Source organism: Dendropsophus ebraccatus, chromosome 3, assembly GCF_027789765.1.
Source record: "Dendropsophus ebraccatus isolate aDenEbr1 chromosome 3, aDenEbr1.pat, whole genome shotgun sequence".
Lineage (NCBI taxonomy): Eukaryota > Metazoa > Chordata > Amphibia > Anura > Hylidae > Dendropsophus > Dendropsophus ebraccatus.
Genome location: NC_091456.1, coordinates 96608025 through 96678106, shown reverse-complemented (window position 1 = coordinate 96678106; position 70082 = coordinate 96608025). Strand labels below are relative to the sequence as shown.

General features: G+C 44.0%; 1 protein-coding gene across 1 annotated transcript; it reads right to left on the bottom strand.

Moving 5' to 3' along the window:
- Positions 1–14656: 14656 nt before the first annotated feature.
- NWD1 (NACHT and WD repeat domain containing 1) lies at positions 14657–64311 on the bottom strand. Its single transcript, XM_069964428.1, has 21 exons — positions 64209–64311; positions 62306–62391; positions 61607–61723; positions 58301–58655; positions 49731–50086; positions 47665–47985; positions 46984–47582; positions 46216–46419; positions 45532–45691; positions 45311–45428; positions 43550–43714; positions 41453–41650; positions 39063–39185; positions 35333–35529; positions 33988–34266; positions 33387–33477; positions 32680–32834; positions 29166–29442; positions 27694–28244; positions 24932–25037; positions 14657–15004 (listed from the first exon to the last, which is right to left on the bottom strand). The coding sequence occupies exons 1-21, from the start codon at positions 64309–64311 to the stop codon at positions 14706–14708; spliced, it is 4860 nt and encodes a 1619-aa protein (XP_069820529.1). The 3' UTR covers positions 14657–14705.
- Positions 64312–70082: the final 5771 nt, after the last annotated feature.

Below are 70082 nucleotides of genomic sequence, written 5' to 3'. Positions count from 1 at the left end.
ATACTCAGTATGATGGAGATCACCCAGCTTTTCCACCATCTTATACTGCGTATGATGGAGGTCACCCAGCTTTCCCAGCATCTTATAGTCAGTAGGATGGAGGTCACCCAGCTTTCTCACCATCCTATACTCAGTATGATGGAGGTCACCCAGCTCTCCCAGCATCTTATAGTCAGTAGGATGGAGGTCACCCAGCTTTCCAGCATCTTATACTCAGTATGATAAAGATCACCCAGCTTTCACAGCATCTTATACTCAGTTTGATGAAGGTCAACCAGCTTTCCAGCATCATATACTCAGTACGATAGAGGTCACCCAGCATTCCTAGCATCTGTCTATGGGTACGTTCCGTGTCATCGCTGAGCCGCCCCATAGACTTATACAGGAAAGTGACTTCTGATCCCTTCACAGGGCACAGTAGGATATTTGGTCACAAATGACGAAGATGTTATAGGTAAGGGCCAGAGTGGTCCTTAAAGGATGGGCCGCCAGCCTGCTACTTATGGGCCAGTGCTGTGTGCTTGGCCCCCGGGCTAAAATTTGCCAGCCAGTTCCTGGCAACCGGGGACCGCGGGCTGCAGCTCCCCCTGAGTAGAGATGAGAAAAGCGAATCCGGCAAATCAAAATTTGCTGTGAATCGGGCCATCAATTTGTTTTTCCCTGCAAAGCGAATTTCTGCCCATTAAGGAAATTTGCAAAGAAACGCTATCTGGAGCTTCACTGGGCGGGAGAAAGGGATTGACCATAATCCCTTGTGCCCATCCAATCAGCTGCAGGCCCCTCTTTAAAGCGACTTTGTACCCACTTTATGACCCCCCCCCCCCCCCCCCCCCCCCCAACTACTTATACCTTCTTTTAGCTGATAAGAAGTTCTTTTTCCTGGTATGTTTATCTGGTATATTATGCTGGTGTCGCTTTCCAGGGGCCAAAATTCATACTTTATTTGGGCTGTAGCCGTGCCAAAGAGGCGTGGCCTAGAGCGATCGTGCCCTAGGCCAGCGCTGCTTGTGTGGTGTGGTTATCCATCTCCTCCTGCCTCCCGATCTGCCCTCTGTCCGGCCGCACAGTATCAGCAGTCATTGGGCATGCGCCGCATCCTGACCCCCCCGCCGTGGCTGCAATGACGTAGCCGGGTCCACGCCGCCTCTCTGCCCCGTGTTTGTGGATTAAAAACACAGAAAGGCTCTGTCCACATAATGTTGAAATTGAGTGGATGGCCGCCATATAACAGTAAATAACTGCCATTATTTCAATATAACAGCCATTGTTTGAAAATAACAGCAAATATTTGCCATTAAATGGCGGCCATCCACTCAATTTTAACATTGTGTGAACAGATCCTTTCTGTGTTTTCAATCCACTCCTGGTTTTGGTTGCAATATGAGGACCACAATACTGACTGAAATATACGTAGTGTGAACCCAGCCTGAAACTGCAACAATCAACCTGTTAACCATCTGCTGCCGTCGCTCTGTGTAATAGGAGCGGCGACAACAGACCACCACTGTCTCCTGTGGGCTGCCCGGATGAGGCTCTTACCCTCTTTCTCCTCGCTCACTGTCGGCGCATGTAATTGTGGAACCAGGGAAGTCCTGAAAGCACAGGCATGATATATTTCTGAAGGACACAGATATTAGGAAGCTCTTTTACCTGAAATGGATGCACCTCAAGAGTGCCGTATCCGTACGTGCAGGGCCACCTCCATGTGTTCAGAGCGGGGCCGCGGTCCCGGGTGCAGCTTGTATCCCAGGGCCGCAGCTAGTAGCAGGCACGATCTGATTGTGTCAAAGTTGGCAGCTGCATCTGATTATTTGAATGCAGCCATCCCTGGTGTTTAGTGGGGTGGATCGCTCCTCCGGGAAAACGTCCACACATCTTACTCTGTCCGGGGTCTGCGCCGTAATGGCACTCGATTGCTTCCGGCTGCAGCAGCTGGAAGCAATCAATGTGCCTATCTCATCGATCTATGCTGCATATCTATGAAGCATAGATCTGTATGAGGGATCAGAGTACTTATACTAGAAGTCCCCCAGGGGGGCTTCTAGTATAAGTGTAAAAGAAAAAAAAAAGTGATATTATCAATAAAAAGCCCCCTCCCCTAATAAGTCAGAATCACCCCCTTTTTCCCATGTTATAAATAAAAATAAATAAATAAACATGTTTGGCATCGCCGTGTGCGTAATCGCCTAAAATATTAAATGATCACATTCCTGATCTCGTACGGTAAATGGCGTAAGCACAACAAAAAAACAAAGTGCAAAATTGCGCATTTTTGGTTGCATCAAATCCAGAAAAATTGTAATAAAAAGCAATCAAAAAGTCGCATATGCGCAATCAAGGTACCGATAGAAAGAACACATCATGGCACCTCACACAGCCCCATAGACCAAAGGATAAAAGCGCTATAAGCCTGGGAATGGAGCGATTTTATGGAACATATATTTGTTAACAATGGTTTGAATTTTTTACAGGCCATCAGATACAATGCCATTACGATTACAACGATTCGAGGAACATATATAACAAGTCACTTTTACCCCAGGGCGAACGACGTAAAAACCCCAAATAAAAAAAAATGCGTTTTTATTTTTTCAATTTCACCACACATTGAATTTTTTTTCTGGTTTCGCAGTGCACTTTATGAAAAAATTCAGCTTGTCATTGCAAAGTATAATTAGTGGCGCAAAAAATAAGGGCTCATGTGGGTTTCTAGGTAAAAAAAATGCAAGTGCTATGGCCTTTTAAGCACAAGGAGGGAAAAACGAAAACGCAAAAATTGAAATTGGCCCGATCCTCTAAGGGTTAAACATTTAGGCCATGTTCACATGGCGTATGAGACCGTCCGTTCCGTGACTCTGTCTCTGCAAAGATCATCCCGATCTTTCGGGCCACAGTGTTCTGATGCTGGCTCATCAGCACGCGCCCGCATCAGAACTCCTCATAGCACACAATGAAGCAAGCGGCCAGAGCCGCTCGCTTCATTGTGTGCACTGACATGGTTTCCTATGGCCGTTATTTACTGAATTGCGGCAGCAGAAAACTGACATGTCAGTTCTTTGCGGTGCCGCATGGGACCCCGGCCAGAGCGTATACTATGTGTTTTGGCGTACAAAGTACAGCCGTTGTTGCCGATTGCAACAATGGCTGTACTTTTACGCTGTGTGAACATAGCCTCCTAGTGCGTACTGATGGTTAAAGTGGATCTCATTTATTTAAAGATGGCAGCCAGTTTATATATCCTAGGGGTGTGTGTTTTTCATTGGCTGAGGTATGAATAGAGTTACTTGCCTAGCACTAGTGTTTACTTACGTAAGCCCTAAAACGAATGTACTATTAGGTACATCGCTTTTAGTTTTTTTAAACCGTGGCCCGGTTCCCGTAAACAGTGCCAGTCTATTCCCGGGCATTGGTCCGGCCTGAAGCACTGGAGACAGATCCGCCCACCACCGGTTCCATTACAATCAATTGTGTCGCATCAAAGAGGGGAGGCCTTTTTGCCTCCAGTGCTTCAGGTGGGCCCAGTGCCTGGTAACACTAGCACCATTCTTGGGAAGCGGGTCGCGGTTCAAAAAGAGGACCGCGGCATCGGCATCCCCACACCAGCATCAGTCTATTCATATAAAAACCCAATGGCACATTCGCTTTAAGGAATGTAAACATCTCTATGTATTTAGACGGTCATCGCCGTATTGTAATGGCTTCACTAAATATTAGAGATGAGCGAACCTCGAGCATGCTCGAGTCGATCCGAACCCGAAATTTCAGCATTTGATTAGCGGTGGCTGCTGAAGTTGGATAAAGCTCTAAGGCTATGTGGAAAACATATCCAAGTTCAGCAGCCCCAGCTAATCAAATACCGAACATTCCATTGAAGTGAATGGAGCTTTATTGCAAATCGCATCGGAACTGGAGACAAGAGTCATGTTATCTCTGAAAGAAAGTGGCCATGTTTTTGTAGCACTGGATAACCCCTCTGTCTTGAAGGGGTTAATGATGTCATGATTATATTTTGTATATTTAGTAGAGATGAGCGAACCGGGTTCGAGTCGATCCGAACCCGGTTCGCTCATCTCTACTAAATATATACAAAATATAATCATGACATCATTAACCCCTTCAAGACAGAGCCCTTTGATGCACAAAAGTCCGGGTCAAATTAAAGGGGTTATCCAGTGCTACAAAAACATGGCCATTTTCTTTCAGAGACAACATGACTCTTGTCTCCAGTTTCGATGCGATTTGCAATAAAGCTCCATTCCCGCAATGGAATTGAGCAGCAAAACCCCACCCAAGCTGAAGACAAGAGTGGGGCTGTCTCTGGAGGAAAGTGCACATGTTTTTGTAGCGCTGGATAACCCATTTAAAGCAATGTTCCTCCCCGCCTTCTATGAGCCATAGCGCTTTTTTTTCCACCTACAGGGCTGGCTGGGGAGTCATTTTTTGCGCCATGGTCTCTAGTTTTTACTAATATCATATTGGTTTAACAGAAAATTTTTGATTGCTTTTTAATTTTTTTCGTGATATATCTGGGCGGGGAGCCGCCTTGGACTAGTCACGGCTCTCTCCCTGTCAGCACACAGTGTGGGGATGATTGACAGGCAGAGAGACCTGTTAGTGGCAATCCTGCAGAACACTACTCTTCTCCCTTCAATACAAATGAATTATTGCTACATCTTCATTGCTGTTCACTACTATAATAATTCCTTTATTTATATAATCCACAACACTAGCCTGTCATTGGCCAAATCAGTTCCTGTCCCCATTATGGCTCACCCTCATCCAAATACTTACAGCATCTGTATGTTTTAAAGGAAACTGGAGTACCCAGAGGAAATGCAAAAATTGGATTGACATCATTGTTGAGATGGAAACACAGGAACTCAGCACTGCATGAGAACATACTGCCCGCCATACTGAGAGCGTCTTCTTAATGCTTAGGTTTCATCATGGAAGACTAGAGCAGAAAGTGGGCACCAGCTGAAGCATTTTCCTTTTTCACTGCCTTTCAAACAAGCTGGCATCAATCTGCTTGGATGAAATGATTCAGTCATTCAAGGTAGCTGACATCCTTAAAGTTAGCTACGTTTTAGTTGTTTTCAGAAAAACACTGTATAAGTTAGGGCCCTAATGCTGCGTTTACACGGAACAATTATCGTGCAAATTCGCACGATAACGATCGAATTCGAACGATAATCGTATGTGTAAATGCTGCGAACAATCAAACGACGAACGAGAAATAGTTCATTTTGATTTTACAACATGTTCTAAAATCATCGTTCGTCGTTCGCAAAACGAATTTCCGTACAATATATCATACCGTCTAAACGCTGACCGTTATGAAAAAAAAACGTTACTCCGACATTGTTAATCGTACGATCGGGCCAATTATCGTTTTCTGTAAACGCAGCATAAGTCACGCCGATTATCGCTCTGTGAAACAGAGACAACAATCAGCCAATGACAACGATCAGCAGCTGATCTTGCCTTTAGGTCCGAACCTGAAATCATTGGCCATCAAATGTGCGTGAAATAGCCATGCACGGCTGAAGGCTAACAATTTATGCTCACGCCTGCGAGCGGGCATAAATTATGATAAATCAGGTGTGGGAGGAGGCCACTCCCTCCTCCCTGTCTTGCCACGACCCCCTGCCCACCCATCAGGCGAGTGAGGAATATGCCTGGCATATGCCACATAAGAGGGGCAAATCTGCCCCCTTTCCGTGGCGTACACCTGGGGCACATCTTGATGAATCTCCCCTTAGCTGTCTTTGCTGCCACCTCTGCCATGTCGGGAACTGTCCAGAGCAGGAGAGGTTTTCTATGGGGATTTGCTACTGATCTGGACATTCTCTGTCATGGACAGAGGTGGCAGCAGAGAGCACTGTGTCAGACTGGAAAGAATACACCACTTCCTACTGGACATACAGCAGTTGATATGTACTGAAAGACTTGAGATTTTTAAAAAGAAGTAAACTTCAAATCTGTAAAACTTTCTGACACCAGTTGATTTAAAAATAAAGAAAAAATAGGCAGCATTCGTCTTCAATCAAAGTGACATTGTATCCACTAACCAACCCCCCACCCCCAAACTGCTGGTACCGTCCGTTTGATGAGAGTAAGTCCTCCCTGGTCATGTCTTTAAAAATGCTCCCAGTACCTTGGTTAGGGTAAAAATTGATCTTCTATTCTGCAGCAGCCGAGTCAATGTGATGTGACATAGGGTGTCTGGGCCCTAGGCCTGTGACGCCTCTCTTTTTCCCCCCCACCCTTCTCATCATCAGGAATGCATCTGACAGGATTTCTCCTGTTTATTGCTTGTCTAAACAGTGCACATGTGTTGCTTCAGATCGTTAATGCACATGTGCACTGTTTAGACAAGTGATGAATAGATGAAATCCTGCCAGGGGCGTTCCCAATGCTGAGAAGGGAGGGGAGGAAGAAAAAGAGGAATCGCAGGCCTAGGGCACAAACACTCAAGGCCACGCCACATTGACTCGGCTGCTGCAGATTAAAAGCTTATTGTTTACCTAACCAAGCGACCAGGCACATTTTGAAGGATACAGCTGGGAAGGATTTACCCTTATCAAATAGATGGTACCTGTGGTTTTGAAGGGGGGGGGGGGGCGTAGATACAGTAATGCTTTAATTTGTTTATGGTTTCCTCTGCCCTTTTAGCCACACACTTGTGGTTACTGATGTTATACATATGTGACCTATCACCAGTTATCTGTGTTGTTTCTTCCAGGCTTTTATCATTCTTTCTAAATCATGCATGAAATTTATTTAATAAAATATTGTATTACTTTTAAATTGCTCCTGCATTCTTTGCTTTATAGTTTGTATATATTATATATAGGTTTGAACCAGGGGCGTAGCTAATGTCTCCTGGACCCTGGTGCAAGAGGTCAACTTGCCCCCCGCCCCCCCTTCCTCGACCAAGCGATGCTATTGGCGTGTGTGTGTGTGTGTATTTATAAATATATACACTACCGTTCAAAAGTTTGGGGTCACATTGAAATGTCCTTATTTTTGAAGGAAAAGCACTGTACTTTTCAATGAAGATAACTTTAAACTAGTCCTAACTTTAAACAAATACACTCTACACATTGCTAATGTGGTAAATGCCTATTCTAGCTGCAAATGTCTGGTTTTTGGTGCAATATCTACATAGGTGTATAGAGGCCCATTTCCAGCAACTATCACTCCAGTGTTCTAATGGTACAATGTGTTTGCTCATTGGCTCAGAAGGCTAATTGATGATTAGAAAACCCTTGTGCAATCATGTTCACACATCTGAAAACAGTCTAGCTCGTTACAGAAGCTACAAAACTGACCTTCCTTTGAGCAGATTGTGTTTCTGGAGCATCACATTTGTGGGGTCAATTAACCCCTTGCCTCTGCAGCCTGTTTTGGCCTTAATGACCAGGCTCATTTTTCAAAATCTGACCTGTCTCACTTTATGCGCTTATAGCTCAGTGATGCTTTAACGTATGCTAGCGATTCTGAGATTGTTTTTTCGTCACATATGGCACTTTATATTAGTGGCAAAATTTGGTCATTACTTTGTGTGTTTTTTTGTGAAAAACATCAAAATATCATGAAAAATTTGAAAATTTTGCATTTTATGAACTTCTGAAATTCTCTGCTTCTAAAAAAGGAAGTCATAGCACATAAATTAGTTACTAAATCACATTACCAATATGTCCTCTTTATTCTGGCATAATTTGGGAAACATATTTTACTTTTTTAGGCTGTTATGGGGCTTAGAAATTTATTAGCAAATTATCACATTTTGTGAAAGTTTCCAAAACTGATTTTTTTTAGGGACCAGTTCTTTTTTTAAGTTGATTTAGGAGGCTTGTATACTGGAAACCCCCATAAGTGACCCCATTTTGGAAACTAGACACCTTAAAGAATTAATCTAGGGGTATAATGAGCATTTTAACCCTACAGGGGCTGGAGGAAAGTATTCACAATTAGGCCTTAAAAAAAAAAATCGAACATTTTAATTTTCCAATAATATATATGTTTAGATTAAAGTTTCTCCTTTCCAAAAGGAACATGAGAGAATCTGCACCCCAAAATTTGTAACACAGGTTCTCTTGAGTACAACGGTACCCCATATGTGGGCGTAAACCACTGTATGGGCACACAGCCGGGCTCAAAAGGGAAGGAGCGCCAATTAGCTTTTTTAATGCAGATTTTTCTGAAAAAGTTTGAGCGCCAGGTGCGTTTGCAGTGCCCCTGTAGTGTCAGCAGAATAGAATCCCCCCAAAAGTCACCCCATTTTCGAAAGTACACCCCTCAAAGAATTCATCTTGGGGTAGGATGAGCATTTTGACCCCACATGCATTAGAGGAAAGTATTCAAAATTAGACAGTAAAAATGAAAAACACGAATTTTTCCAATAATATGTTCGTTTAGTTTAAAATTTCTCAATTTCACAAGGAACATGAGAGAATCCGCACCCCAAAATTTGTAACGCAGGTTCTCCTGAGTACAACGGTACCCCATATGGGGGCATAAACCACTGTATGGGCACACAGCGGGGCTCAGAAGGGAAGGAGCGCCAATTAGCATTTTCAGTTCAGATTTTGCTGAAGAAGTTTCTGAGCGCCAGGTGCGTTTGCAGAGCCCCTGTAGTGTCCGCAGACGAGAACCCCCCCAAAAGTCACCCCATTTTGGAAAGTGCACCCCTCAAAGAATTCATCTTGGGGTGTGGTGACCATTTTGACCCCACAGGTATTAGAGGAAAGTATTCAAAATAAGACAGTAAAATTGAAAAACTTGAATATTTCCAATAATATGTTTGTTTAGTTTGAAATTTCTCAATTTCACGAGGAACAGGAGAGAAGCTGCATGCCCAAATCTGTAACGCAGGTTCCCCTGAGTAGAACGGTACCCCATATGTGGGCATAAACCACTGTATGGGCACCCAGCCGGGCTCAGAAGGGAAGGAGCGCCAATTAGCATTTTCAGTGCAGATTTTTCCGAAGAAGTTTCTGAGCGCCAGGTGCGTTTGCAGTGCCCCTGTAGTGTCAGCAGAAGAGAACCCCCCCAAAAGTCACCCCATTTAGGAAAGTACACCGTTCAAAGAATTCATCTTGGGGTGCAGTGAGCGGTTTGACCCCACAGATATTAGAGGAAAGTATTCAAAATAAGACAGTAAAAATGAAAAACTCGAATTTTTCCAATATATGTTCGTTTAGTTTAAAATTTCTCAATTTCACGAGGAATGGGAGAAAAAATGTACCCCAAAATCTGTAACGCAGGTTCTCCTGAGTACAACGGTACCCCATATGTGGGCATAAACCACTGTATGGGCACACAGCAGGGCTCAGAAGGAAGGGAGCGCCAATTTGCTGGAGCAAAACCGCAGCTAGTAATGGTTATTAGAATAGCGCAGTTACTAAAATACAATAAAAAAATGAGATTACAGGTAATGTGGGGTGGTTACGGATAATCTGGGGTGGTTATGGGCAACCTGCGGTGGTTATGGGCAACCTGCGGTGGTTACGGGCAACCTGCGGTGGTTACGGGCAACGTGGGGTGGTAACGGGCAACGTGGGGTGGTTACGGGCAACGTGGGGTGGTTACGGATAAACTGAAGTGCTTATAGGTAATCTGGGATGGGAACCTGTAACGTGTGGTGGTTGGGGGCAACGTGCGGTGGTCGGAGGCAACGTGCGGTGGTCGGGGGCAACGTGCGGTGGTCGGGGGCAACGTGCGGTGGTCAGAGGCAACATGCGGTGGTTAGAGGCAATCTGGGGGGAATTACATGTGATTAGGGGCAACCTGGGGGGTTACAGACAATCTGCGGTGGTTATGGGCAACATGGGGTGGTTACAGACAATCTGCGGTGGTTACGGGCAACATAGGGTGGTTACAGACAATCTGGGGTGGTTACGGATAAACTGAAGTGCTTATAGGTAATCAGGGGTGGGTACATGTAATTTTGGGTGGTTACGGCAATCTGGTGTGGTTACGGGCAATCTGGAGGGGGTCACTGGCAACGTGTGTGAGTTAGAGGCAACGTGCAGTGGTTACGTGCAATATGGGGGGGTTACGGGCAATCGGGGCTGATTATGGACCATCTGGGGGGGGGCTCACTGGCAATTTGGGGTGGTTACAGGCAACGTGCGGTGGTTATGGGCAACGTGCGGTGGTTATGGGCAATGTGCGGTGGTTATCGGCAATGTGTGGTGGTTATAGGCAACGTGCGGTGGTTATAGGCAACGTGCGGTGGTTATGGGCAACGTGCGGTGGTTATGGGCAATGTGTGGTGGTTATAGGCAATGTGCGGTGGTTATAGGCAACGTGCGGTGGTTATGGGCAACGTGCGGTGGTTAGTGGCAACGTGCGGGGGTTATGGGCAGCGTGCGGTGGTTATTGGCAACGTGCGGTGGTTAGTGGCAACGTGCGGTGGTTAGTGGCAACGTGCGGTGGTTATGGGCAACGTGCGGTGGTTATGGGCAACGTGCGGTGATTACGTGCAATCTGGGGCGGATACGGGCAATCTGGGGCGGATATGGGCAACCTGCGGTGGTTACGGGTAATTTGGGGGGGGCTAGGGGTAATCTGGGAGTAAACTGCAATTATTACTATAATAAAAAAGTGTGTGTTTTATTTTTTTGTATGTTTTTCACTTTTTGTACTTTATACATTAATTTTCACTGTATTACTATGATTACTGTGATATTTTCTATCACAGTAATCATAGTTCAGTGACAGAGACCAAATTGGTCTCTGTCACTTTAAATTTTCTGAGATAACTGATTCTGGAGCGCATGCGCACTTCAGAATCAGCCTGGACGTCGAGGAGGACGGACCTCCGTGGATCAGGTAACGTATGTGGGGAAGGGGGGGTGACTGGGGGGGGTGGGGGTCGACTTGGGGGGGGGGGGGCACGGTGACACTTTTTATCCCCTGTCACCAATGATTTATGGTGACAGGGGATAAAAAGTGCTGATCAGCACTGGGAACAGGCGATCGTCGGTATATAGTATATACCGCCGATCGCCTGCTCCGGGACCACACGGGGGGGTCCCCGATCACTGCCCCATGCTCTCCGCTACCTCCGGTGGCGGAGAGCATGGGGCTTTGATCACTAATTCATTTCCATCCCTGCGAACAAACATTGTTTGTTCGCAGGGATGGGGGCGGCCATCTTGGATCTGATGGCCGCCCTGGTAGGGTGATCGGGGGGCTGATCTGGGGTCTGAGGGGACATTTTTCATCTCCCCCCACCGTGGATTCACGGTGGGGGGAGATGAAAGCTATCGGCGGCGCCGGTAATGCCCGGTACCGGCGGATCGCCGCTAAAACGGTAGTAGCGGCGATCCGCCGGTATCGGGGGACGAGGGGAGGGGGCCAGGGGACACACATTGAGTGGCGGTGGGGGGAGGCAGCGTTCTGCAGCCTCCCCCCGCCGCCGATCGGCGGGGGACACTGAATCTCCCCATAGACGCTGCGGTCGCATTGACCGCGGCGTTTATGGGGTTAACTGCCCGGGGGGGAGCGCGGCTCCCCTCCGGGCAGTGGCAGCAGGAGGAGGCTGTGTGACACAGCCTCCTCCTGCTGCCCGATCTCACCTAGAGACAGAGGGGGGAGGCAGGGAAAGCATGACGTCCAGGGACGTCATGATGCGTTCTGCCACTGCTTTTCATGACGTCCCTGGACGTCATATTGGGGGAAGGGGTTAAACGCTCAAAATGGCCAGAAAAAGAGAACTTTTCATCTGAAACTTGACAGTCTATTCTTGTTCTTAGAAATGAAGGCTATTCCATGCAAGACATTGCTAAGAAATTGAAGATTTCCTACAACGGTGTGTACTACTCCCTTCAGAGGACAGCACAAACAGGCTCTAACCAGAGTAGAAAAAAAAGTGGGAGGCCGCGTTGCACAACTAAGCAAGAAGGTAAGCACATTAGAGTCTCTAGTTTGAGAAACAGACACCTCACAGTTCCCTAACTGGTATCTTCATTAAATAGTACCTGCAAAACACCTGTGTCAACATCTACAGTGAAGAGGGGGCTGCGGGATTTTGGGCTTCAGGGCTGAGTGGCAAAGAAAAAGCCATATCTGAGACTGGCCAATAAAAGAAAAAGATTAAGATGGGCAAAAGAACACAGACATTGGACAGAGAAAGACTGGAAAAAAGTGTTGCGGACGGATGAATCCAAGTTTGAGGTGTTTGGATCACAAAGAAGAACGTTTGTGAGACGCAGAACAAATGAAAAGATGCTGGAAGAATGCCTGACGCCATCTGTTAAGCATGGTGGAGTTAATGTGATGGTCTGGGGTTGCTTTGGTGCTGGTAAGGTGGGAGATTTGTACAGGGTAAAAGGGATTCTGAATAAGGAAGGCTATCACTCAATTTTGCAATGCCATGCCATACCCAGTGGACAGCGCTTGATTGGAGCCAATTTCATCCTACAACAGGACAATGACCCTAAACACACCTCCAAATTGTGCAAGAACTATTTACAGCAGAAGCAGGCAGCTGGTATTCTATCGGTAATGGAGTGGCCAGCGCAGTCACCAGATCTGAACCCCATTGAGCTGTTGTGGGAGCAGCTTGACCATATGGTACGCCAGAAGTGCCCATCCAACCAATCCAACTTGTGGGAGCTGCTTCTAGAAGCGTTGGGTGCAAGACCGATATTACCAATAATACATTACTGCCATACTGTCACTAACCAGATCCTGTATACTGAGACCAATATTACCAATAATACCAGTACACAGGGGGGAAATATTACCACCACACCACAATCATCACCACCATATTGTTACTGACCAAATCCAGTATACTAAATCCAATAAAACACAGTACCGGATAAGCAACAAATAATACCACCACATACTAACACCGCCACATACTGACTTACACCCCCATATACTGACTGTCACCACATACTGACTAACACCACCACTGCTACTGACTAATACCACCACATACTAACTAACACCACCACATACTAACACCACCGCTGCTACTGAATAAGATCCACTGTACACAGATCACTATCACCTCATTCAGTCATATAGAGGTCGCCCCAGCTCGGCACAGGTTCTGTACACCATATACATCAGGTGACTCACAGGAGACGTCTTCTCTGATCGGAGTTCTTCCCTTTTCATCTTCTTCTTCTGCCCTGGGCCATTACGAGAACTTCTCTAAGCCACGAATCCACAAAATCTGCCAGACAGACATATTAGTCTCCTCACTCTGGCACCATCCTCATCTCTCTACAAACTGCACATCTGTATTGGCCCCTTTACACCCTCCTTTAGTGGGTAGGCTGACTCTATGTGACCCCCTTATAGTATATACCCCCCTCTGTGTGGTCCACTATAGTACATGCCCTATTGCATACACCCCCCGTGTAGTCCCCTTTATAGATGCCCCCCGCATGTTATCCCCCTTATAGATGGCCCCCATGTTATCCCCCTTATAGATGGCCCCCATGTTATCCCCCTTATAGATGGCCCCCATGTTATCCTCCTTATAGATGGCCTCCATGTATCCCCCTTATAGATGCCCCCCATGTATCCCCCTTATTGATGGCCCCCCATGTATCCCCCTTATAGATGGCCCCCCATGTATCCCCCTTATAGATGCCCTCCCCATGTATCCCCCTTATAGATGCCCCCCATGTATCCCCCTTATAGATGGCCCCCAATGTATCCCCCTTATAGATGGCCCCTAATGTATCCCCCTTATAGATGGCCCCCATTTACCCCCCTTATAGATGGCCTCCAATGTATCCCCCTTATAGATGGCCCCCATGTATTCCCCTGATAGATGGCCCCCCATGTATACCCCTGATAGATACCCTCCCCATGTATCCCCCTTATAGATGCCCCCCATGTATCCCCCTTATAGATGGCTCCCAGCTCTGTCCCGTCCCTGGCAGCACACACCAGTGAGCTCACTGTGCAATGGGTATGTTACTTCCGGCACAGCGGGCGCTTGTTATAGACGCTTCCTACGCCGGAAGCACTATCCCCAGTGCACACAGAGCTCACTGGTGTATGTGCTGCCAGGGACAGGACACAGCCGGGAGTCGGGAGCCGTGCGTCAGCCAGGGGCCCGTCCCAGCCTCCCTCTTGTGATTGCAAGGAAAACACTGGGAATAGGAGGGGGCAGTGCAGTGGCAAAGGGGGCCTCACGGGCCCCCACTTGGCAGCGACCACAGTCGCTACGCCACTGGTTTGAATGTTGAATATTTATTTTGGAACATTTTGGTCTTTGTTCAACAATTTCCCAAAATTGCAGTAAAAATGGCACCAACTAGTGGTGGCTTGCAAGTGTGCATCCTCTTTGGCTTAAAGGGAACCAATCAGCACAATGTACCGCGATATAAAACTATGGAGGAAGCAACCCCCAACATGGCAGGAGACCTTTCTACAAAACCTGCGCAGCCTTCCTGGGAGCGTAATCAGCTAAACTGTGTTGATTGGTTTACTTTAAAGCAAATTAATCTACTGTCTGAAGCTTTGGATCACTTACATCTTTGGCATATCCCTGTGACATGTCAAAAGTTTTTCTTAATGACAATGCCCATTTAAGTTATGTTACCATGCAGGCGTCACTTTATTATGTACTGTAGTTCATTGATTTGTAAATTAAGTGCGTTCTCATTGTAGTCCCTCTGACATGTTTTTCCAAAATGCTATTGATATCTCTTAAACTAAGAAGGTCAAACAATATGACATATTTGTGAAGATTTTTCAGTTTGCTCCTTACATCGCCACCATTTCTTTTCTGGCTTTGTCTCAGATGTCACAGTCTTTTTATTGGTACTCTTGACTTTCTTAGATTTAACAGTGCATGTAGCCTTGATGTTCTGTAGTGGGTTGTAATCGGGGCTTTTACTTTGTGGACACTGAAACTTTTCCTGAATCACATACCCCAGTCTTGTGGTTCCCATAAATCCATCAGGTGTGGAGACAAGACGAGTGATGGTTGCATAGGCATACTGTACTGCAAGCAAAGAACCTGTTTGACAACAGTTAACATAATTAGGTATACTTTTACTGATTCCCAGAAAAATTCAAGATCAGGATTTAAACCATATTCCTACACAGTGGTCACTGAATGCGGCTGCAATCATGCCCCCATGTGGTCACTAATAGCTTTTGGCAATATACGCATGGTTTCGGACATGTTTTGGTGACTTCAATGTGGAAATGCAGCCTTATGTTACATACATATATAGGTGAATAAAGAACAACCAGATATCTCTATTGATTACTAATAAAATGTAGTTTCAGGTACACAGTGGCAAGTCCAGGTGTGTAGTGTCCCTCTACAGGTGGTTCTTCCATCCAAGTAAAACTAGTTCTGTCTGGTGCCACAGTTAGTGCAGTTGGCTGCTGTGCCATACTTCAGCCACTGGGTGTCTCACTCCCCCTATGCACAGCTGCAGTTATGTATGAAGGTTCAGCCTATACACCTACTCTCTTACACTCACAGTTCCTGTCCCAAGGCCCTATATAAGTTAGGGGCTTCCTGGTTAGAGGAGTCTAGTCCCCGCCAGCAGGGCAGAAGAGGTATAGTCTAGTTCCAGCTAAGGAAGAGATAACACCTATCTTTTCAGTGTGAGAGACTCCAGCAGTCATACATTGTTGAACCCAACCCTGGGGTAACCAGAGTTACAGGCAGGGCCGGACTGGGACTTAAAATCAGCCCTGGCAATCAGACCCCAGCAGCCCACACACCATATCATGGATAGCCGTGTAAAATATGCGCTGTAGCAAAATCTGCTTCATTTTGCCGTGTCCCCCACTACTCCCTTAAACATGTGAACCCCACCATCAGCACCTAAAAATAATGATATAACATAATCTGCTGCGGATTTGATGCGGCATATTTATGCAATCATTTCAACTGATTAAATCAGAAGCATCAAATCCGCATTGGATTAGGTATGAATGTTCCCTTAAAGGGAACCTGTGGTGTCTATACCAAGTGCACAGCTGTAGATCCCAGCGTACAGGTCAGGGACTGGATCTTTAGTCCAGTGTAAACCTCTATAATCATTCTTTTCATTACCAGCTGAAGTGTCAGAGAGGTGGAGCCACAGCAGCACCTTCTGCCCCGCCCCTTCCTGCTCTGACTGATGGACGTATAGGGTGCTGGTGCTGCTGCTGCTGCTGCTGTTGTGAAACTTTAGTTGGAAATGAAAAGGACAATTATATAAGTTTACACTGGACTAAAGTTCCTGTCAGTGATATCTCCCTCACACCTGTCTGCTGAGATCTACAGCCCTAGACCTAGATTCTCTTTAAAGGAGAAAAACATGGCCACCTTCTTCCAGAAACAGCGCCACACTCTTCTTCAGTTTGTGTGAGGTATTGCAGCTCAGTTTCATTGAAGTGAATGAAGCCAAGTTGTAATAACCATACACAGTCTGAGGACAGGGTGGTGCTGTTTTTGGAGAAAAGTTACTATATTTTTAAAATCCCTTTTATCCTGACTATGTCTGCACATCATATAATGGCGGTATAAGTAGTAAGGTTTTAATGGTTGTGATCTCATGTGTAATCAAAGCTACATAATAAGCTGCTAGATAGACATTTCCTACTGGATATCTATCTATCTATCTATCTATCTATCTATCTATCTATCTATCTATCGTATAAGTAGGGCCCCAGGACAAATTTTAGTATATATAATGGTAATGTAGGTAAGAATTTTCTGTGCATGATAATACTGTCATAGTTAATAACACCAGGAAGCAAATATTATCACCACACTATACACCTTACTGCTATACTGTTATTAAGCAAACCCACCAATATTCCAATACTACCAGTATATAAGTAACAAATAATATCACCACACCATGAGCATTGCCATTACCACCACATAATGACTAATACCGCTATACTGTGACTGAATACAATCCACTATATAAAACACTAATATTACCAATAATATGAGTAATACCATCACACCATGCCCTCTACCCGCAGCATACGGTGACTGGATAATACCACTATACTGGCACCAAATAACAGCCACTATATAAAGACCAATATTCTCCCAGAACAGTGACCATAGAACACAGGTGTCACACTCCGGCCCTCCAGCTGTTACAAAACTACAGATCCCATCATGCCTAGACAGCTAAAGCATGACGGGAATTGTAGTTTTGCAACACCTGGAGGGACAGGTTTGACACCCCTGATACTGAGGTAGATCCCAGCTGTATAAAGGTTCTGAAGACCTTATAAGGGTCTATTTAAACAGAAAGATTATCTGCCAAAGATTTGAAGCCAAAGCCAGAAACAGACTATAAACAGACATCAGGTCATAAAGGAAAGCCTGAGATTTTTCCTCTTTTTAAATCCATTCCTGGCTTTGGCTTCAAATCTTTGGCAAATAATCTGTCAGATAATCTTTCTGTGTAAACGGACCTTTAGTGATATAGTGCAGTTACATCCTGTCACTCACAGTAGGCGTCTTCTCTTCATGAAGAGACGTCCACTTTTCCTTTTCTTCTCCATCTGGCTCCGGCCATCATGAAGGCTTCTCTGGCCAGGACTCCTCTCCACGGGATCTGTCAGACAGACATTTTAGGTTTCTTGCTCCAGCAATATCCTCATCTATACATCCCTCCATATAGAATAGCCCCCCTGCTGTACATCCCCCATATAGAATAGCCCCCCTGCATCCCCGCATTTAGAATAGCCCCCCTGTGCATTCCCCCATATAGAATAGCCCCCTGCATCCCCTCATAAAGAATAGCCCCCTGCATCCTCTCATATAGAATAGCCCCCCCTCCTGTACATCCCCCCATATAAAATAGCCTACCCTGTACATTCCCCCATATAGAATAGCCCCCCCTGCATCCTCCATATAGAATAGCCCCCCCCTGCATCCCACCATATAGAATAGCCCCCCCCCTGCATCCCACCATATAGAATAGCCCCCCCCTGCATCCTGCCATATAGAATAGCCCCCCTGCATCCCGCCATATAGAATAGCCCCCCCCCGCATCCCCTCATATAGAATAGCCCCCTCCTGTACATCCCCCCCATATAAAATAGCACCCCCTGTACATTCCCCCATATAGAATAGCCCCCCCGTGCATCACGCCATATAGAATAGCCCCCCCTGCATCCCCCTATATAGAATATCCCCCCTGAATCCCCAATATAGAATAGCCCCCTGCATCCCCCCAATATAGAATAGCCCCCTGCATCCTCCCCCCAATATAGAATAGCCCCCCTGCATCCCCCCAATATAGAATAGCCCCCTGCATTCTCCTCCCATATAGAATAGCCCCCTGCATCCCCCTCCTATATAGAATAGCCCCCTGCATCCCCCTCCTATATAGAATAGCCCCCTGCATCCCCCTCCTATATAGAATAGCCCCCTGCATCCCCCTCCTATATAGAATAGCCCCCTGCATCCCCCAATATAGAATAGCCCCCTGCATCCCCCTCCTATATAGAATAGCCCCCCCCTGCATCCCCCTCCCATATAGAATAGCCCCCTGCATCCCCCCATATAGAATAGCCCCCTGCATCCCCCTCCTATATAGAATAGCCCCCCCCCTGCATCCCCCCATATAGAATAGCCCCCCTGCATGGCCCTCCTATATAGAATAGCCCCCCCTGCATCCCCCTATATAGAATAGCCCCCCTGAATCCCCAATATAGAATAGCCCCCTGCATCCCCCCAATATAGAATAGCCCCCTGCATCCTCCCCCCAATATAGAATAGCCCCCCTGCATCCCCCCAATATAGAATAGCCCCCTGCATTCTCCTCCCATATAGAATAGCCCCCTGCATCCCCCTCCTATATAGAATAGCCCCCTGCATCCCCCTCCTATATAGAATAGCCCCCCGCATCCCCCTCCTATATAGAATAGCCCCCTGCATCCCCCTCCTATATAGAATAGCCCCCTGCATCCCCCAATATAGAATAGCCCCCTGCATCCCCCTCCTATATAGAATAGCCCCCTGCATCCCCCTCCTATATAGAATAGCCCCCCCCTGCATCCCCCTCCCATATAGAATAGCCCCCTGCATCCCCCCATATAGAATAGCCCCCTGCATCCCCCTCCTATATAGAATAGCCCCCCCCTGCATCCCCCCATATAGAATAGCCCCCTGCATCCCCCTCCTATATAGAATAGCCCCCCCTGCATCCCCCCATATAGAATAGCCCCCCTGCATCCCCCTCCCATATAGAATAGCCCCCCCCCCCATATGGCCACATATGAAGGGGTTAAAAAAAAAAAAAAACATTCTCACCTCACCTCGATCCCCAGCAGCTTCTTCCTTGGCTGGATCTTCGGTCCACGGCGGCGGCGGCTCTCCTCTCTCTTCTCCAGGTCCTCAGCGGCGCGTCAGGGAAGTGACGTCACCGCTGGGGGCCTGGTGGAGGTGGCTGCAGACGTGCCTGCGCGCGGCACGTCTGCGGCCCTCGGCACTTGGTGGGGGGGGGGATCAGGCGCGGCGGAGACACGCCACTGCAGCCCCCTCCCGCAACCACAGCCCGCTCACCTCGACCCGGCTGGCCCGCTCCTGACGTGCTCCTGCAATCAACGAGGGGCCGATGCGGCCGGCCGCATCGGCCCCACATTGATTGGATTGGAGGAGCACGTCAGGAGCGGGCCGCAGCGGTGATTTTTTAATTTATTTTTTTTTTCCATTGTGCGGCCCCCGGGCTGGTAATCTGGCCAGCCCAGCGGGCATTTGCCCGCCTTGCCAGATTACCAGTCCGGGCCTGGTTACAGGAGTAACCCCTTTGCCTACAACATCGATTCCTACTTTGGAATAGTCACCTCCTTAAGAAGGAGAGAGAAAAAGGCTGATCCACAGTATTGCAGAAATGCAAGTAAGCCGCTCTCTACTGACTAAGCTCGACTACGTAGGAAAGCCTCTACTTGTTAGCTTCACCCAGAGACAGAGACCTAGGACTTGTACTATCCTGTCAGGGCGGTCACCGATATTGAGAGGCAGAATACGGTCAGATAAGAAACGGTTAATTAAATGTGAGTACGAGGAGTTCTTCAAGTCTCACACTTTAAACACATCCCGGCAGAGTAGAAGACCTATCCGGCCCCTATCTACTGCTACAGATTCTTTTACTTTACTTCACCTCAAGCTATTGTTGTTATTACTATCATTTATTCCACCGTTTAAAGCACTCTTATATCCTTTTGTATTGCACTGAAGAAGTAAAGTTTAAGCATTGTTTAAGTGGGGTATCTCTGTCGCCGCACTTTACACCTCACACTTACACTAGTTCTACTAAAGGTGTCTGGAGGTGGATGTTACCACTCCTGGCCACCGTGACAAGTTGCCCCAAAACACCAGAGCCAGCGGCGTAGCTACCATAAAGGCAAGACAGGCAGTTGCTATGGGGCCTGGCCAGGAGGGGGCCGGGGATGCACAGGGAAGATAAGTCCCTCTGGTTAACCCCTTATGTACTGCAGTGTGTAAGTAACCCAAAGTTCACTTACATGCTGCAACACAAAAAAGGGTTAAAAAGCAGAAGACGAGACTTGTGCTTCACTGCTCTAATAAACTCTGACCTCAGTTCTCTGGAGCTCAGTGCAGAGGTCAGGGGTTATCAGTGCATGAGCAGTGTAGAAGAGATCTCCTTGTCTTCTGCTTTTAAAGCCTTTCTTGTGTTGCAGCATGTAAGTGAACTTTGGGTCACTTACGCACTGCAGTACATAAAGGATTAAGCAGAAGTTAGTCTGCTCCTGCACCTATGTATTTAACTATAAGGGCTTCTAATGGGCCCTTATAGTTACAGTAAATACAGTCGACTGACAGAGCAAGCAGCTATTGGCTTTTTATGGCTGCAGATTGGGGTTTCACCTTTGGCCACAAGAGATTTCATTTTTTTGGCCACATCACCAATGTGATATAATTTTATTTTTTTGGCCATATATATATGCAGTGCTTTATGTTGTGCGTGAGGGGGGCCCCCATACAGTTTTTTGCTATGGGGCCCCATGAATCCTAGCTACACCCCTGACTGGAGCCCAATTGCTGGTTCAACACCAGTATAGTATCCAGTGTCCTGGGCTAAGGCAGGTGCAATCTATAATGATGCTGATATGCACCTATTGGGGGAGAACTGTGGATGTGGTTTTTCCACAGTGTTATGCTGGGTTTACACAAAACGATTATCGGGCGAATTTTCGCGATAACGATCGAATTCGAACGATAATCGTACGTGTAAACGCGGCGAACGATCGAAAAATTGTTCATTTTGATCTTTTAACATGTTCATAAATCGTCGTTCGCCGATCGCAAAAAATTTGGCGATCGTTCCGTGTAATTAGTCGTCGCGCGATAGTCCGGCCACCCGCCACCCGGCCCCCCACTTGCAGCCTGGCCCCCCGCTCATCCGCAGCCCCCTGCGCCGGCTCGATCGCCACCCCCACCGCCGCCGCCCCGATCGCCACCCCCGCCGCCACTCCGATCGCCACCCCCGCCGCCGCTCCGATCGCCCCGACCGCCTCGGCCAAGAACATACGTTACCTGCTCCGCGCAGCAGGTCTTCGGACATCCCCGGCTCCCCTCTTCAGCGCACTGATTGGCTGAAGAGATGAGCCGGGAATTTCAAACGGCTCCTCTTCAGCCAATCAGTGCTCCTCTTCAGCACTGATTGGCTGAAGGGGAGCCGTTTGAAATTCCCGGCTCATCTCTTCAGCCAATCAATGCAAGGCAGCACTGATTGGCTGAAGGGGAGCCGTTTGAAATTCCCGGCTCCCCTCTTCAGCCAATCAATGCACGGCAGCACTGATTGGCTGAAGAGGGGAGTCGTGAATTTCAAATGGCTCCCCTTCAGCCAATCAGTGCTGAAGAGGAGCACTGATTGGCTGAAGAGGAGCCGTTTGAAATTCTCGGCTCATCTCTTCAGCCAATCAATGCGCTAAAGATGGGAGCCGGGGATGTCGGAAAACCTGGTGCGTGGAGCAGGTAACGTACAGTATGCTCTTGGCCGCGGCGGTGGGGGCGATCGGAGTGTCGGAGACGATCGGAGCGGGGGGGCATTTGGAGAGGCGGCAGGGGGCGATCGGAGCGGCGGCGGGGGGGGGGGGGGCGATCGGAGCGGTGGCGTGGGTGGCGATTTTTCCGTACGATATATCGTACCGTCTAAACGCTGATCGTTATAAAAAAAAAATCGTTACTTCTAAATCGTTAATCGTACGATCGGGCCAATAATCGCCTCGTGTAAACTTACCATTAGGGTGCGTTTACACAGAAAGAGTTATCTGACGGATTTTGGAAGCCAAAGCCAGGAATGGATTTTAAAAGAGGATAGATCCCAGTCTTTCCTTTATGACACGATCCCTCTTTAGAGTCTGTTCCAGGTTTTGGCTTCAAAGATCTGTCAGATAAATCTGTCTGTGTAAACGCACCATTAGGAATGCAGTCTAATTGCATACATGGAAAACCAGCTGTAAGCACATCACAATGCTTAAAAAAAGCAAAAAAAAAAAAGAATTTAAAAGGGGTGATTGCAAGCAGTTTTGCAATGTACTCACTTTTTTATGTTTTCTATGTTTAAATCAATATTATACAAACTGTGCTTCATGCTGATATTTAGTCTTTTCTTTGTTAAAAACAAAATAGACCAAAACATGAAGTCTCATTGCTTTGCGTGGTCACGCACGGAAAGACACCATTTCATCGTGCAGGTTGTATATCAATTGAGGACAATTAACATAGGCTATTTACGTTATTAACTATGCATTATCTATTAACCATGACTATACAGTCAGCAAATCGGCACTTTCCGCCGGGTACGCCGGGGGCGGGAAGGGTGTGTGAAGGGGGCGGAACGGAGGGCGTGGACTCAGAGTCTGCGCGATTCACCATCCGTTCTGCAAAAAGATACGCCGAAAACATACTCCAGTCCTCAACTGGCGTAGGTTTTCGGCTGTGCGCACCGACACGCACGGGATTTATGTAGAGGCAGACCGCCTCTACATAAATCTCTGTAGCGCCGGAGATGCAGGGACATTTATAAGTCCGGCGTAAAAAACGCCGGACTTAATAAATGTCCCCCACAGCATCTGTATATATGCATAATAAAGACTTGTCTGGCTCTGTGCATGCTCAGGAGTGCCTGTAAATCAATACCAAGCCATGTCTGTAAGCGTGCAAACGACTGGGATTTCCAGTGTCTGGTTTTTTTTTTTTGAACAGAGAAGAGACCAAATATTGGCACAGAGGTAGCGTGGGCTACAATTTGATAGGAAGGGAGTAAAAACGTAAAAAAAAAATATTGCTAAATTGCTTGTGATCACAACCCCTGTTAAAAAAAAATTGTGACAGAACCACTTCTAACTAGCTTTGAATACATATTATATATCATAGTGTACACAAATTTGACCTTTGTTTTTACCTTGTTTTATCCTTTCCCCCTTTTAAACTTTTATTTCTGACAATTTCTATTTCATTTCTACTTTACTTCTTGCTCTTCTTTGTCAATATCTCCTTTTCTATATCCTCTCTCCAAAAAAACTTTTTTCTATGTTTTTCTTATATTTACTATCAGTAGTTACATGGTTAATAAGGTTGAAAAAGACAAAAGTTAAGGCGACTCTGTACCCACAATCTGACCTTCCCCAAACCACTTGTACCTTTAGATAGCTGCTTTTAATCCAAGATCTGTCATGACAGGTGATGCAGTTATTGTCCTAAACTGGCAGCCCCGTGCCCTATGTGAGTGGCCTAAATTGTGTATGCATTAGGCTGGCACAACCTCTCTGTTCCTCCTCCCCACCCTCCTCATCATTAGAGAAACAGATTGCTGAACCCAGGGAGACCAGCCAAACGACAACACTGCCGGCTGCTAGTGAAAGCGCTCAATGCAGTGAAGTCCTAGGTGCATTGCCCCCTGGGAAACATGAATAAGCAAAAGAGGAGCTTGTGGCCCTATGTAATGACAAGGGATAAATCAAGGCTAGGTAACCATCCACATACAGCTGTTTCGGGGTGTTGCCTCTCATCAGTGTGGAGCAGGCTTCTGTCTAGGTGGGAGCATTGCCTAGTAGAGCCATAAGAGAAACAGATTGCTGAACTCAGGGAGACCAGCCAAACGACAACACTGCCAGCTGCTAGTGAAAGCGCTCAATGCAGTAAAGTCCGAGGTGCATTGCCCCCTGAGAGACATGAATATGCAAAAGAGGAGCCCGTGGAGCCTCATTGAAGAGTCTCAAAACACAGGACTAACCAGATATCCCTCCGGGAAGGACTCCTCATCATTAGGAATGCTCCAGGCAGATTGCCTACTATTCGTCAGCTGTGTCAGCCCGGGTCAGTTAAGACACCTGTGCAAATGTTCAGCATCGAGAAAATGTTCCAGTGGCATTCCTAATGATGAAGTGGGTGGGGAGGAGGGACGGAGGGGTGGTGCAAAGTTAGGGCACAGATATTCTAAGCCACGCCCGTAGGGCACAGGGCTGTAAGTATAAAAGTTGTTTTTAGGACAATAACTGCATCACCTGTTGAACGGACTCCAGGACAGATCTTGGATTAAAAGCAGCTATCTGAAGGTACAAGTGGTTTGGGGGGGTCAGATTGTGGGCACAGAGTCGCTTTAAACCAATAACCTTACTGTGTTGATCCAGAGGAAGGCAAAAACCCTCACTAGTCAGATGCCAGTTGCACAGGGAGAAAAAATTTCTTCCCGACTTCACAAAAAATGCCAATAAGAATAAATCCCTGGATCCACGTCCTATCACATGTAATGTAGTGCCCATAACTTGTAATAATTATCGAGACAAGCATCCAGGCCTCCCCTAAACTTATTTAATGAATCAGCCATGACAGCATCATGTGGCAGAGAGTTCCATAGTCTCACTGCTCTTACTGTAAGGAATCCCTGTGCTGGTGGTAAAACCTGTATGTGGCAAATAACTGTAAAGCTTATCATCTTACCATTTGATACATCCCACACTTTGACAGCTCGGTCCTGAGATCCAGTATATATATAACACTCATCCGGTGAGAAACAGGCACATTCAACGCCTTGGAAAAAGAAGCCCTACAGGAAAGGTAAAAATAAATGTATATAAGTAGATGTTTCACTATATATAGAAATCCTCACCCTATGTGTAAAACCTATTTTTGAAAAGTACCACCTTTTTTTTTTTCAGGCGACCAGCACCAGAGTGCTGTGCTCACTTATCTGCTTCAATTGATTGTTGTCGGCAATTTCTTTACTCTGTGTGACACCAGATTGAGCACTCCATAGGGAAACATACAGATCAGTCACCTAGGATGTCTCCAAAGCAGCAATAAGATGCAACTGGTCGCAAACTGGGCCAAACTTGAACCGCATCCCGAAGGGCAAAGAATACAACACTGGTGACAACAGACCTGAGTAGGTGAGTGAGCAATTAGAAAAAAAAAGAGGGGGAAGGCTTTTTTATTGTCATTATGTCAGGGATTCGCGCACCAACCTGCGCCAGCCCCTGACAAGGGGGAGGAGAATACTAACCAAAAAAGGGGGAAGACCTAAAACAAGGACCAAAGGGGGAGAAGAAAAGACAAGTTGATGAGAGGAGTTTGTGAGCTCTGAGTTCCCCTGGGTTGCACTAGCCCTACAGGTCGATTCACCTCACGCACTCATGCTTTTACGCCCTGCTCCTGGGCCGTAACTTGAGCGTAAATCGCCGCCTTCCATACACCCACGAACACTACTTGCTCGCTGGCCAACACAAACACAACACTTCGCTGTATCGGGACCCACCAGTCGCTGTCATACATGTGACCCACCGACCGCTGCCAGAGATCCACGAAGCACGCACACGGAAGTTTGCTATGTTGGGACCCACTGGCTGTTGTCATACACATGACCCACCAGCCGCTGGTAGACACCCAAGCACAACATACATACACAACTTTGCTGCCACCACCCTAACTGTTACATTACTGGGGAGACAGGGAACCCCAAAGAGTGTTCCACTCACAAGCAGACACACCCACACGGTAGAGTAAGCAACCCGGTCATACACTATACGGTCACACACCGCACATGCACTCTTCCTGGAGCTAACTAGGTTTGTTTAGGCTACAAGACAAACCATCAAACTTTTAGGTTTAATGAATTAAAATGGACAGTACTGGGTTACTAAAAGATGGTTAACAAAAGACATACAGAAAACAGAAAACAATGAAAACAAAAGGGATAAAATAAGAAAGTTCTAATACTTGGCACAGGGATGCGTCGTATAGGTTCTTCCTTCCCAGGGGATTTGGGCTTAGAAAGTGGTGCACAAACCCATTCGATTGGATCCCCCACTTTGTGACAATCAAATATTGCAAACCTCTCATTTTTATCTAAGGGCTGAATGGGTTGGCCTGAGGGACATCATCTGACATCTCTAACTCAGCCCCTCTGGGCAGAGCTTCAGCCACCCCCCTCAGCCCTCAAGGGAACACACCTGTGAATATCAAAAAGATACCTTTCCAGGTGCCATATCAATCGTACAGGCCCCAGAGTCCACCCCCTGCTGGCATGGAGTCAGTGAGCCTGCCTCAGAGGTGCGAACTCAACACTCTCTACTCCACAATCTACTCCACCATCTCCTTTACAGCTCCATGCTTACACAGGGTAAACAGATGCAGATCCCCATAATGCAGGAGTGTAGTACAACAGGCTAGAATAGAGAAGCAGGGCTGCTGTCAGAGGTCTGTGTGGTCACATGACAGCAATGGGGAAGGGGTGTATGTTCGGCATGGACCAATCAGGAAGTGAGAATCACAGAGCTGTGCAGGAGGACAGTGACAGAAACTTTTCTATACAGAAGTGTGAATGGCTGAGTGTGAGTGCAGGCACATAATAGCAGCAGTGTGTATAGCTGAGTGTAAGTGCAGACACATTATAGCAGGAATAGAGAGGATAGGAAACACAAGGGCCGACAGAGACTGCAGGGAGCATGAAGGAATGAGCAGGACATATGTGGGCACATAAATGCAGCACTCTCTGTCAGGGGAGAGAGGGGTTAGAGCTATCAAGAGATTACCTCCACAGTTTTGTCCCCTGATGCAAACCCCAGCCTGAAAAAGATCTGCTATGATTTGGAAGGTAAAGGAAACTTCCTGGGTCAGAGTACAGTGCTGTATAACCCGCAATGCAGACCATGCCCCTCCCCCACAGTACAGGGAGCTCTTAAACCAAAGCAATGCTCTTAAACCAAGTTCCAATTTTGAAAAACAGTGAGCTCTTCTTGCAAAACGCTCTCAATCCAAGTTACTCTTAAACCAAGGTACCACTGTAACTTGACCAAGCATATTATAAGTCATTAGGGTCCTCTATCATCTCTAATATTAACAGAAGCCATGACTCTGTTGTTTCTTCTCTCAGGTTTTTATTCTTCAATTTCTTGTCTATACCCACACTGTTTCCCATAAGGTTTTACAGACTCCTAAATGCCACATACTTCTGTAGTAATTCAGCAATATATGGTCAGGTTAGTTTACAGCAAAGGATGTGACAGGTGGAGTCATCACTAGTCGTTGAATTTGCTAAAAGGCCGAGAAAGTTCAAATGGAACCTGGTAACCTGTAAGCAATAAAAATTATATGCCTGATATATGGTAAAATAAGGTAGAAGATAAAAGAAATAGACTTTTAACCTGCTTGTAACATTAACTTAAATTATTCTTTATTTAAAAATAAGAAAAAATCTTGAGTACCTTATAACACATCTCATGTTCCCAGTCTCCGGTCTCCATATTCCACAACCTCTGAACTGAGTCTTCACAGCCACTAAGTGCATATGTCTCCTTTGTACTAATTTCCAAGCAAGTGACTTTGCTTTCATGAGAGTCCAGTTTCTTGGTTTCATCTTTTCCAGGGTTGAATAGACAAAGTTCTCCACTTACCATTCCATAAATAACCCTTTGGTCTTCAAAGATAGCTACTCTGCTTACAGAACCTGAAATATTTGGATGTACTAAGTACAGGGGACCATCGAGCATCGGAAGAGGGTCTCCTTTAGTTACTTCATAAAGTAGAATAGTGTCTTCATAAGCCACAACTAGGTGATTTTCCTGTTTGCTCAGAGACAGACAAAGTACAGGTGAACTATGATCAGGAGGAGGTATGCAAGCAACATCCTGTCTTTGGTCTAATGGAAATGCCAGTACAGTGCCAGATGTCAAACCACAGAATAAAATTCTCTTGACACTTGCTACCTCCAGACAAGTTACCTCTGAAGAAGCTTCCAGGATATCTGTCATGCGACCTGCCAGACATTAGATATTATTCAATATTACTTTATTGCACTCTTTTTTGCTGTTACCAGAATGGCTGAAAATACTGAAAGTAATATACAAGTACAAAGCAAAAAACATTATAGAGCTATAAACTATAGATATTGTACTACTAGAATTTGATGTGACATAAAATCTGCAATTTTTCACTCTGGTGGGTTTTTGCGCTTATGCCGTTTACCAGGATCAGGAATGTAAAAATTTAATAGGTTGGGCGATAATGCACACAGCGATACCAAATATGTTTGTTTATTATTATTATTATTATTTTTTTTATTTATAAAATGGGAGAGGGGAGGTTAAACTTATATTGGGGGAGGGATTTTTTTTATTAATGAAAAAACTTTATTTTTACTTTTTATACTTTAACTTTTAGTCCCCCTGGGGGACTTCTATATACACTACTAATCACTTATAGAAAGCAATGCTGTGAATATAATACAGCACTAATTGATTAGTTCAGTGCTGTATTACTCTGGGCTGCTGCAGACAAGATCTACAGATTACTGAGCCAACATCATCGTCAGTGCGATGCTGAGCACCGGCCCAGTAGGAAGAAAGGATCTCCCCTCCGCGATGGGGAGATCCCCCCCCCCCCCCCCCCCCCCCCCACACACACACACACTAGACACCTTGGTTAGGGGCACACAGGACATTTAAATGCAGCTGTCAGTTTTGGCAGCTGCATTTAAATGCCTAATTAGCAGGTGCGGCGATTGGACAAAACCTGCTAATAGCCACAGTCCGCACGACCCCTCTCTGAAACCCCACAGCCCCCCACCTGCAACTGGTACATTCTGGTGCGGGAAGGGGTTAAATAAAATCTATGAAAAATTTGTGGAAAAATGTTAGCAGAATGAATGTTGGAGACTGGCAAAGCTGCCATATCTTACCTTGAACTGTGTCCCAGACAACAATTTTGTGCTTGTCACCAGTTTTAGGAAAATAAACCCTGTCTCCCGCACTTGACAGAGCAACACAACCACTACGGTCCTGGAAAGGTTGAAGTGTCTTGTGCTTTTCATCATAATCGAGATTCCACAGCTTAAGGTAGTAAGCATGGTTGGAACAAGAGACCAGTGTTCCTCCTTTCATGGCTAGGCCAGTGACTGGTACTCCCATCCCATAATAGCAGTCTAACAGTGTTCCTCTCTTAGACAGGTTCCAGACCTAGAAGTAATAAACATGCAAGTCTACTCTGCAGTCACCTTTTAGCACATGATGTAATATGTCTTAAGTTTTTCAATCTACTTGTTAAACACAATGTTTAACATATTTCAAAACATACAGCTAATAAATGCGAAATCTTCAAATCAACATTAAATAACTGTACTGCCAAATATATTCCTATGGGTAACAAATATAAACAGTTAAAATCAAATCCCACATGGCTTACAAACGAGGTTAGAGGGGCTATAAATGACAAAAAAGGGGCATTCAAAAATACCAATCAGAGGGGTCAGCTGTAGCCTTTAAACATTACAAAGAAGTCAACAAAACCTGTAAAAATGTAATAAAAGCAGCAAAAATTCACAATGAAAGGCAGGTGGCCATAGATAGCAAAAGAAACCCCCCAAAATTCTTCAAATATATTAATGCAAAAAAAACAAGGTCAGAGCATGTAGGACCCCTAAATAATGGTGACAGGGAGTTAATAACTGCGGATCAGGAGAAAGCTGAGTTACTTAATGGCTTCTTCAGTTCTGTATATACAAAAGAATAGGATGGAGCTGTGGTGGGTGGGGCCAGTGCTGAGGTGGGTGGGGCCAGTGCTGCTAACACATGTAATGTACTGAACTGGTTTACTATAGCTATGGTCCAAGATAAATTAAATAAACTCAATGTAACCAAAGCTCCAGGGCCTGATGGATTACACCCCAGAGTTCTTAGGGAACTCAGTTCTGTAATCTCTCTACCCTTGTATGACATATTCAGTGATTCTTTGCTGACTGGTATTGTGCCGAGGGACTGGCGTAAGGCAAATGTAGTGCCGATCTTCAAAAAGGGCTCTTGAACTTCCCAAGGTAACTACAGACCCGTAAGCTTAACGTCCATTGTGGGGAAACTATTTGAGGGGCTTATAAGGGACTACATCCAGGAATATGTAGTGGCTAATAGTATTATAAGTGATAACCAGCATGGTTTTACTAAGGATAGAAGCTGTCAAACCAACCTGATATGTTTCTACGAAGAGGTGAGTAGAAGCCTGGATGGGGGCGCAGCTGTGGATATCGTGTACCTGGATTTTGCTAAAGCGTTTGACACAGTTCCTCATGGACGTCTGATGGGTAAGTTAAATTCTATCGGTCTGGAAAGTTTAATGTGTAACTGGATTGAAAACTGGCTTAATAATCGTACCCAGAGAGTGGTGGTCAATGATTTCTACTTCGAATGGTCCCCGGTAATAAGTGGTGTACCCCAAGGGTCAGTACTGGGCCCTCTTCTGTTTAACTTGTTTATTAATGATATTGAGAGTAGAATTAACAGCAATGTTTCTATCTTTGCAGATGACACCAAGCTTTGTAGTACAGTACAGTCTATGGAGGATGTGCAGATATTACAGGATGACTTAGACACACTGAGTGTTTGGGCGTCCACTTGGCAAATGAGGTTCAATGTGGATAAATGTAAAGTGATGCACCTGGGTACTAATAACCCGCATGCATCATATGTCCTGGGGGGAGTTACTCTGGGAGAGTCGCTGATGGAGAAGGATCTGGGTGTACTTGTAGATAATAGACTACAGAACAGCACACAATGTCAGTCAGCTACTTCTAAGGCCAGCAAGATATTGTCATGCATTAAAGGGGTTGTCCGGCGATAAAAAATTATTCACAGAATAACACACATTACAAAGTTATACAACTTTGTAATGTATGTTATGTCTGTGAATGGCCCCCTTCCCCGTGTCCCACCACCCCCACCCGTGTACCCGGAAGTGTGGTGCGCTATACATTACCTGTCGCGTGCCGACCACGGTCTCCGATCGTCAGCAGTGACGTCTTCTTCGGGAGCTTGGCGGATCTTCCCGAGTGCCGGCCGCCCTCTGCAGCGTCATCCGAAGCTCAGCCGCGATTGGCTGAGCATAACTGTGCTCAGCCAATCGCGGCTGAGCAGCTGATGACGTGGCCGCGTCATCAGCCGCTCAGCCGCGATTGGCTGAGCACAGTTATGCTCAGCCAATCGCGGCTGAGCTTCGGATGACGCTGCAGAGGGTGGCCGGCACTCGGGAAGATCCGCCAAGCTCCCGAAGAAGACGTCACTGCTGACGATCGGAGACCGTGGACGACACGACATGCGGTGAGTATAATGCACCACACTTCCGGGTCTAGCGTGGGTGGGGGGAAACACGGGGAAGGGGGCCATTCACAGACATAACATACATTACAAAGTTGTATAACTTTGTAATGTGTGTTATTCTGTGAATAATTTTTTATCGCCGGACAACCCCTTTAAAACAGGCATGGACTCTCGGGACAGGGATATAATATTACCGCTTTATAAAGCTTTGGTGCGGCCTCATCTGGAGTATGCCATCCAGTTTTGGAACCCGATTCATAAAAAGGATGTTCTAGAGCTGGAGAGGGTACAAAGACGGGCAACTAAACTAATAAGGGGAATGGACCATCTTAGTTATGAGGAGAGATTAAAAGAATTAAATTTGTTTAGTCTGGAGAAGAGACGTATTAAGGGGAGATATGATTAATTTATTTAAATATATAATTGGCCCCTACAAGAAATATGGGGAAAAGATGTTCTAGGTAAAACCCCCTCAAAGGACAAGGGGGCATTGCCTCCGGCTGGAGAAAAAAAGGTTCAATCTCCGGAGGCGACAAGCCTTCTTTACCATGAGAACTGTGAATCTGTGGAACAGTCTACCACAGGATCTGCAATAACAGTTCAAGGGAACAGCACAGGCCAAAGTCCTAGGTAGAAACAGTAGATATAGAGTGCTCGTCTCACCAGACAGGACCCCTCCGTCCAGATGCAACTGCTCAAAAATCAACCGGAGACAGCACTACAAAGTGAAAAAAGGTGATGCTTTTATTCACATCCTACTTCTGCTGCAGAAGTAGGATGTGAATAAAAGCATCACGTTTTTTCACTTTGAAGTCCTGTCTCCGGTTGATTTTTTTACCACAGGATCTGGTCACAACAAAAACAGTAGAGGGCTTTAAAACCGGCCTAGACAAATTCTTACACCAAAATAATATAAATGCATATGTATAGAACTTATCATCCCTCCCCCTTCCCTGTATCCATCCCCTTCTTGGTTGAACTTGATGGACATGTGTCTTTTTTCAACCGTATTAACTATGTAACTATGTAATATATATATATATATATATATATATATATATATATACTGTAGTTTTGATGTATAGGTTTAGAAAATTTAGTACTAACTCGAATGGTTTCATCTTGTGATCCTGTTAACATAATATTCTTTTCACTGTGAATTGCAGCAGTTTTCACCAGGTCTTCATGTTGTAGACAAGAATCAAACAATGTTCTTAGAGTATTAGAATCAGCTTTAAATACCTGGACTTGTTTTCCAAATCCTGAGTAAAATAAGCATGTAAAGAATGTTACTTCAGGATGAAAAATATCATACTTAATAAAGGTTTTTTTTTATCACTTAGCATTAGAGGCGGCCTCTGTATCAGATTCGATTCAAACAAAAAAAGCAGGAAGCAGGGTTGTTCTGTCCAGTCAAAAACAGGATGCCATGCTGAAAATGCTGAGAAAAAAAAGCTTTTAAATCTGACTGTGTGGGGCCTAGTGTAGCCTGCTATGACTCACTGCACTTGTCTCCTACCTCTCACACCAAATCTTGTGCACTGTGGCATTGTGAATTGGCGCAGGCTGATGTGCCTGAAATTGTCACTCAAATCCTTTCACTAAAGCACATGTGCCGCCTCACAATTGGGGGTGGGGGGTGGCGGACAGATTCCCTTCAAAGTCCTTGGGGTCTGTTGAGTGCTGTTGGTGACGGATGTACAGTGGATCAGCTGGCTCCATTTTACATTCTTCATCCAATTTTTTTCTGTCCTTGTTTTTTTTTATCATTTCATATACTATAATTTCAGTCAAATCAATATACCCCTGCTTACCAACAGCAAACAATGACTCGTCTTCAGACACCACCACGAAGATCACAGCACCAGGCAGCTTTTCAGTTGAAACACCTCCTCCTGAAGAAATCTAAGTGAGAAAAACATAAGCCTTTCTTTAAACAGTAACATTTCTTGTTTTAAAAGCCAATGGCGTCATATTTCCTGCTATTACATGTTAGGGCTGCAGATTAGTGGAGTATCTTTGACTCTACCAAAATAATAGTATTTCAAACAAGTATGCACATGGGGCATTGTTTCTGTTGCCTGCCACTCAACATGTCATGCTTTATTCATATTACAGATGGGAGGGATACAATATGTGAAACATGTGACAACAGTTTTGAGGCAAAGGACAAGCAAATGATCTCTCTACAGCAGGCCTTTTCAAACTGTGAGGCAGGCATCAGGACTGAGGCACCCATCGCAATTGCGATTTAAGTATTAGACTAGACAGGCCTATCTCTGATTGTACCAATGTTTATTTGGTGACATAACCGAATCTATTTGTGTCACATAATACAGAGAATCCAAAAACATGTATGCCGTTAGGTAACTGTATATGTTTAATATGTTAAATACAGTATGTACCCTTTCATACCAATGCTAAGGAGCCATTTTTGAATCCAACCACCATCTTTCCATATTTGGGAATGATGCAGCTACAAACTGGGTGTGCTGTTTCATCATCTATTCCAGGTAGCTGTCGAGACCCTCTCAATTCTCCTGTTGCGCTGTCCCAGATATGTAAGGTCCCTCCTTCAGTTACTGTCATCAGGATCTTTTGTGGGGTGAATACTGCTGCTTGCAATGGAAACCCAGGAGCACCAGGTGTAATGGATATTACAGGGTCCCCTGATTCTATATTCCACCCACAAACCTACAAGAAACATGGACAAAGACTGGTCTGCAAGTACACAACTTAAATTGACATAGTTATATAGCCTTAAAGCATACCTGCCATTTTAAAATATTTTTAAAAATCTCCATAATTTGGTTACATTAACCTTTTAGAGTATTGACAGAGTAATTTTAGTGCATTAACTTCTGTTATCCTCAATGATGCACAGCTATTTCTCATTAACTTTTTCAGGGGGTGGGACCAGAGCTGGGCTGTTTGCCAGTGGTACATGCACAGTTATTTTTTTTCTCTTACTTACTTGGCCAAACACAGCACAGCATTTGCTCCTCTGATATGCATTGACAAAGTGAAATGATGAAAGTATGCTGGATTAAACAGGTGGCATTGTGCTATAGGGTGATTTAAAAGTATATTACTATAGATGAAATGGGAAGGAAGAAGGGGGTTACTAATACTGGTCTAGTGAGTTGTTGTGTGAATAGAGATGAAAAAGAAACAGCAGTAGCATGGAAAGGAATGGGTTACACTAAGCACTACCTCTGCTGAGTTGAGAAGAAAGCCTTGATTTACCTTTCAGGCACAGTGTAGATCTTCTGGAGAAGGCATACAAGCTCATAGTTTGCATGCTTAATTATAATTCACACCTAAAGAATCTTTAAATTTGTCATTAAAGATAACTTTTGATATAATAAGGCTTGTCAAAAGTTATTGATTGCAGCAGGTCTCACTGCTGAGACCCACTGTAATGAGAAGATGAGAAGCCAGGAAGAAAGCATTACAGCAGTCTGATCCACTCCCTGGTCACTCATTAATTCTGACAATGTAGCCCCATAGACTTACATTGTGGGAATTAGCCAATCAGGAGGGTTACTGGCATGGCATAAGACCCACTGTGATCAATAGATTTTGATATGTCTGGTGATCTGTCAAAACTTATTTTTAATGACAGGCACTTTTAAATTCTCTTTATAAATTAACACTGCACACCACTGTTAACCAACAGACCGGCAGTATCAAACTAGGTGTCCCATTATAGTGTATAAGAGGCTGTGTCTTTTGTCTGTTAACAAAGATATTGTTTCACCTTGGATCCAGATGCTGAGTAAAGAATGCCAATCTTCTCATCCACATGTAAGTATGCATTTTCATAGAGTGTGTGATCTTCTTGAATACACAAATACTTTTTGCCAGTGATTAGATTCCATAGAAGCAATGTATGATCCAAAGAACCAGAAACAGCTCTAGTTCCAAAACCAAAAATCTTTACACATCGTATTCCAGCTGCACAAGAAAACAGAAGTGGATAAGATTTATTGTATTCTATGAAATAATGCCTAATGCACGTTTTATCAGGAAATCCGGATAGATTTCCTGACCCATAGGACAGGGCCGTCTTAACAGCATTATGGGCCCCTGGGCAGAGGTGCGAATTAACCCCCCACCCCTAGCGGCCGCCGCCCCTCTTATCTGGTAAGGTACAGTGGTACCTTGGTTTAAGAGTAACTTGGTTTAAGAGCTCACAGTTTTTCAAAACTGTGACTTGGTGTAAGAGCATTGTTTTGGTTTAAGAGCTCCCTGTATTGGGTGGGAGGGCGGGTGGAGGAGGGACATGGTCTGAATAGCGGGGTCTACAGCCCTGTACTCTGACCCAGGAAGTCTCCCTCACCTGCCAAATCATAGCAGATTCACTTCAGGCTGGGGCTTACATCAGGGGACAGGACTGTGGAGGTAATCTCTCCATAGCTGTAACCCCTCTCTCCCTGGACAGAGAGTGCTGCATGTATGTGCCCACATCTGTCCTGCTCATTCCTTCATGCTCCCTGCAGTCTCTGTCAGCCCTTGTGTTTCCCATCCGCTCCATTACTGTACAGTAACTTATAATATCACAATATGTTTGTTTCATCTGTTTTACATGTTATTCAGAATAATAAATCATTATTTTTTGGGTGTGGAACCAATTGTCTGCATTTCTATAATTTCTTATGGGAAAATTTGCTTTGGTTTAAGAGTGATTTGGATTACAAGCACGGTCCTGGAACGAATTATGCTCGTAATCCAAGGCACCACTGTATATTGCCTATAATAGTGATTGTCATATATGTTGCACACATACAGTATATCACTATTACAGGCAATATACCTTACCACCTATTTATCTACCATATAGATACAGGTATAAGGGTGGAGCAGTAGGTAGGTGGTTATATAGCCTATAATAGTGATATATGTGTACAAATATATATGGGGGGTACAGGTATATGTGGGGTATACAGGTGGTGGGTAAAAGCCTAATTAATATATATTGGTGCCCCTCTCTATATATGAGACATGTTGCTGTCCCTCTGCATATACGCCATGTTGTCTCCCTGTATACTGTATAATACAGGGAGTCTGTGTATACTGTAATATACAGTATACAGGGAAACAACACGGCTTATATATAGAGAAGGGCAAAACAACATGTCTTATATATACAGAGGGGCAACAACATGACTATTATATATGAGAACCATGTTGTTTCCCTGTATGTATACTGTATAATACAATATACAGGGAGACAACATGGTTCATATATAGAGAAGGGCAAAACAACATGTCTTATATATACAGAGGGGCAACAACATGACTATTATATATGAGAACCATGTTGTTTCCCTGTATGTATACTGTATAATACAATATACAGGGAAACAACACGGCTTATATATAGAGAAGGGCAAAACAACATGTCTCATATATACAGAGGGGCAACAACATGACTATTATATATGAGAACCATGTTGTTTCCCTGTATGTATACTGTATAATACAATATACAGGGAAACAACATGGTTCATATATAGAGAAGGGCAAAACAACATGTCTTATATATACAGAGGGGCAACAACATGACTATTATATATGAGAACCATGTTGTCTGCCTGTATGTATACTGTATAATACAATATACAGGGAAACAACATGTCTCATATATACAGAGGGGCAACAACATGACTATTATATATGAGAACCATGTTGTTTCCCTGTATGTATACTGTATAATACAATATACAGGGAAACAACATGGTTCATATATAGAGAAGGGCAAAACAACATGTCTCATATATACAGAGGGGCAACAACATGACTATTATATATGAGAACCATGTTGTTTTGCCCTTCTCTATATATGAACCATGTTGTTTCCCTGTATATTGTATTATACAGTATACATACAGGGAGACAACAATGGAGTGATAGGTGAAGGATAAGTATATAATACACTGCTGTATACACTGAATGGGGATATATATACACACACTCAGGAGGAGGATAAGTATATAATACACTGCTCGATACACTGAATGGAGATATATATACACTCAGGAGGAGGAGAAGTATATAATACATTGCTGTATACACTGAATGGGGATATATATACACACACTCAGGAGGAGGATAAGTATATAATACACTGCTGTATACACTGAATGGAGATATATATACACACTCAGGAGGAGGATAAGTATATAATACACTGCTTTATACACTGAATGGAGATATATATACACGCTCAGGAGGAGGATAAGTATATAATACATTGCTGTATACACTGAATGGAGATATACACACACTCAGGAGGAGGATAAGTATATAATACACTGCTGTATACACTGAATGGAGATATATATACACACTCAGAGGAGTTACACCCCCGATCCCTCCCCCTCCCTGTTTACCAGTTCACCCACGGCCCTGTCTGCATCCCTGCAGAGAGCACTCCCATGATTAACACCTTCCCTGCCAGCTAGCCTCCCCCCTCTGGTATCAGCACATACTCACTCAGGCTTTGTGCTTCAGGCCTCCAGCTTCTCCTTCCTCTCAGCGCTCTGCTGGTGACGTCACTCTCCTGCTCCGCACGGGAATGCAGGGGGTGAGAGAGACCTCTAGTGACCGGAAGCAGAATGCAGCTTCCGGCCACAAGAGCGAGCTGTGCACAGCCCCTATCTACCAGCGCTGATCAGGAGCACTCCCAGTTAAAGGGCCAGGGAATATGTCACAGGGCAGGGGCCCCCTAGGACGCATGGGCCCCCGGGCAGCCGCCTACCATGCCCAATGGTTAAGACGGCCCTGCCATAGGGTTCTATTGGGCATAGACACAGGGATTTTTAAAACCCTATAGGAGCATTCAGAAAGCCGGACAGCTGCAGATGGGCATCCGGAAACTGTCCAGAATTCCGGATACACAGCTTGCCAGTCCCATGGTGCCACGGTGCTGTGCCTACCCTTTAAATGTAACTAAAGAGAGTGGACCGGAAATTGGTAAATTAACTTATAAACCAAGAGCTGCCAGAAATCAGCCCAAAATACCCTAAATTTACCATTAACCCATAGAAATATTAGAAAAAACTTTAATTAATGTAACCCAAAATCAATAAAGTGATCATAGTAAATAGAAAATACTATTTTATATTGAGTTTGATCATTTTATAAATTTTGGGTTACATTAATTAAAGTTTTTTTTAATATTCCTATAGGTTAGTGATAAATTTAGGCAAAATTGTGGCACACAGTAACTGACATGCCTTTATTATGTTGTAAGTGCCCAAAAGAACAGGAAAATGCAGTTTGTGCCCAAAAGAACAGGAACATGCAGTTTGCACAGCAGTGCAAACTTAGACTAGACAGTCTACAGATGTGATTATTAATTTGTTGCTATGAATTCATGAGCATTGTAACCAATGCTTAAACATTTGCTTTATTTACTAGTACACTTAAAATTAAAAATTTTGGTCTTTTCAGCTTCTCTATATTAAATGTGTTCATGCAACTACCTGAATGACCAGTTAATGTATGGATAACCTCAATATCCTTGATATTCCAAACTATCATAGTTCCATCATCAGATCCGACTAGAAGAAGATCCTTGTCAGCATATACTTCCATTACAGTGATGCCTGAAAAAAGAAAAAAATGTTGTCACCCCACTGAGCATACGCTTATTTGTCATGCATTAAAACCACCTGCCTGTTACTGTGTATGTTCCCTGGGTTCTGCCAAAACAGCCCTGACCTTTCAAGGCATTGCGTCTGCAATGCCCGGGCCCCTAGGGGTCACTCCGCTGAGAGGATGTTGTTGCGGGCAGGAACCGGGGCAGCTGCTTACCAGATAGTTGTCACGGTTTAGGCACGAGGGCACAGCTGGAAACCGGGCTCCTGACCGAGCGGAGACTAGGCATGCGATTCTTTGTTGTCCTTAGTCAGGGCACCAATAATTACACCAATGCCAAGGTTTAGAAACAGCGGTAGTTGTATATTTATTGTAACGGTGGTAACTAGTAGCAACAGTCTCTCCAGATGCAACCGGGAATAAGGCAATCTTGAATAAAGCAGAGTAATGGGTGATGCTGCAATAGGCTGTGCTGATGGCGTGCTGAATGATGGGAGTAGTAGTGATACTGAGGATAAGATGCTGGGTGGAATGAGACTGAGATGAGTACTTGCTGTTGATGAATTGAGATGATGAGAAGAATGACTGAAAGTATTGATGAGGATCTTGAGACTTGAGACAGGAACACAGCCAGTGGACTGTAGCAGCAGAGCACACTGAGGCTCCTCTTCTGAAGGTGAAGAGGAGTCACACACACAACCTATCCCCTCTGTGGTAGGAGATAGACTGAGGTAGAACAGGAAGTCACATGGTAACCCCAGCCAAAGCTCGATGACCATTGGGGGTACCATGGCAACAGGGCACAGTCACGTGATACACCAGCCTTTGCATCATCACCATTAAGACACATACAGAGAAATATACATGAGATATGAGCATAACAGTAAACCTGAATACTGCAGGGGGTTACACAATACACAGTTGCAGTGGACCATAGCTTTCCAGAACAGGAATGGTTATCACAAAGATGTAGGGATAGAATAACGGACAAGATGGCCTGTTCTGGGACACTGCACGTCCACAAGACCTTTGAAGGTGTCCTTTGGTATCTGGCCCTGAGACAGATATGCATATATCTTCTGCATACCTTCTGCTGCGTGATCTGGCTTGTTGCTAAAAAAATGTTCTTTATTCTGGGCTGACAGTGTCACAGAGGCGGGTCTGTGACACTGTCTGCTTCTGGCCGCTGCTTCGTCTTAAGGCTGACGCCCTCTGGAGGAGGTGGAACGGCCCGAAGATACAGTGGCAGCTGGAGAACCTGATGGCTGCAAACATTGCCATGCACCTGCCCCTGTGACGCTGTGAGCCCAGAATACAGAACATGTTTAGCATCACGCTGGATCACACAGCACAGAAAGTATGTATGCACTGCTGGTGTGATCAAAAATATCTGTGTTGTCAGTTTCCCTTTAACTCATTCAGGTCGTAACTGTACGTCCCCTTTTGCAGTGAATTACTGCTCAAGGATGTACAGTTACCCACGGCGGGTCCTGGCTGTCTTTGACTGCCGAGCCCCCTCCCCATGTGCCGCGAACAGATCGCAGATCGGGGCAGTTAACCCTATAGGTGCTGCGATCAGGCCGATCGCAGAACCTATGTTGTAGAATAGAGGAAGAAACGATCACACTTCCCTAAAGCCTCCTGTGTCATAACTACAGTGGCCCTTAGGCTGAGCCTGGTCAGCTTTGCCTATTACAGACACATTACATTGCAATGCAGATCTGCATTGCAATGCAATGTGCCTGTAATCAGGCAATCAAATAGTGATGTCCCCATGGTGGGACGGCAAAATAAAGTACAACAGTAAACATAAAACACATACCAATAAAAATAATTACACAACACAGAAAATCCCCATAACCCTCAATGCAATAATAAATGTAGAGAGAAAAAAAAGTACAGATATTCAGTATTGCCAGGTGGGTAATGATGCTGGCAATAAAATTATCACATAACTAAACTCGCACGATGAGTGCAGAAAAAAAAAATTTGAAAACCGCAAATATTATTATGAAATGTGGTGATTTTACCCATGAAAATTGTAAGGATATCGGCCAAATTTAACCACTAACCTAAAGTACAATATGTTACGAGAAAGCAATCTCAGAATTGCTAGGATAAGTTATAGCATCATCGAGGTATAACCACCTAAAGTGAGACTGGTCAGATTTCAAAAATGGCCTCTGGTCCTCAAAGCGCTATCTGGACCGGTCCTGAAAGGGTTAAGATAGTTTTTATCTATAATTTTGAAAGATTCTTGTCGCAATTCACATACCTTTTTTGAATCCTGTAAGGGTGGTTTGCAGAGGACCACCAGGTGGCTGAAAAAATCCACTCATAGGAATAAAAGTGGGATTTGGATACTGATCAAACCAGGTGAAGCATTGCTGGCAGAGATCACCAATCAAGGTTGGATAAGATGATTTAAATAAATGTAGTCTTGCCAGTATCTCCACATAAATGATGCAAGGATCTGTTTTGACATGACAAAAACATTTGTTTTGTTAGACCATCCAATACAAGGTATTAGTTCAGCTGTTTAATGTATTCTTATAACTAAGGTTGTCATCTGCAGCTTTGCCATGAGTCTTTAAAGGGGTTATCCAGTGCTACAAAAACATGGCCACTTTTCCCCCCGCTGTTGTCTCCAGTTCAGGTGCGGTTTGCAATTAAGCTCCATTTACTTCAATGGAACTGAGTTTCAAAACCCCACCCAAACTGGAGACAACAGTAGGGGGAAAGTGGCTATGTTTTTGTAGCACTGGATAACCCCTTTAAATTGCTGCATTAGGGTGCCATTTTGTGTTGCATTTTCAGGTCTCCAAAAAAAAAAACGCCAGAAGAACTGCCAATGCCTTTTTTTTCATGCACTTGGGTTTTTTTCTGGCATTTTTGACATAATCTGTAAATTATTATTTTTTTTTTTTGTGGTTTAGGCATTTTTGTGTGTTGAACTTTTTTTCCTCTGCCATCACATAACCTTGCTGCTGGACCAAAAAAAGGTGACATAAACACCAAAAAAAAAACGCCATATGCACAACAGTGGCATTTTTAAGACAACCAGAACAACCCCATTGAAGTCTATTGAAGGAAAAAAGCCACAGTTTTCACAAAAAAAGCACCACACGCTCAGCATGCTGTGTTTTGGAAAAACTGCCAAAGAGCCTAAAAATGGCAGAGAGGAGAGAAAAACCCATTACCAAAAAAACAGCACGTGTGTAAGGCATATCATAAACTTCCATTGACTTCCAGGTAGCATCTGGCCACAGGAGTTTTTGCACCCAAAAAAATGCCATGGTGTTTTTATTGCCGTTTGTTCAAGATTTTAAGGCAGTGTGAAGCTAGCCTTAGGCTGGGTTTCTGAATTTGGTTGGTGTACTCAATCACAGACATGTGAGTTCACCAACCAAAGCAGAAAATGCAAGCTGAGGCTATGTTCCCACACAATATTTTTGCTCAGTATTTTGCAACCAAAACCAGGAGTGGATTGAAAGGACAAAAAGGCTATGTCCACACACTGTTGAAATTTAGAAGATGGCCGGTATTGGTGGTATTTTGGAGGACCTGTTACAGATCTTGTCTGCAATGCACTTTTCCTAGAATCTGTTTGCTCAGTAAGGCAACCAATCATGCTTCAATAATGATCATTACATTTACCATTCAGTATACCTTTAAGGCCACATTTACCAGAATGGTTTTTGATTTGAGAAGTCAATAGCTCTATGAAAAGCACTAAGGGGATAAGGACATCCATGTTATATACCAGTTTTATGGCTGTACTAGGGAAAGAATTAAAGGGAATCTGTCAGCTGCATTTCACATTCCACACTGCTGACACTGTTAGATAGTTGTTAGAACAAGGAAACACATGGTACCTTTCACATTTGCGATGTGGCACAAAGGCCGCGAGGCCCCGTCCACATATATCAATTCACAGGTGATAAAAACGACTTTTTACCAGAACAAGCACCATGAGGTGTGATATAAAATAAGTAATGAAAGCTGTAACATTTACCCCTTACACCTGTGGAGAGCAGTCAAAATGCAAAAAGGGGGTGACAGTCTCACTTTAACACTTCCTTAACCCCCATATCTCAGGTACAGTTACCATCCTTCTGTTTTGAAGTCCCTATACAATAGTATACATAGTAGGCTTTATTAAGCTGATGTTACACATCTGGTAGTCCCCTGGTTTATTTTGGTAGTGAGCTGCTCTACTGCAGCATGTCAGCTCACTCCTGTGCACCTTTGTATCTGTGGTAGTCTGCAGTTTTAATGTCACTTATTCGCAATGGTGTCATTTGTCCACTCATGATAAATGATCACAGCAACAGACGAACAGTACAAACTGTACAGTTTCAGAAATACTCACCTATCTCTCCTTCAATAAAATGCATGGTAGGCTGGAACAGCCGAAGTGTATCACGGACAAGCTTGGCCTCTTCATTTTTCATGCTTTCCACACTCATATCAAAGTCTTTGATTAGACTATTGATTCCACATGAAATTATCTTGCTAGATATCCAGTTCATATTGCCTGTAAATAGACTTGTTTATACTAATAAAATGGTAAAATATCAATGCCACATGGCACAGAGAGGAAAATGCTGAGCTCAAGAAAATATTGTTTTGTATAATGTTTCTGATCTTTTAAGACCCTAGAAATGCCCCTTGAAGTGCCCGGGATCAGTATTGCAGCTACAATATTTCAGCAGTTGGGGCCCTATTTTTAATTTACAAAATCTTTAACTGTTCCTAGCCCAAATAAGTCATGATTTGAATCTATCCCCTAGAATACCTAAAGGAATTCCTTATGCACTGACAAAAATTATATCAGGAAATCCTGAAAACATAACTGTTTGGGGTGATATGAGCGCCAGAGAAGAGAAACACAGTAAAGTATTAGGAAATAAATGTCCTAATTTATTTATCCAAATATATTTCACCCTAGACCATTAGACATCTTCTACTACTAGGATGCTCCGACACAGCACGGGTCCTGTCAGAAGCAAAACCGGGGGTGGGGGACTTTGGCTCCCAAGTCCACACAGGCTGGGAGCGCACTAAGCACTGCACTGGTTACCGCCGTCTGCAAGAGCTATTGCTTTTGCAGACAGTCTTTACACATGTGTACTGGTTCTAGGGGCCAGAGGAGTGCAAACAGTTAAAGGCAGTGCAATGCAGTGACATTTGCTCCTCTCTCCGCCAATCACTCCTGTGGCCTGCCTCCAGCTACAAAAGGCCGCTTCCTATCCCAGGGCTCCAGCGCATGAGTGACATTGTGTGCTCGCAGCGCAGATAGAGTGAGAAGACGCTAAAAGACTGAAGTGCTGCAGCCATGTCTTTTTTTTTTTTTTATTAAAGAGGCTGATGCCTACATGGGGGTAGGGGGCTAACTACTAGGGAGGAGGTGCCTAATGGAGGATGCTATGTACTTGTGTGGGGGTGCTGACTAACTGACAGGGGGATTACCCACAGTGGGTGCTTATTTTAATGGATACAGTCTACTGGAGGGGGGGATGGTGCTAACTATCAGGAGGATGGGTGCCTACTGGGGGGGGGGGGGTACCAGGAGGCTGCCTACATGGAGATTACTACATACTGGGAGGATTACATACCTTTAGTACCACACAGAAACTAAGGACAGGGGTAGTACTGTTTCGGAAGAGAGTGGCTATGTTTTTCTAATCATGAATATCCCTTAGAAACTTAAGTTCAAAGAGTAATGTAGCAGAATATAACCTTTTTTTTTTATTCAGAAAGCATTGTCGTTTGCTGAGGTTCTCTGTGAGTAACATAATTGGATGAGGGGCCACTCAGACTCAATCTTCCCCCTAGGCTGGACCCCTAGCTACGCCTCTGGGTCCTGTGGAAAATGCACAGCATACCCCCATTAAATCAGCAGAGAGGAGAAGGGGCTGTCCTATGATTGGCCAGTAAGGGAAAGAAAGTCAAAGTGTGAGTACTGCTGGGAAACAGCTCAGCTGTGCATTGCTGTGCACAGAGAGCCCTAAATCACCTTGACAGCCCTCTGAATGGTCAATGCAACTAAACCATGCAGGTTTTAAATATTGTTTGAAACAACAAGTACACTTTAATATAATTTTACAACTACAAAATATATTATACATACCTAAGACTTCCTTCTGCAGTTCATCAAAGCGGCCTGCGTGAAGAAGATGGTAAGGCAGCTCACTTATTTTTCTGAGATTTGGCAAGTTCCCTGAAAACCATAATGGCTGTGGAGCCACCTGAGAAAAGTTTCAAACCAGAACATTGGAGAATGCCACCCTATAGCTTTAACAATATAAGACCCACAGGAAGATAGAAATGTATGTGAAAATGAATAAATACCTTTCTATCAGCATTCAGGGATTTCTTAAGAAGTGGCAGGTTAATGGGACGTTTCCTGCACAGACTCCACGTGCCCATAAAGTAGTCAGCTAGAATACGATGTCTTTTTGTCTTCTCTGACCCACTCAGGTAAATGTTGTGTGCCACTTCAATGAACTGCCTATAGACAGAAAACATAGACCAGTATAATTATGAATATATCTCACTTAGGTCTTAGCTAGAACAATAGATAAATGAGATATGTATTATAAGCTGGTGCTCTGCTAAAGTCTAACTGCCATACACAACAATGTCCGTACAAAGGTCAATGGGTCGAAGAACTTCAGTAACCACTTCTGATGAATTACTATTACCAATAGCTAGAGTAATATATGCATATACTACTTAGTCAGAAGTATAGAAACACACAAATGTCAGGTTTATGTTTATGTCAGGTTTGTGTTCCTTCAGCATTTTTATTGCAAAACTATGGGTATCAATAATGAGCCTCGTTGTTGTTATTGTTTGCTTATTTTTTGTTAAAACTGAAGAGCGTTATCCAGTGTTGCCACAAAGTTAGGTATATAAAATTCGCCTAAAAGGTAGCAGCATATAATAGCATTACAATTTACCCTTATTGGAAGCAAAGTGGTTAATGTAATGTAATCAAGATATGGGTTCATCAATTTTTATAGGATTTCATACCTGTGGTATAGACCTAATACTGTGGTCTCATCTGCTTGCCTCTCCACCAAATAGCCCTCTAAATCATAGCGCAGATGGGTCCATGAAAGGGAAGGAATTCGTATGACATCTTCATTTGGAGGGGCCCAGTACTGATAAATGTCTGCGAGGACATCATTATCAATGGAGAGAATATCTTTTAGCTCAGCTTCGGACAAACCGTTCCTAGGATTTCAATATATCAGTTAGCTAAAGTCATCATGTAATTTTTTTGGGGGGGGCTGGGTCACAGAACGGCCGATGCCAGTGAAGATCATCCCGGCCAGTCGGATGATCTTTATTTGTGCTGAATTGGGATGCGGGTGCATACTTGAGCGCCTGCATCCCAATTAACCATATCCGACAATAGAGAGTGTGGCTGGAGCCACACTCTCCATTGTGTGACCTGTCAGGCTTGTGCAGCTGCTATTCAATGAATAGCGGCCGCACAAAACTGACATGTCAGTGTTTTGTGCAGCCGCTAGGGATCCCGGGCGGAGTGTATGCTATGTGTAGACACTCCGTCCGGGATTTCCTCAGACTGCAGTACTACATAATTTTTCTATTAATCACGACCGTTGTTGCAAATCGGCAACAACGGGCGTGATTAATACACAACTCACGTTGTGTGAACACAGCCTAACAGTGATTTCTGTGGGTTTGTGATATTAAATCATTATTACTACTGGTAATAATTCATTAAAACCTAAAAGACAATAAGAAAATAAAAATAATAGTTTTACATTTTACCTGGATGCCACAATGTATCCTAGAGCATGGGATATCAGTATTTTCCCATGAATATTTTCCAAACGCTGGTATAACTGGTGTACAGCTTCTTTTGTGTTAGTGGCAATAAGAATCTCAGAGGTTGGAGTATAAGATGACCACCTCCTGGCCTCATCAAACGCCAGTTTAAGAAGCAAGGGTTGTCCACATTTCCTGAAACTGTCCAAAACTATTTTCTGTTGTTCATGAGTCAACGTACGTCCAGCTGAAGACATGAGCATTTCAATCATCTGACTTCCTTGTTCATCAGAAAGAGATTGAACTTCCAAGTAAGATGTTTTATCTGTAATGTTTTCTCTTAGGGTATTCAGGATGCCTCCTTCCTCAGGTAATGTGGACAATATAATGTGTACATTGTTTGGGCATTCTTTGGGCAGCCAGTGGAGATGATAGGCGCCATCTGATTCAGAAAGCTGATCAAGTGAATCCAGAAACAACACCAGGTTCTCTTTTTTTCTATTAGATACTGTTGTGAGAATCTGGTGAAAAAACCTTACAGTTTCATTGTAAATATTAGTAACCTGAGGACTGGGTGGTGGTAAATCCAGTGCTAAGCACACCTTCATGGAAAGACAAGACAATATCATATGAGGTAACATTTATTCTGACAATATAACTAAGGGAAGTGTCATATTAACCTACCTGGTAACAAATACTCTTCAGCACATCATGTATCTCCGAGCTTTGTGGTGATGTGCCGAGAAGTCGCAGGACCAATATATAATTCCCATTATTAGCCACTGAATGCTTAACCATATCAAAGGCCTTACACATTAGTGCAGTTTTTCCTGACCCAGAAGCTCCATAGATAACAAGAGGAGGCCATACACCCTTCTCCTTCACATGACCTACAATTCTTTGCAACATGTCCTGTCGGCCACAAAATACTTCTGACTTTTCCCGAGAGAGAAACAGGTGATGTGTAACTTCTTGCATCAGCCATCCTAGCCATGGGTGCTGCTTCTAAAAACAAATAACCATATTGTAGTGCATTGTTTCTGTAGAATTTACTAGCAATTCACATGGGTGAAGATTACAGACAGGGCCAGCGTTAGGGGGGGGGGGGGCCAACAGGGCAATTGCCCAGGGCCTCCATCCACTGGGGGGCCTCCTGCCACAATTACAATATTGAGTCAGGGCAGGAGCGCACTGGAAGCTCCCTGCAGCATCTCAGAGTCAGCCTCCACAGTAATGGCAGAGGCTCACACGGAGGCTGCAGGGCGTTGGGCTGCAGATTGAGGTGTGTGTGTGCTCGTTCCCTTACGAACCCCCTCCCCCTTCCTCCGGCTCCTCTGTGCACATGGCCCAGACCTCTGTCATCCTGCTGTGACAAGTTACAGCAGTTGGGACGAACCAGGGGAGAAGGTCTGCAGGCTGTGTGAGGATCACATGCTGCCAGATACATGTGCACCACTGCACCCAGCAAGCCACTGAAAAGTAGTAAGTATATTTCCTGTATATGTAGTGTGTAGTGGCAATGTGTATGAACGTAGTTGTATAATGCATGATTGTAATGTAGAATGTGTTACATGTCATGTGTATATGCGTGTGTGTGCGTGTATACTGTGTGTTTGTATATATATATATATATATATATATGTTATATATGATATATATATGTATATAATGACCCAACCTGGAATTGAATATGTAGACTGGAGATGGTATAATTAATTTTTGTTAAAGAAAGATACATTCATATGTAACGAGTTTGCAGCAAACTTATTACGTGTGAATCTGTACCAGCCATGCTGCCGTCCCCAAACCGTCGGTATAATTTTATGCACTCCATCACGCTATGGCTGGTCTAGGGGTTGGCCTTTATTCTGGCAGGGAGTTATGAGGTGGGTCCTAGGCCTAGGGTATTAATGCTCTGGGACCCATTTCATGACTCCCTTCCGGAATAAATTCTGTTTTTAGCCAATATACTTGCCCCAGGAGAAAGGCCAACCCCGCACAGGACATGGCGTGATGAAGTGCACAAAACAGTACTGGTATGGGGGTGGGTAGTGGCTGGTACAGATTCACTTTATTAATAAAGGGGTTTTCCAGGATGGGCCAGCCCGCCTGCCCCCAGCATGACAATCTCCCCTCACCTCTGTGACGAGGCTCTAGAGGGGAGGTACTGTAAGATAGTCCAACTGGTGGCTGACAGTCCCTCCACTAGTGCTGCATGCCTGGCCGGTGCTCGGGAATAAAAGAAAAAAGGATCATGCCACCAGCATCCCTGCACCAGTGCTGATCTATTAATGTAAAAAAAACATAAAGCAATGTACCTAGTGGTACATTCGCTTTAAGTTGTGACTACAATTTTTAAGCGTGTTTAGTTTGCACTGACATAGTATACACTCTGGCCAGGATCCCTAGCGGCGCCATAGAAAACTGACTTGTCAGTTTTTTGTGGCTGCTATTCAGTGAATCACGGCCAGGATTCCCTCAGCCTGCAGCACTATGTAAGTACTGCAGACATCACGGCCGTTGTAACAACGCCTGTGATTTCTGCGGAACTTACATAGTGTGAACATAGCCTATGGCTGTATCCATCCGTGTGGGGGTATTCAGATAACAAAGACTTGCTCCAATGATTGGCTGCATGCAACTTCTTCAGGCTCCAGTAACCAAATGCTAAGAGTTTGGGCTTGGACGAACCAGAACATGCTGGAGGTTTGCTCATGTGTAGTGAAGATGTTAAGGATACTTTTGCTTACATGTGATCCTTGCAGGTAAGAGTCCTTCCTGGATAAAGAGTTAAGTATTTGATGATTGATCACAGCAATGACTTGGTCACAGAGTTTCTGTAGATATGTTTCTTTAGACATCTGTATGCTCATTTCCACTGTGTGAGTCTTTAGTTTATCAGAATGCTCCTCTGTTATCCTTTTCTTTAATTCACCTAGAAGTTCTTGAGCTTCTGTATCTGGACTTCCTTCGTCATTGACATCTATGAGGTAGGAGAACTTATCCTTACTGAATTCCAAATCCTTTACTTCCCTAAAGAAGATAGTGGAGCCTGCTTGATCAGTTCCACAGGCCAGGAGTCCGCATTCAATTTCACATTCTGTCACTGAAAAACATTGTGAAGAAAACAGTAAGTAGATATCTCCACTCTGTTACTAAATGGAAATATTAGAAGTTGCAAAAGTCATTCAATCATGGCTCCTTCAGTTTAATTGTGTGAGTGGTAGACTGGGGCATAGTAACTTTATAGATGAGTTTATGGGTAGGGATGAGTGAACTTGAATCATGCATGGACACATGTGCCCGTACACATGAACCAACCAATACAACAACAGTAATGCATTTGTTCATGTATCTGTTCGTTGTTGTTCAATAAGGTTTGTTGAAAGGCTGCTGAGCCAATCAGCAAGCTTGTATGCATCACTATTACCCTGGCAATCCCATTAATGACCTTGGTGTATAACAAGTTGGTCATGCGCCCCGCTGCCATTCTGCTGCTGGTTAGTATAGAGGTTGGCGCTGCAGGCAGGGAGAGCTAGGGAAGCTCCAAAACTTTAATAAGTGCCCCACAGTGGAGTTGTCTGTGCTGATGGGCTGGTGGCTCAGAATGTCAGTGGGACGCCCAGTTTCAGACCTTTGTTCACACAAGGGAAAAGTTGCTGATTGCAGGCAGGGATAGAAAGGCCCTAACAAGTGTCCTAAAACAGTGGGATTGTCTGAGCTAAGGAGCGGGTGGCTGTGAGAAAGTAACTGACTGAAAAACATCAACATATTTTTTTAAATTGAACTACAAGTGCACTCATGGTTAATAATCGGAGGCTGGGGAAAGAGTTTGGTCCGCTGTATAGCCATAATTTGGTTCTCTCTATACAAAAATTAAATGTCTTTGATGCATGACAGTTACACAGCTGGGCTAATGGAAAACAGTTGGGGGGCTACATACATATTTTTGTTATGTGTATTACAAATGAGAAGTATATGGTGCAGGACAATAATACAGCTGGGCTATCAAAAATAGTTGGGGCTATTGTGGGCCAGTTCATTTAAAATAAAAACAACATTTTTTCTGAATAGTGGGAACCAGAGTGTGTCTAATCTAATTTGGCCATTGACCACAAACTTTTCTCAGTCTTGGCAGTTTATTTTATATATACTAAAATATATACCAGTTGACAGTATTGCCACATCAATTCCATTTTAGTGTGTCCAAGCATTTTAACCCCTTCACATCACATGACGTACATCGTACGTCAAGGCAGCACGAGAGGAGTTCAGAGAGGGGTCCTGCTGTGACCTTGCTCTGGACGTCGCTGCTCTGCTATGTGTGGCCAGGGAGCACCTCTATTGGCTGACGCGGTTCTCGATGCAACGCCGGCTAATTAAGCATCTAAATGCAGCTGTCAAACCTGACAGCTGCATTTAAATGCTCTACATGTCCCAGGTTTCTAGCTGGATAGATCTCAGGGGCACATGATCAGGGGAGATCCGTTCTTCTGGCCAGGCCTCAGCGTCGCAATGGCACTGATCCCGGCTCGGCAATACATTGCTATGGTCTGCAGCAGACCAGAGTAATGTATCACTGATCTCACTGATCATTGCTGTGTATATACACAGCATTGATCGCTATGAGAGATCAATGCTGTGTGTATAGAAGTCCCCCAGGGTGACTTCTAGTTAAAGTAAAAAGTGAAGTAAAAATGTTTTTTTATTTATAAAAAATTCCCTCCCCTAATAAGTCCAAATAACCCCCCCTTTTCCCATTTTATAATTATAAATAAACAAACATATTTTGTATCGTCACATGCGTAATTGGCCGAACTATTAAATTATCACATTCCTGATCTCGCACGGTAAACGGCATAAGCGCAAAAGAATTCCAAAGTGCAAAATTTGCGCATTTTTTGTTGCATGAAATCTAGAAAAAATGTAATAAATATAATCAAAAATATGCATTAATACGCAAACAAGACACCGATAGAAAGTACAGATCATGGCACAAAAAATTACACCTCACACAGCCCCATAGACCAAAAAATAAAAGCATTCTAAGGATGGGAATAGAGCGATTTTAAACACTTTTAGTTTTTTAAAAAGGTTTTCATTTTTTAAAAACCGACAAATAAAATAAAAGTCATAAGAGTTACATATCGTTGTAATCGTACTGATGTGATGAACATAGATAACATGTCAGTTTTACCATAGGGCGAACAGCGTAAACACGAAACTCACTGAAATTAAAACAAATTCCTTTTTTTTTTTATTTGACAGCGCAAATGATTTTTTTCCCGGTTTTGCTGCATATTTTATGGGAAAATAAAGCCTGTCAAAAATAAGGGCTCATGTGGGTCTCTAGGTGAAAAAATGCAAGTGCTATGGCCTTTTAAACATAAAGTGGCAAAAGCAAAAGTGCAGTAACGAAAATTGGCTTTGACCTTTAAGTGTCACTTTCGTTTCAGAAATCAATAGTCCAGGTGATTTTCAGCCAATCACTGGCCGCAGCGGTCCCGGTCCTTGAGCTGGAGCGCACGGGACCCGGGAGAAGAAGAGCACAGGAGGAGGCCTGCAGCATGGATAGGTAATGTATATCGTCAGCCGCCGGCCACGCACCGCTGTTACATGTAGCGATGCGCGGTTGTCACCCGACAATTATAGGTTCAAACCTATATCAACGATCAGCCAATGAATACTTTCCTCTAATACCTGTGGGGCCATAATGCTCATCCTACCCCAAGATGAATTCTTTGAGGGGTTTACTTTCCAAAATGGGGTGACTTTTGGGGGGGTTCTATTCTGTAGACATTACAGAGGCGCTGCAAACGCACCTGGTGCTCAGAAACTTCTTGAGAAAAATCTGCACGGAAAATGCTAATTGGCGCTCCTTCCCTTCTGAGCCCGGCTGGGTGCCCATACAGGGGTTTATGCCCACATATGGGGTACCGTTCTACTCAGGAGAACCTGTGTTACAGATTTTGTGGTGAATTTTCTCTCCTGTTCCTCGTGAAATTGAGAAATTTCAAACTAAAGGAACATATTATTGGAAAAATTCGAGTTTTTCTTTTTTACTGTCTACTTTTGAATACTTTCCTCTAATACCTGTGGGGTCAAAATGCTCACCACACCCCAAAATGAATTCTTTGAGGGGTGCACTTTCCAAAATGGGGTGACTTATGGCGAGATTTTACTGCGCTGGCACTGCAGGGGCACTGCAAACGCACCTGGTACTCAGAAACGTCTTCAGCAAAATCTGCATTAAAAAAAGCTAATTGGCGCTCCTTTCCTTCTGAGCCCCACTGTGTGCCCATGCAGTGGTTTATGCCCACATATGAGGTAACTTTTTACTCAGGAGAACCTGCATTACAAATTTTAGGGTACTATTTTTCTCTTGTTACTCGTGAAATTGAGAAATTTCAAACTAAACGAACATATTATTGGATAAATTTGAGTTTTTCATTTTTACTGTCTAATTTTGAATACTTTCCTCTAACACCTGTGGGGTCAAAATGCTCATCCTACCCCAAGATAAATTCTTTGAGGGGTGCACTTTCCAAAATGGGGTGACTTATGGGGGTTTTTCTCCCTGCGGACACTACAGGGGCTCTGCAAACGCACCTGGCGCTCGGAAACTTCTTCAGCAAAATCTGCAATGGAAAAGCTAATTGGCGCTCCCTTCCTTCTGAGCCCCGCTGTGTGCCCATACAGTGGTTTACGCCCACATATGGGGTACCGTAGTACTCAAGAGAACCTGCGTTACAAATTTCGGGGTGCTTTTTCTCTCATGTTCCTTTTGAAAATGAGAAACTTTAATCTAAACGTATATATTATTTTCATTTTTTTACGGCCTAATGGTGAATACTTTCCTCCAGCCCCTGTAGGGTTAAAATGCTCATTATACCCCTAGATTAATTCTTTAAGGTGTGTAGTTTCCAAAATGGGGTCACTTATGGGGGTTTCCAGTATACAAACCTCCTAAATCAACTTAAAAAAAGACCTAAAAAAATCAGTTTTTGAAACTTTCACGAAAATGTGGTAATTTGCTGATAAATTTCTAAGCCCCGTAACACCCTAAAAAAGTTTAATATGTTTATGAAATGAAGCCAGAATAAAGAGGACATATCGGTAATGTGACTTAGTAACTAATTTATGTGATACGACTTTCTTTTTTTAGAAGCAGAGAATTTCAAAGTTCATAAAATGCTAATTTTTTTAATTTTTCATGATATTTTGATGTTTTTCACAAGAAACACACAAAGTAGTGACCAAATTTTGCCCCTAATATAAAGTGCCATATGTGACAAAAAAACAGTCTCAGAATCGTAAGCATACGTTAAAGCATCACTGAGCTATAAGCGCATAAAGTGAGACAGGTCAGATTTTGAAAAATGAGCCTGGTCTTTTAGGTGCAAATAGGCTTGGTCTTGAAGGGGTTAATGTTATCACCAGGGGCGTAGCTAAAGGCTGATGGGCCCTAATGTGCCACCATGTTCTAATGCCCTGTCACTGCCTCCACCTCATGTACTGCACTACTGCCCCCTATAGATAATGGACTGTACTGTGTCATTGTCTAATCATTGTATTCCAATCTTTGACTCTACAGCTGAAAAACTACAACTCTCATCATGAACTGCCAGTTGGAAACGATGGGGGTTGTAGTGCTGCAACCTGAAGAGCCACATGCTGCAAAACTACAACTCCCATTATAAACTGTCAGCAGGGCATGATGAAGTTTGAACTTCTGCAACCTGGAGAAGTCACCTGATATCACCTGCAGTCCTATGTAACACCACAGATAACAGTGATATCCCTCTGAGTACAGATAATGTAGTAGTCATCTGCAGTCCTATGTAACACCACAGATAACGCAGTGATATCTCTGAGTACAGATAATGTAGTAGATGTCACCTGCAGTCCTATGTAACACCACAGATAACACAGTGATATCTCTGAGTACAGATCATGTAGTAGATGTCCCCTGCAGTCCTATGTAACACCACAGATAACACAGTGATATCTCTGAGTACAGATAATATAGATGCAGCACAAGCTGGAGCTCAACGCGGTAAAGATACGGCCATAGGACATAGCTTGGGCCGCCAAGGCAGATGTCTGGAGGAGGGGGCGCTGGTACTTGCTGTCATCTGATTAGGTAAGAGGCCCAATCAGATGACAGCATGTACCAGCGGGCGCAGCGGGACAGATTAGCGCAGTGCTTCCCAACCTTTTCCACCTCGGGGCACCCCTACTAAATGATGTTCTACAAAATAAGAAAACCGTCATACAGTGACTCACCAGTGATGTCTTCTTTGATCTGAGGCATCACTTTCCCTTTTCCTCTTCATCCGGCCCAGTCCTCCAAGATGATTCCTTCCAGATACGTTTCATCCCCTTAGAACCTGCGAGACAAACAATTTAGGCTCCGCACATTTCTAGCAACTTCCTTCCCTTCCTTCCTCCTGTAGGCTCCCATAGTAACTGCACTGTTTGGTGTAATGTGCAGTAAAGTGAGTAGGAATGTGGGATGCCCCCTGTATGTAGGATCCCCTGCTGTGCCCCCATGAGCTAATAATGGCCCCAGAGGTGCCCCCATACAATAATAATGCTCCCAGAGGTGCCCTCATGAGCTAATTATGCCCCCAGAGGTGCCCCCATGAACAAATAATGGCCCCAGAGGTGCCCTCATGAGCTAATAATGCCCCCAGAGGTGCCCTCAGGAGCTAATAATGCCCCCAGAGGTGCCCCCATGGACTAATAATGCCCCCAGAGGTGCCCCCATGAACTAATAATGCCCCCAGAGGTGCCCCCATCAACTAATAATGCCCCCAGAGGTGCCCCCATGAGCTAATAATGCCCCCAGAAGTGCCCCCATGAGCTAATAATGCCCCCAGAGGTGCCCCCATGAGCTAATAATGCCCCCAGAGGTGCCCCCATGAACTAATAATGCCCCCAGAGGTGCCCCCATGAACTAATAATGCCTCCAGAGGTGCCCCCATGAACTAATAATGCCCCCAGAGTTGCCCCCTATACAGAGTTGCCCCTGTATTCTGATCGCTGTAATGTTCCGCCCGCTCAATGTGCTCAGGGCGGAACATCAAAGCGATCTGTGCATCCCGAGAAGCTGCGCGGCTGCAGCTTCTCGGGATGCTTAAAGTGACAGTGTCACAAGTGGCAAGGGGGGGCCGTGCGCGCCCCCCTAGCGTAGGGGCCCGGTCGCCATGGCGACCCCGGCGACCCCTATAGCTACGCCACTGGTTATCACCCAAACACCCCCACTCCCCGCACCCTCCACAGCACTGTCTCCTCTGTCCCCCCTCTGGGGGAGAGTTTTCTCCAGGGCCTATCTACTGTGGCCAGGTGCCTAATCCTCACAAGAATTATTGTTTTTAGATTGTTAAACAATTAAACAATTTTTTTGTAAGCTCCATAATGAAGAGGTTACTTCACTTTGCCATGCAATTTGGGAGAAAAGTGCCACTGGCCATCTGACACTCCACTATGTCCACTATGTCCTGCTCCCATATTACCTGCAGCATTGTCTTTAAGGGTGCCTTCACACATACCTGATCCGCAGCGGATTTCACACTGCGGGTTTGCAGCGAAATCCGCTGCGGATCCATGTAGTGTGAAGGTCTATGGGTTACATATCCGCAGCGGAATTTTATTTCTGCTGCGGATATGTAACCTGGCCCTTTTAACCCCCGCAGCCCCGGCCCGGAGCACACATCACCTGGTCCAGGCTCCTGCTTGCTTCAGGGGCCTCCCAACATCTCCCGGCGGTCAGCCAATCAGTGCGTTGCCGCGCTGCCCATTATCGCACACCACCGTGCCTGAATTAAAGTTGAGCAACAACAATCGCTAGTCTTTCTGCTGTTCCATACCCCTTGGCTGCTCCACACAGACAGATGAGTTTCAGAACAGCCTGCTGTTACTCATCTCCGGCTGTGCTGAAGTTGGTGGTGCATCAGGAGGAGGCAACAGGAGGCAAGGATTGACATCAAGTAATCCAGGGTGGTGGTAGGACAAGTGCCAAAACGCTTCAGGCCTGAGCCCCAGCCACCAGTACATTAACCCAGTGGACAATTAGGGAGATGTAACGTCCCAGCCTGGGCCTACCAGGCCACATATTGGTGGTTATGTGGACCTTGCCACAGATTTTGTTAAACAGCGCACACCATATTTACTCCCTAATCTGTGGATCCACTGTACCACCACTAGCAATGGTGTAAGCCGCATCAGGGAGCAGAGTCTAAGGGGCCACTGGTCTTCACCAGTGCCCACCACAAGGCGAGATGGACTTGCTGCTGCAGATGACCCCCAGATCGCTACCCCTGGCTAGGCTTGTTGGCGGTGGCGGCTGAGGTTCAGCTGGACGTAGGCAGGCAGGAAGACAGCAGCACTTACGGCTGGAACCATAGACAGCAGAAATCATGGGCAGGAATCACAGAGAGCTGGGACCACAGGCTATGGAAAGCATGCAAAGGCTCCAACAAAGAAGGGCAGGACAGGTGCACATATTTAGAGTGAGAAGGTGTTTGGGTGCATACCCAATTAGGGACGTCCTGTGCCTCTAAATCTGTGACAGCGGGGAGGTGGACCGAGGAGCGGTGAGACGTCCGCATGGGGAGAGGGGCAGGAGGAGTGGGTGCAATGGCGGCCCGGAACAAGTGATGACAACACAGCCCTAACAATAAACCATTGGGGGAGAGGTATTCAATACTTGTAGAAGTAAACAATGAAGTAGGTTTCCATGGCAACAAATCAGATTATATTTTTCATATTTCAGAGGATGTTTGGAATATGAAAGCAGTGACCTTGTTGGTTGACATGGGCAATTGCTCGAATGCTGCTTTTGTACTTCTAATAAGCAGTTAAGATGGCCATACATTGTCAATAACAGTTATAACAATTACAGTTATAACACTATTGCTTTATGTGTATGGAGTGGGAAGTCGCAGCTAGACTGCTTTAGTGCCAACTTATCCTTTCCAGAAAAATAGGGTCAGGAGGTAAAAAATCCAACACAACCAACCCAGGTGGTGTCAGTGGAGAGTCAGCAGGTCGCTACACAGGCTGATTATCATTAACCAGTGTTAACAAAGACCAGAGATCTTGTTAGCTGATTGTATCTTTTGTGCGGCCAGTAAAATAATGGTTATCGACCACACATCTCTCTTTCTAAACAGGAGATGTTCGGCCAATAGCAATGCATTGGCCACATGAACAATACTAAGTGAATGTAAATCATGATTTTGATATTACTTTTACAGCGTTCTGCATAAAAACATAGTACCACCCATTATATTGCACATGTTTTGAAAATACAAACCTGATCTATAATACTTATGTTTTTGCTGTAAACTAAGCAAGCCTTCAACATATGCAGCTTGTGCAGCTAAACGTAATGCACTTGATAGCTGCCTCTCGACTTCCTTCCACTCCTTGGCTTCCTTTGCCTGGATTTTGGCATGGGATGGATCCGTATCAGAGAAATTAGGAAAATGAACTGTTATGGGTTGGAATACATGTCTTGGAGGAACAGCATTCATGTCTTTCCAATACCAACGAGTCAAAAGATGAGCTTTGGCTTCATCCTTGAGCATTTTCTTGTATAGAATGTTAAATTCTTCTTCTTCTATAATTCGAGGCATTGGTCTGTATCCATAGCGATTGCCAACTAAACCCTTTTAAAAAATAACACATATTTTTAAATAAATAAATGAGATATAGATAAACCTGATCACTTCACTTGGCTACGTTCCATCCTACATACACATACTATTACATACTATTGTTGAACACAATTAAGCATATGTTTGTTTTGATGGTTATTTAAAAGTCTCTGAGGAAAGGTTTATTGAGGTTTGTGTTGTAACGCTAAAGACACCCAAGAGAGGTTTGTTATCATTGGTATAGACAAAGGACAGGCAATGGCACAGTTATATTCAGTGTCTGCACTAGTTTGTGTTCTTTGTTTAGAATAATCTTTAGTGAAATGTAGAAAGCACAGCAGGAACACACATGCTAAGGCTGATATGCACATTGCTTTGAAAAATATAATCCCTTCAGGCTTGGGGGGGGGTGCTGACAAATCGCCCAATCTGCCATCTTCTGCTTCCTTTAACTGAGCTCATTTCATAGCATGTGGGGACCGGCTGCTTTATGCAGCCAGGCCCTTATTTTTAATGATGGGCTGCCATGATCGTGTGGTGGCCTGTCATTAAACCCTGCAGTGCCACACTTACAACAGTGACAGGAGCTGCACTCCTGTCACTGTCTAATCGGGATGCCCGCAGTGTGACCGTGTGGGCTCCAATCATGTATCAATGAGTATTTTAACCCCTTCACGTCAGCCATACAGCTATTTACGTTCCTGCTGCACATACCTCAGGAATGGCAGGCAGCCGCAGTCCCGCAGCTGCCTGTCATTAACCCCCCTAAAGGAGAAGTCTGGTGAAAATTTTTATTAAAGTACTGCATTGCCCCCAGGGGCGGATTAACTTTACCATAGGCCCCGGGCTGTTCACCAAGCCTGGGCCCCCCCACCCCACTGTAACTATGGCAGCACTAACCTGGGGTTCATAGTACAGGACAGATAATGTCATGATGTCCTGATTTGTGCAAAATCGACATAAAAAACAGTAATTTTTTGCAAATCATGGCGGAAGTGTAGCCAGGAGACAGTATACCACTGAAAGTAAAAGTCTTTTTGGGTGGTCATGGGCCCCCCAGGAGCTCAGGGCCCCGGGCTACCGCCCGAAACGCCCCTATTATAATCCACTACTGATTGCCCCTCAAAAGTTATACAAATCACCAATATACACTTACAGGGAAAAAAGCGCTTTATAAGCATTTCCCATAATAAGTGTATATTGGTGATTTGTATAACTTTTGGGGGGGGGCAATACAATACATTAATAAAAATTTTCACCAGACTTCTCTTTTAAACGCTGCTAATTTTCATTTTTATAGTATACTAAAAACTTTTCTCTAACACTAGTGGGGTCTAAATGTTCCTTACACCCTTAAATAAATAATTTTAGCAGTGTAATTTCCCAAATGGGGACACTTATGGGGGGATTTCCACTGCCATGCAGCACTGTAAATGTGCAAGTTGCACAAAAGCAGTTCCAGCTACATGTGCCTAAATGTGCATAATGGCTCTCCATCTAAGCCCTGCTGTGTGCACAGGCAGGAGTTCATGACAACATCTGGGGTGCTACCTTACTCAGGAAAAGTTGTATAATACATTTTGGGGTGCTTATACCTTAATGTATCTTGAGGATTTTGAGACAAACTACACATTTTTTGAAAAATTGCAATTTTTCATTTTTAAGTCTTGGTTCTAAGAAATCAAATAATAAATAATAGATAAACATAAAACATCTGTGAGAGGCTAAAAGCTCACTTTGCCATACATATGCCCTAGATTCCTTGCGAATTGCATTTTCTAAAATGGGGTCCTGTAGTGGTGTTTCTTATGTTTTAGCTCCTCAATTCGCTTGCAAACCCAAATATAGTGCCTGGAAAAGCACCCTAACAAAGTTTAGGCCACAAAATCCACAGGGTGGTCGTTTATATATGAGGGCTGTGGCAAGGCAAGCAGTGCATTAGGGCCATTCATGTGATATTTCTAAAACTGCAGATTCAAGGTAAGAAATATTGAATTGAATTACGATGGATTATGATTGAAAACAATGTTTTATTAAATTTGCATAACTCCCATTGACTATAATGAGAACTGTGTAAACAGCATAGCACTACAAGCTCTCAGAGTCCTCAAGGTCTATCACTATATCCATTATATCTGTATAGGTATTTTTAGCTCTGTTGTAATCCCTGTATCATCACCATGCATTCCAGTGAGATGATAATACATTCTTCCTGGTCAAGCATTTTTAATGGAAAATGATAGAGATGAGCTCTGTTAGTATCTCCCTGCTCTGCTCTAACTGCCTTCTGCCATCCTGCTCTCTCCTCCACACACACAGCAGACTGGCCACCTCTTTAAATGAACTGCCTTATATAGAGAGTGAGGGGCTGACATCACAGAGGGGCCTGCAACTGATTAGACAGGCACTAGGGATTATGGTTAATCCCTTTCTCCCGCCCAGTGACGCTCCAGACAGCATAAGTGGTCCAATTCGTTTTTTAAAAGCCCCATTTACAGCAAATATTGATTAGCTGGATTCGGTCCAATTTGTTTTTTGACAGCCCCATTTGCAGCAAATTTTGATTAGCTGGATTCGCCTCGCTCATCTCTAGAATATGATCTCTTTATCCTATAACATTTATAATACATTTTATTACATAAAATAAAGGTCAGGAGTATTTCTTCAATGTTAGTATACATAATACCAATTATTTAATATTGGGCTTGTACCTAGCAGCATAACTAATGAAACATGGGGACATATAAAGTAAATAAAGGGACAATTACTTTTTCACATGGATAATGTTTAAAACATCTGCATTGTGTATTGGCTCTTGTTCCTCTTTTTATTTGAACCAATGCCACCACAAATAGTGGCAAAATTAAGATATTCTTAACCTTTATTAGCTCCTCCTATTCACACATAAAAGAAATAAGCATTATTTTGTAAAGCTGAAGTATTGAGAAATGGAAATGACTTACTATAAAGTATGGTCCAATAGAAGTGTTCCGACAAGCTTCTATTTCCTTAAGACAAAGATCTGTGGTCATGTGATCTACGGAGGCATAATCTCGTATACCCCAGCGCATGTCCACCACCTATAGGTAGGAATATTTATTAGAAGTGGAAGAGAGAGAAATAAACACCTGATAATACAAGGTTTAAAGGAAAACTAACAGAATCTCAACTTTAAACATGTCCCTTTTTATCTGCTAGGTCTACCCCAGTGATAACATGCATCCTTTCCCACAATCCACCTTACTCACATGTGGAAATTAAAATGGTAGCTAAACTGATCCATGAAGATTCAAATATGAAACATATTTTTATGTTTCTAAAGAGCATAGAAGACCCTTGGCGCTTTCTCTCCGCATTATGTTGTGGGGGCTGCTGACAGGCAGTCCTTGCATGTATGATGCACTAATCCTTTTGGCACTGAAGGTGGTGCACAGCTGCTTTGTTGGACTTTTAATTCTGGATATTTTTATGTCTAATTTCACATGAAACATCTATTAAAACCTATGTATCTTAATGGGAAAACCCCTTTAAGGCCAAAATTGGCTTGGTCCTTCACAGATTTATGTAGTGTTCTATGCTAGTGCAGACAGCTCTCACATAAAATAAATTGTACATTAACCTTTTTACCTACAGCTGCCGATTTATATTATTAAAGAGGTTACCTCAAATGTTAATCCATGTTTCTGACAAAAAGCTTGTATCTCAGGATAGGCCATCTCCAAAAGTGCATTACGTTCTTCAGCCATATCTAGAAGTTGTACATGACAATGAGAGATTTAAATGCACAGTAAGTTTCATTCATATACAAAAAACTTAAAGCTTAAGGGTGCTTTCACACACAGCGTATCCGCAGAGGATTTCTCACTGCGAATTTGCAGCGAAATCGGCTGATGATACTTGCCCATGCATTTGAATGGACTGATATACTTGCAGCCTGTTTGTCATCCCACTGCGAGTATGTGAAGCTCAGCGCCGTTAACCCCTGCAGCCCTGCTTACATTACCTGCTCCAGGCTCCTGCTCGCTTCGGGGCCTCCCAGCATCTTCCGACGGTCAGCCAATCAATGCGCTGCTTCAGGGCTGCGGGGGTTAACGGTGCTAAGTGTCACATACTCGCAGTGGATGACAATTCCGCTGTGAGTATGTTAGCCCAGTCAAATGCATGGGCAAGTATCCGCAGCGGATTTCGCAGTGAGAAATCAACTGGTCTCATAAAGTTTTAAACATTTATAAAGGTAATTTTACCGGCAAAGATTTCTTGGGCATGGGACCCGCAAACAAGCACCAATCAGTGAGATTGGCAGCTTGTTTGCAGTACCTGTACACAGCACGAGAAATCAAACAGATGGGCTGCATGAACGATCCTTGTATCATTCTTACAGCCCTGGAAACTGACAACACAGATATCGTTATATTTATTTATATATATATATATATATATATATATATATATATATATATATATAGTGCTTTCCAGTCTGCCATAGTGCTCTCTACTGCCACCTCTGTCTGGAAAGGTTTTCTATGGGGATTTGCTACTCCTTTGAGCAGTTCCTGTCATAGACAGAGGTCATACAGCAGCTGATAAGTACTGGAAGATTTTTACTTGAGATTTTTTATTAAAAGTAAATTAAAAATTTATATAACTTTCTGACACCGGTTGATTTGAAACATTTTTTTCCGCCTGAATATCCCTTTAAGGCTGGGTTCACACTACGTATATTTCAGTCAGTATTGTGGTCCTCATATTGCAACCAAAACCAGGAGTGGATTAAAAACACAGAAAGGATCTGTTCACACAATGTTGAAATTGAGTGGATGGCCACCATATAACAGTAAATAACTGCCATTATTTCAATACAACAGCCGTTGTTTTAAAATAACAGCAAATATTTGCCATTAAATGGCGGACATCCACTCAATTTCAACATTGTGTGAACAGATCCTTTCTGTGTTTTTAATCCACTCCTGGTTTTGGTTGCAATATGAGGACCACAATACTGACTGAACCCAGCCGGGGGGCTATGTTCACACTGCGTATGTTTCCGTCCGTAGTTCGTATGCCGCCGTACATGTGCGGCTGAAACTACGGGCGTGGGAAAAATAGACATGCGGCCGAATGCGTACGAACCGCGAACATACGCCCGTAGTACAGTTATGCTTCCCTAGCTTGTTTCGAAGCGATCTGAAACAGGTCATTTACTTGGAAATCTTCGCCCAGCCCAATAAAACTCACAGAACCGTTTGGATCGAAAAATCAAGTTCAATTTGGCTGAAATAAGTACTCCGTACGGGACCGCACTGAAATCCACGGCCCTGAGTTTCAACATTTCCGTCCTCAAACAATGGTCTTGTTCATTTTTCACGGCGCCGTATACGATCCGGATGTAAGCTCATGCGTAGTGTGCATTGTGCGGGTGTATATCGTATACTTTCAAGCGAACGCATCAACCTCAAAACTACGTGCGTATATTCGCAGTTTGCACTACGGAAGGAAACATACGCAGTGTGAACATAGCCTTATACTGTATGATTTTTGCTTCTCCACAGTGTAAAACAATCTTACCTGAAAAAGTGGAGCTTACAAACAGTCGTACACTCTTGGATGACTCAACAGGCAAAATTTGTGCCTTCCCTTGTAGAATATCCTTTATGTTCCCGGAATCCATTTTCTGTAAATAACATAGGTAAATACTATGACATCAAGTAAATGGGATGCTGCTGTTCCCTTAAACCACATGATATGTTCCCAAGAATTCTTTACTGTATGCTGTAACATTTTATGTATACATTATATTGTTCTAGTAAGTCTTGCAAAATGTAAGTAGTTTCACCAGTACAAGCCCAAGGTTTATGTGGTTATGTGGGCTCTTGCCTTACTGGGCCCTTTTGCAGTTCAACTCACACATTGGCAGTTAGGGCTTATTCTCTCGTTCCGTATAACATGGAACCTACACACGAGGAAAACCTATAGTGGACTCTTTCCCCGCACGACATCATGTATCAGTGTGATGCCAATGTAGTGATGTATTGTCCAGGTACTGGTGGTCCACTAAGCTTTATTCCACCTGGGTAAAGTGCCTCTGTCAGGTATGACACTAAAAGGGGATGAAGGTGTTGTTATGCATTTCCTCACTAGGTGTCACTGTTTGTTTTAGTCTCATGTCTTTCTACTAAGCACAGCTGAAGGAGAGCAATGGGTTAAGGTTTTATTGTCATGTGTTATGTTGCTGTCCAATCACAGGTGCAAATGTCTTTCTTTTACACGTATTACTCTCTCTCCTGTCTCCAGCATCCCCACCAATCAGAGAGCGCTTTAGGAACCTACCTGGTGGAAGGATTTAGGTCTTAAGTCTTTTGTTTTTGTTAGTTAGTAGTGTGGATGGACTAAGAAACAGCTGCCAGCTTTCCTGCAACTGAAAGCTCCAGTATGCAGTGCCAAATCCTCAAAAGGAGTAGCCATCCTCTGAGGAACCTTGGGGCAGTTATCACAGCTAGGAACTGACCCCCAGCAAGACAAATAGCACCAGCTGAGGTATCTTGCTTACCATGGCTCTTCTTGAGCGTTTGGAAAGTCTGCTATGCCCAGTTGTAATGCCTGGGGCTTGTACTACACAACTTGGCACTCGCTGAACTGATTGGGCAAAAGGCGGTCATAAAACAACCTGTCTATACATGAATTTGCAGCAAAATCTGCTGTGGATCCATTGCCTTGTATTTTCTATGAGGATACATACTCGCATCGGGATTGACATTGCGCTGCGAGTATGTAAGTTAACCTCCTGCCAGCTGGAGCATACTGTACCTGCTCCATGCTCCATCTTGCTTCGGGGGCTCCCGCACGTCCCGCTCAGCCAATAAGTGGCTGCAGTGGGACAGCACACTGATCGGCTAAGTGGGACGTTCAGCCAGGAACCCCTGAAGCAAGCCGGAGTGGGGAGGAGCTGATGTATGTTCCGACCAGCGGGGAAATAACTTACATACTCTCAGCAGGATGTCAGTCCCGCTGCGAGTAAGTATTCTCATAGAAAACACAAAATTTCGCTGCAAATTTGCAGCCTAAAATCCGCTGCGGATCCGCTACGCGTGAAGGTATCCTTAACCTGTATTGCACTCAAGAGTTGTACAATAAATTATTTTTCTGGTTAAGTACTGGACTCTGTCTTATTTTTGTTGTTGAACCTACACCTACACCTACACCTTGCACTTGAGCTATCCCCTTTTTCAGGCACATTGCCTATGTGTCCAGGTGTGGGTTTCAACACCAATCCTCTTCAACGTGACAAGTGCCCAAGTGACCCACACCCACCTAGCTGCAATACTATCTCACAGCAACCCCAGGCCATGGCACCAGGAGCGGACAAAGTGTTGGAATCTTCGCGCCACTGTAATGAGAAGTGTTTTTTACGGAACATGGGAATAAACCCTAAGCAGAAACTACTGACAGTAATGTAATTGCTGTGCACCTGCTGTAATCACTCCAAATCTCCTGCAGCGTTCAACTTTTTGCATTGTAATTGTTAAAAGCAAATGAGGAAAACTTGCAAGATAACTGGCATGCTGGGGTATAGAACTTGCAGTAGGTCACCGTGCACTGTGGGTTTTAGTCGTAGCATATGGATGAGATTTGTTAAAATTTCATCCATTACCGTGCTACTGTTGATTACAGCAGGTTAGTTGTTGGTATATCCAGTATACAAAGACCAGTATTACCAGTAATACCATTGTATAAAGGACAAATATTGCCATCACTTGATACAAGCAAAAAGGTACACGATCCAGCACTCCGTAAAATTAGTAGTTTATTTGGAAAATTTTTAAAATCGCATGATAGAACACCAATGTGTACTTCCACTCCTTCAGAGTTATAAATATCCCAATCACTCCATGACCACTGCCATTATCACCATGCTGTTACAGAATAGAATCATATCCTATGCCAAGAGCGATATACCTTCTATAGTGTCTATAAATTGGTAGATACCAGTTCTACAAAGGCTTTGAAGTCTGTACAAGTCATAACAGTAAACTTACAACACTGCAGTATTTAAATGAACGCATTTTTTTTTTATAAATATAGCAGTATAAGATTTGTACATTTTCCATTTCCATTTGTAAATAAAAAAAAAAATAGAAAAACTAAAATTAAACCAGAATTAAACTTATTAGAAGATTACATTTGGTAAACAGTAATTTACTTTAATATTTGAAAACTATGCCAGACTGTAACATGAGCTAGCTATTTAGTTACCTCAAAGATCTGATGTCTCTTGAAACTGTTCAGAGTCAGAGGACAATTCATTCAGACGAGAGAGGTGGCATATGACATATGTTTTCTATGGTTTTCATTGATGTTTGGTTCTTCATAGAAATGAATAGCTAAAAATTTATAATAAAATAGAAAGCGGAAAGAAAAACGTACAGAAAATGACTATTTTTTCAGAGTAGTAAAGTTGTTCTGTTGAAGGTACCGCTTAAGCCTTTGTATACAGGTGAGAGACACGCAATGTGTCAGACAATATCCCATCTCTATAACAACAAACGTTTTCTCTAAGGGACTGTATAATTGAGTCTTCAGGGAGCTGGGAAACCTCCTTCTGTTTTCTACTCACATGCCTTTTGCACACATATTGATGATTGCTTACAGGCTTTGTATGGGGCAGGTAAAACCAGTTATGATCTGGTCCTCTGAATTCAGTTGTCATTTAAGCCATATGAGGCAATTGTTATGCTTATAGCGTTTCTATAGATGTATGTACATAGCTCTAAACGTACATGACACTTGTAGTGCCCTCATGTTCTTATGTGAACTGAAATAATTCAGGCCTCTGAGAACTGATATTTCTTTTTTACATACATTGATTACATTTAGTAGATTGTATACACACAAGTACATATAGATGACCCTCCTGCAGCTGAAAACCCCAGCACCAATTCTTATAGGACTTCACTTCATTACAGTTCATACAACATCAACATCCTCCTGTATCAGAAAAAACAAATAGGTTGAAGCTGCGAATAACATTTAATCAAAACAAAAGCTTTTAAATATGTAGCCAATGATAAAAATCGCTTTCTTACCACTTCGATGACTGCAGAAAGTGAACATTAAAATCCCAGGGATGGATGAAGATCCTGGGCTGTTTTACCAGTATTCAGCTTCCGATAGAAGAGGTATTCTTATACCACATCACTTGCAGATAAGCATTTATATCTTCAGACTGGAGGGAAGATATTTGATCGGGGAAGTGTTTCCTCCTGACTCTCATATCTTGTTTATTCTGACCCTCTGCTATTGCTATTTGACTATTCTTCAGGTTCTGATTTTGTACTTCGTTGCCCGAAGTCTGCATATTGTCTGACGGAATTCTTACCACAGGATTGGTAGATTGGTAGGTAATAACTCCAGGCATCATATTTAAAGGACAACTCCAGTGAAAAGCTTTTTCCCAATAATTGAAACAAATTACAAAGTTATATAACTTTGTAATATGATTCAATCACCTATCTGCCCCCCTTCCCTATCTTTTCCCCCCTCAACACCCCCACCAGGAAGTGAAGTAAACTCATTCTTACCTAATGACTGTTCACCCCAGGCTTTTCTCTGGCAGCCATTTTGTGACAATGACATCTTCAAGAGGGAGGCGGGTCTAAGCCCTGTTGGGCCGGCCTCCCTTTGTCAAATGACTCATGTTGCTCAGCTCTGATTGGCTGAGCAAGCTGTAAGCCATCTAACAGTTCTACAGTTAGACATCACAGGAGACTAAGTTATATAACTTTGTAATGTGTATCAATCCCTGGGAAAAAGCTTTTCACTGGAGTTGTCTTTTAACACCGCCACACCAGACCTGACCAATAACGCCATACTTTGACTGGTTAACACCGCCATACCAGACCTGACATATACCACCACACAGTGACTGGATAACACAACCATAGCAGACCTGAAACAATACCGCCATACTGTGACTGGATAACACCGCCATACCAAACCTGACCAATACCACCATACTGTTACTGGGTAACACCGCCATACCAAACCTGACCAGTACCACCATACTGTTACTGGGTAACACCGCCATACCAGACCTGACCAGTACCACCATACTGTGACTGGCTAACACTGCCATACCAGACCTGACCAATACCACCATACTGTGACTGGATAATACCGCCATACAAGACCTGACCAATACAACCATACCCCCACCACCCTTCAAAAAGACACCAGATTTATTGCTTGGAGTTCTGCAAGCTCAGAGTCGGGTTTTGAGGCCCTGTATCTGGAGTACTGTATTTTGTGCATTACTTGCTTTACTGTATTCCTCCCTTGGGAGGTATTTTATTTACAGTGGTACCTCAGTTCCTAAACTGCTCAGTTCTCAAACTGCTCGGAAATGAAACAGTATTTTCAAGGAAAGTTTGCTTTGGTTCTCAAACACTTTTCGGGCACCCAGTCTTGAAGTACAGTAATACAGTGGTATGAAAATTTACCAGCAAGTAACATTTAGAATTCAAACTTTGCTCGGTATCTGAACGTATCTGCGAGCATGGGTGGTGAGTTGTACCTGGTTTAGCACTGGTAAGGCTTTACATACAGTACAGGGTTCACACAACATATTTTTTGTATTAATCACGGTCGTTGTTGCACATTGCAACAATTGCCATGATTAATACAAACAATACATTGCATTGAAAATGATTTGGATCCCGGCCTGCGTGTATACACATAGTATACACTCCAGCTGGGATCACTAGCAGTTGCAGTAAAAACTGACATGTCAGTTTTGTGTGGCTGCTATTCATTGAATAGCTGTCGCACAAGCCTGACAGGTCACACAATGGAGACTGCGACTCTGGGATTGGGATGCGGGCGCACATGGATGGTCCCGCATCCCAATTAAATAGAATTGAAGTTCATGCCGGCCAGTACTGCTGTGCCAGCTGTGGGATAAACTTCACTGACACCAGCCGTCCTGTGACGCGGCCGAGTCACAGAATGGCCGGTGTCATACATAGTGTGAACCTGGCCTAGTACTGTATAAGACTGGTGGAGTGCATAAACAGTACAGTAGTAGTGCAATCAGTGCACCACCATCTCCCATACTTTACAGGATGAGTGAGTTTTTAGTGACTACTGTACTATTATTGCTGGTATTGTTGAATGTTTCTTGTTTAAAATGTACTGTACTGTATAGTGCTCTTCTGTAATGTCCTGTGCAGTATATTGCTGTTCCCAGGGCTATATTTACCACTAGGCACCCATTGTCCGGTGCCTAGGGAAGGATTTTGCAGGGGGCAGCACTAGGGAGCAGGGGGAAGGAAACAACTCTTTTTTTGTTTTTATTTTTTTAGTCTCCCACCTCCTGTTCAGACTTGCCAGTAAATCTGGTGTCTTTTTGAGGGGGGTTATGGTGGTATTGGTCAGATCTGGTATGGC

What these genes read in the sequence shown, in the direction of transcription:
- NWD1 (XM_069964428.1), bottom strand. Translation starts at nt 64,311, where the DNA reads ATGGATTCCGGGAACATAAAGGATATTCTACAAGGGAAGGCACAAATT. An exon ending in CTATTGGACCATACTTTATA is followed by an intron (nt 58,656 to 61,606) that starts GTAAGTCATTTC and finishes ATTTTTTAAAAG; the next exon opens with GGTTTAGTTGGCAATCGCTA. An exon ending in CGAGTCATTGTTTGCTGTTG is followed by an intron (nt 32,835 to 33,386) that starts GTAAGCAGGGGT and finishes TATTTTACTCAG; the next exon opens with GATTTGGAAAACAAGTCCAG.